General features: G+C 37.5%; 3 protein-coding genes across 6 annotated transcripts in view; 1 reads left to right on the top strand and 2 right to left on the bottom strand.

Moving 5' to 3' along the window:
* Positions 1 to 15,253: 15,253 nt before the first annotated feature.
* LOC146949294 (cytochrome P450 72A68-like) lies at positions 15,254 to 21,678 on the bottom strand. Of its 4 annotated transcripts, XR_015027215.1 has the most exons (10): positions 21,353 to 21,678; positions 20,151 to 20,365; positions 19,389 to 19,633; positions 18,914 to 19,301; positions 18,255 to 18,712; positions 17,823 to 18,146; positions 17,688 to 17,730; positions 16,979 to 17,497; positions 16,741 to 16,892; positions 15,877 to 16,263 (listed from the first exon to the last, which is right to left on the bottom strand). XR_015027215.1 is itself a non-coding variant. In XM_085745361.1 (6 exons), exons 1-5 carry the CDS (start codon positions 21,621 to 21,623, stop codon positions 18,281 to 18,283), a joined length of 1,551 nt encoding a protein of 516 aa, XP_085601487.1. In that variant the 5' UTR covers positions 21,624 to 21,678; the 3' UTR covers positions 15,254 to 15,634; positions 18,255 to 18,280. The 4 variants fall into 4 exon arrangements, 3 of the variants coding, with proteins under 3 accessions (XP_085601487.1, XP_085601486.1, XP_085601485.1); XM_085745361.1 differs by lacking the exons at positions 15,877 to 16,263; positions 16,741 to 16,892; positions 16,979 to 17,497; positions 17,688 to 17,730; positions 17,823 to 18,146 and adding an exon at positions 15,254 to 15,634; XM_085745360.1 differs by lacking the exons at positions 15,877 to 16,263; positions 16,741 to 16,892; positions 17,688 to 17,730; positions 17,823 to 18,146 and having other exon boundaries at positions 17,388 to 17,497.
* Positions 21,679 to 24,908: 3,230 nt separating this feature from the next.
* LOC146949293 (serine/arginine-rich splicing factor SC35-like) lies at positions 24,909 to 34,495 on the bottom strand. Its single transcript, XM_085748510.1, has 6 exons — positions 34,420 to 34,495; positions 34,240 to 34,318; positions 34,070 to 34,149; positions 25,641 to 25,747; positions 25,122 to 25,165; positions 24,909 to 25,042 (listed from the first exon to the last, which is right to left on the bottom strand). The coding sequence occupies exons 1-5, from the start codon at positions 34,493 to 34,495 to the stop codon at positions 25,124 to 25,126; spliced, it is 384 nt and encodes a 127-aa protein (XP_085604636.1). The 3' UTR covers positions 24,909 to 25,042; positions 25,122 to 25,123.
* Positions 34,496 to 68,962: 34,467 nt separating this feature from the next.
* Positions 68,963 to 69,101, top strand: part of LOC146949292 (F-box protein At1g80960-like) — a 2,332-nt gene continuing 2,193 nt past the window's right edge. The window contains exon 1 of the mRNA XM_085748509.1: positions 68,963 to 69,101. This exon is cut by the window's right edge and continues 782 nt beyond it. Coding sequence (XP_085604635.1) covers positions 68,963 to 69,101 — 139 coding nt within the window.

Raw genomic sequence — 69,101 nt, 5'->3', positions numbered from 1 at the left:
TTATACTATTGTTCAGATTGGAACCATTGTCAGTGATGATCTTGTTGGGAACCCCATATCGACAGATGATGTTATTCTTGATAAACTTTACTACCACTTGCTTAGTCACATTTGCATAGGAAGCAGCTTCAACCCACTTGGTGAAATAGTCAATTGCCACTAGAATGAAACGATGTCCGTTGGAAGCCTTTGGTTTAATTCTTCCGATCAAGTCAATGCCCCACATAGAGAAAGGCCATGGGGAAGATCTAACATTGAGGGCATGTGGAGGCACATGAATCTTGTCGGCATAAATTTGACACTTGTGGCATCTCTTGGCATGTCTGTGGCAGTCCCGCTCCATAGTTATCCAGTAATAGCCGGCTCTTAACAGTTTCCTTGACATGGTGTGGCCCGAAGCATGGGTCCCAAAGGCACCGTCATGTACATCATGCATCAGTTTCTCAGCTTCTTGCTTATCAACACACCTCAATAAGACCATGTCATAGTTCCTCTTGTATAGGATTTCTCCGTCCAGAAGGAATTTACTAGCCCATCGTCTCAAAGTCTTTTTATCCCTGTTGGAAGCACCAGGTGGATATTCATGATTCTGCAAGAATTGTTCGATGTTGTAATACCAAGGCTTTTTATCATTCACATCTTCATCAGCCCGATCTGGTATATTTTCAATAGTAAACACATGAGCGGGTCTATCAAGACGCTGCACCTTGATCACGGGCACATCATTCCAGTGATTGACACGAAACATAGAAGACAAAGTAGCAAGAGCGTCAGCCATCTGGTTTTCATCCCGAGGGATATGGTGCAGCTCGACCTTTGTAAAGTATGTCAACAGACGTCTTGCATAGTCACGGTATGGGATCAGCTTCTCGTGATGAGTCTCCCATTCACCCTTTATCTGATTAATGACAAGTGCAGAATCTCCATAGATGTCAAGGTGCTTAATTCTCAGATCAATGGCTTCTTCAACGCCCAAGATGCATGCTTCATATTCAGCTATGTTGTTCGTGCATTCAAAAGTTATTCGTGCAGTGAAAGGAATGTGGTGCCCCTGCGGAGTTACAATAATGGCCCCAATTCCTTTACCATAAGCATTAACAGCACCATCAAACACCAATCCCCATTTTCTATTGGGATCCGGCCCTTCATTGATCAGTGGTTCCTCACAGTCTTTTGCTTTCAGATACATAATCTCTTCATCAGGGAAATCAAACTTAATCGGCTGGTAATCATCAAGAGGTTGACAAGCAAGATGCTCAGCAAGGATGCTTCCTTTGATTGCTTTCTGAGCTTTGTATACAATATCATATTCAGACAACAACATTTGCCAACGTGCAATCTTTCCAGTAACAGCAGGCTTCTCAAAGATGTACTTGATTGGATCCATTCGGGATATCAACCAAGTTGTATGATTCACCATATAATGACGCAGGCATTTGGCAGCCCAGACTAAAGCACAACAAGTCTTTTCAAGCATTGTATACCGAGTCTCACAGTCAGTGAACTTCTTGCTCAGATAGTAGATAACATGTTCTTTCTTACCAGTCTCATCTTGTTGACCGAGGACACAACCCACTAAATCATCTAATACTGACAAATACATAATCAAAGGCCTTCCTTCCACTGACGGGACAAGGATAGGTGGCTCTAACAGGTATTCTTTAATGCTATCAAAAGCTTCCCGGCATTCATCATTCCATACCACAGGTTGATTCTTTCTGAGCAATTTGAAAATTGGTCCACAGGTAGTAGTTATGTGAGATATGAATCTTGAAATATAATTCAGACGTCCGAGGAAACCTCTGACTTGCTTTTCAGTTTGAGGGGCCGGCATCTCTCTGATGGCTCGGACTTTGTCAGGATCAACTTCAATGCCTCTTTGGCTGACAATGAAGCCTAGCAACTTTCCAGATCTTACACCAAATGTACACTTGTTAGGATTCAACCGCAGCTTGTACTTTCTTAATCTTTCAAACATCTTTTTCAAATACATCACATGCTGCTCTTCATCACTTGATTTCACAATCATGTCATCAACATACACTTCAATCTCTTTGTGAATCATATCATGAAATAGAGTAGTCATACCTCTTTGATAGGTAGCACCAGCATTTATCAAGCCGAACGGCATCACTTTATAACAGAATGTTCCCCATGGAGTAATGAAGGACGTCTTTTCTCTATCTTCAGGAGACATCCGTATTTGGTTATAGCCAGAGAAACCATCCATAAAGGAGAACACTTTGGATTGAGCAGTACTGTCAACAAGCACATCAATATGAGGCAATGGGAAGTTGTCTTTTGGACTGGCTTTGTTCAGATCTCTGTAATCAACACACATTCGAACTTTCCCATCTTTCTTTGGTACTGGTACAATATTGGCAATCCACTCAGGATATTCAGCTGTCATGAGGAAACCCGCATCAATTTGCTTTTGCACCTCAGCCATGATCTTAAGAGCCATGTCTGGAAGAGACCTTCTCAATTTCTGTTTGACAGGAGGACATTCAGGTCTTGTCGGTATCCGATGTTCCACAATCTTGGGATCTAGACCCGGCATATCTTCATAGGACCATGCAAAGACATCTGGATAATCATGGAGAAGCTGAGTGATCTTCTTTTTCACTTCTGGCTCGAGTGCAGCACCAATCTTGATCTCTCGCTTGTTTTCTTCAGTACCCAGGTTGATAAGCTCAATCTCTTCCTGGTGAGGCTGAATGGCTCTTCTTTCTTGCTCAAGCAGTCGAGTGATCTCATACGGTATCTCTTCATTATCCTCCTCATCTTCAGCTTCATATACAGGGAATTCAAAATTTGGAGGAACCATAGGGTCACTGTGTTCAACGGGTTTATTGTGGTTCAATCTGCATAATATGATTGGGATGATTTTAGAAAAATGTTTTTCATGCAGATTTTTGAAATTAATAAGAAAATACAGATGTTTTGGTTTTTTCTGGCATTACCATTTTTTCCAAGAAAAAGGCACTAAAAAGTAAAAAACAAAGACTCGTGAGAAAGACGACAACTTTTATTGATAACGGCAATGCCGAAACAAACATGACCTTACACAGATATCACTTTCGCCTTGGGCAGAGCGAAAGGATTGTTATTTTGAAAACAAAGAAAACATGAGCAACAAGACACATTACATGGAAGCATGCATGACTAAAGGAACATCAATAGCCTCCCAATTTCTTACAGTGCCTCCTGGTATAACAAATGTAGGCACGTGACTACTTTCGGCAGCATCTTCAGCAATAGCATTGATAAACCCAGCACTGTAGAAAGTTCCTGTTGAAACGCTTGAGGTCGGGGAGAATCCAACGCCCTCTTTACGCTTGTTCTCCAAAATCTGAATCACTTTGCCCCAGCCGGCAGCTTGCCCTTCTTGAACAGCTTTCTGGGCGTCTTTCAATGAAGCCATGCTAGCACTAGCCTTCCGGGGTTCTGCCCCTTCAACAGTCAAGCCTTGAAATGATGTCCCTTCGGTGGACCCTGCTTCAACACAAGAGAAAGATGACACTTGGCTAACCAGATATGCTTCTTCACCATGTACAGTGACAAGCTTACCATTCCTCACAAACTTGAGTTTTTGACGCAGAGTAGAAGTTACTGCTCCAGCGTTGTGAATCCACGGTCTTCCGAGGAGACAACTGTAAGAAGCATTGATGTCCATGACCTGGAAAGTAATCTGAAACGTCTCAGGACCAATGGTAATTGGCAAGTCTACTTCCCCAAGAACATCCTTGCGAGATTCGTCGAAAGCCTTAACCAGATAGCTACTTCCCCTTAGAGAAATTCCATGATGACTCAATTGTCTCAGCGTAGACTCAGGCATTACGTTTAAAGATGACCCAGTGTCCACCAGCACATTGGATATCATGTCAGACTTACAGTGCATTGAGATGTGCAGAGCCAAGTTGTGGCGTTTTCCTGCTTCGGGGAGCTCATTATCACCAAATCCCAAGTTACTGCAAGCAGTAATGTTACCCACTATTCCGTTGAACTGATCCACAGAGACTTCATGATCAACATAGGCCTGTTCCAGTATTTTCATTAGCACTTTCCTGTGAGCCTCTGAGCTCAGGAGCAAAGATAAGATGGAGATTTTTGATGGAGTTTGCAGCAGCTGGTCAACAATCTTATAGTCACTCTTTTTAATAAGCCTCAGAATTTCGTCCAGATTAGATTCTTTAATAGGTTGGCCTGATGGGCCGAGGTTCTTCTCAACAGGAGGAGCCACTGGTGGAGTTACTGTAGCAACAGGTGTAACGACCTTCTTTTGGAACAAGGGTGGACGGATCTTTCCGCTTCTCAGAGTTGTAATTTCTCCAGCAATGTTACTAACTGCAGCCGGGGATACCAGAGGCACTTCCACCCCATTTTCAATCATGGTTGCATTGTACTTGTAAGGGATTGCCTTCGTAGAGGCATAGGATATCGGACCGGGTAACCTGATCACCAAAGGTTCAACATTCCTTGTCTGAGATGCACTTTCAGCAGAGAATCATGAAACACTGGCATAATCACACAAACATCACTGGCAATCAAGTGCTTGTCATCCATCAGGCTCTGAATATCATCTTGCACCACACAACAACCCATAGGATTTTGAAGACATTCTGAACAAGAAGCATGATCGTGATTGAACAAAGAAGCCTGGCAAAGTTTGACATGTAGCGGTACCAAGGGAGTAGCAACATTGCAGACATCCAACATGGGATCCTCTTGAGGAACATGAATTCTTTCGAAAGCCTCGATCATGTTAACAGCAGCATGGTTTGGAAGTGGATTGTCAAGAACATGAGGAACACTATTCTCAAAGGTCAACCTTCCTCTGTCTATTAGATCCTTCACAACATATTTCAAAGCATAACAACCTTCAACATCATGGCCTTGGGCGCCCTGATGGAATTCACATGTAAGATCCTGTCGGAACCTAGGAGGCAAAGGATTAGGCGGAGGCCTGCCTGGTCTGGTGACACAATGTCCTTTAGCAAGTAGAGTTGGGAGCAGATCAGCATACCACATTGGTATTGGTGGAAAATAAGTCCTGGGCCGAGGACCCTGTTGCTGCTGCTGCTGCTGTTGAGCAGGAGGCTGTTGTTGTACTTGTTGAGCAATGGCATTAACGGGCACTGGTGGTTGACCCGGTGGCAAAGGATATTGCTGGTAGAAGGGTGCGAAGAAGGGATGTTGAGAGTACTGCATGTATTGGTAGGGTAAAGGTAACTGAGTAGCATTAGCAGGTGTAGACTGATTACCAGATACCATCCCTACTTCGGATTCTTTCTTCTTATGATGGCCATTACCATACTTCTTAGGTGCGCTAGTTGAGGATTCACCCTTCTCAAGAACAATAATACCCTCTCTGACAGCCTCCTCTAGACGAGTTCCCATAGTAACCATGTCGGAGAAATTATTTGGAGCAGAGACTATCATTCTTTCAACATATTCCTTCTTCAAAGTCTTCAGGAACGTCTGTGTTAATTCTTCCTCATCAAGCCGAGGAGAAACACGGGCAGCTGCCCCTCTCCATCTCTGAGCATATTCACGGAAGGTTTCATCTGACTTCTGAGACAAAGACTTAAGAGAATCCCTATTCGGCTTCAAGCAGGTATTGAACTCATAATGACTCTCAAAAGCAGCTGCAAGTTCTTCAAAAGTATGGATGTTGTCCTTGCTCAAACCCGTATACCAGTCTGCCGCATCTTCCATCAAACTATCCTGGAAGCAGTGGATCATCAGCGCATCATTATCTGCGTAGTTAGCCATCTTTCGAACGTACCGAATGACATGGCTATGCGGACAAGAAGTTCCATTGTATTTGTCAAAATCTGGCACTTTGAACTTCTTAGGAACCTCAAATCGGGACACCAGGCATAGATCACGAGCCTTAGCAGAAACACCGTTCCCACGGCTAGCTTTGACCTCACGGAGTTCTCCAGCCAATTCTCTTAACTGTCTCCTCATAGCTTCCATTATAGGGTCTTGTCCACGCGGGGTATCAACATCAATTACCTGTTGCACAGTGTATACAACAGGGTCGGTAACAACAGTAGTCACTTGAGGCATGGATGTACTTGCACCAGCAAAAGTTGTCATAGGAATCTGTCCTTGACCAGCAAAACCAGAGACACCAGCAGCAGTATTAGGAGAATAGAAAGCTGAGAGCCCATAAGGACGCCCATTGGGCATAACAAACCGAGCATCAGACATCACAGTAGATAGTGGGATAGATGGAATCACTTCAGTAGAAGCTGGAACAGATGTGGCTGGTTGTTCTTGTGCAGCCATCATAGTGGACATAGCGTCATGAGCCTTAGCCAAGTCTTCTTTCATAGCAGCCAATTCGGCACGGAGCTGAGCATTTTCTTCTTCAAAGTTAGCCATGATTCTTCTCTTGTAAAATCTTGTTTGATGAACTCTATCTGGTTGGTAAACTTTGCGAGCACGAGCCACTTTTCAGACTCTGGCGGACAAAACCAGGAGGTAATGAGCATGAGAGAAGTCTTTTGTGACCAATGAATGCATATGATGCATGAAATGTGTAAATGCATATGCAAAAAAGATTCTTTTTATGTTATCGAAGGGTTTTAGACAAATTGGAGCTTTTGTAAACATTACTAAACAACAATTAACATAAACGGGAAACAAACAACCAACATATAGTTTTACAAGATGATTCCCTTTGAAATGCTAAGCCAAGGGATAGACTTTGAAATGTAAAACAACATAAACAAATGGAAATAACAACAGGAAATGGAGATCCTCAAGCATAGGAAGTGGAAGCATCATCCTCAGACTCAGACTCAGACTCATAAATGCAGCATTGGGCATAGAAGTTACGGGCACCCCTAGCCCTCTTGGAATCCCTCATAAGCAACCTATCTTTTTCTTCAATCTCTCTCCTAGCCTTAGCTAACTCTTTCTTCAGTGTCATCACCTCATGAGTCTTCTGCTCATCCTTTCCATCCAAAGTCATGATCAAGTTCTCAGCCTCATAGTATCTAGTCTTCCACTGATGCTTCTCCCGACTCTCCATAGCTAGATGCTCCTGATACATCTCCTGAGTAGGTGGTAGTAGAGGCAAAGGCATGGTAGGAATAGATGCAGACACGTATCTCATAGAGGGGTAAGGCATACCAATCTCCTCAGCTTGGTTTATCACCCACTGTGTATAGGCCTCATGAGCAACACCGGACCTTACACCCATATGCTTCACCTCTTTCTTCCGAAGCTTGGACCAAGCTTCCATGAAATCTTCTCTTATTCCTGTGGGAGCATTGGAATAGTGGAAGAAGTAGGGAGATGTAGCAAGATTGATGGGCTTTTCTTTCATCGGGAAACCAAATTGTCGCAAGGCGAGCTCCGGGTTATAGTTGATTCCACCCCGGGTACCAAGAAGAGGTACATTAAGAAACTTCCCACCACCAAAGATAATTTCCTTAACTCTAGAAGCTGGAGTGAGCCAAACCACTTCATTAGGAGTGAGAGCCATGATCCTCTGTGAAATAGTCCAATTCTCTGGATTATCATGGAAGGACTTCGGAAGGTGCGAAATAAACCACCTATAGAGGAGAGGCACATAACAAAGAATATATCCACGACCCTTGCCGGATAGATCATGAATAGCATGGTATGTGTCAGCTAGCAAAGTAGGAACCGGATTCTTGGAGCGAAAGATCATAATAGCATTCATATCCACGAAGTTATCAAGATTTGGAAGGAGAATAAGCCCATAGATGAGGAGTGCAAGAATAGCCTCAAGAGTGTCTTGACAAGTGGTTTTGAGGTTGGCTTTGTCAAGTAGATACTCTGAAGTGAACCCTCGGATGTGAGCCTTAGTGACAATATTTTTGGAGACATCGGTGGTCTTGAGATAGAGATCTTTAGCAATAACCAATGGAGTAGGAGGATTCTCAAGTCCCGCGAAGGGTACCCCCTTAGCAATAGGTAAACCTGTCAAGGAAGAATAAGCCTCTAAAGTAGGCACCAACTGAAAGTCGGGAAAAGTAAAGCACCGATACTCCCGATCATAGAATTGCACTAGAGTGTGCACAAGCTTCTCATCCACATTAGTCTGGAGAATAGTAAGTAAAGCCCCGTAACGGTGTCGGAAACCAGTGGGGTCCTCGATCTTGAGTGCCAAATCTCTCAAACTAGCCAAATCCACTTTCTTGAACTTGTAGGACTTAGTCTTCCCCATTCCTACAATGTTTACAAATTCAATTTCTCTAAGCCCTTCGATAAAATGTATGGAAAAAGTTTATGCATGTATACATGTATGCATGAATGCATGATTATGTTCAAGTTCGGAGAAAACATGGTGGGTTGAAGTTCAAAGTTGAGAAGTCATGGGTGGACACGGTGTCCGGTGAAACTAGGGCTTTAGGATAATAGTAACCGGGTTCTAAAAAGGTTCCCAAGTTGCAACCTCTCCGACGTATATCATGGTGTCACGAGACAAACACTCGCTCCATGATTATCCGTAAGAAGGTCTAACTTGAGTGTAGTATCGCGTGACGACTAAAATTCGAGACAACACTCGGTTTTGCCTCCGCACTACATCCTAGAAAATGGCCATGGATGGGTTTGGTTATCTACGGTTCATAGCGTCATAGAACAATTAGAAGTAAAGTGCCTAAACGCGACAACACGCGCCGACAACATCATCCCCAAAATGCCTCAGCTATGTGGGATTGATCGCATAATCCAAAACACGAGGAAACCCCCGGAATGAATTGTCGATTATATCCCTCCTAAATCCTAAGTTCAGTCAGCCCGGGTGTAGGACTTTTGATATTCTCACCCCACACGTTTGCAAGAATTTAAACATTTATTCACATGGGAAAGTAAAAGAAACAAGTAAAAAGAGCGCAAGCGTGAAAATAATGACTAGGCGTAACTCTCGAATCTCCCCAGCGAAGTCGCCAGCTGTTTTATCTTGGTTTTTTGGGTGTCAAACATTGATTACGTTTGAACCTTTTTAACCTTTGATATCTCATTTTTTCTTGGGAAGGGAAAAAATAAGCAAAACCCTTGAGAATCGAGGTCCGGGAGTTGTTTTCGCTACGGGAAGGTGTTCGGCACCCATAACGACTATAGTATCCTATAGGAACCGTCTTTATTTTCTACGCGCGCGCTTTATTTTTAAATGCTATTTTGAAAGTGATATTTACACCTAAGAGTTTACTAAGTGAAGAATTTGAGGGAGAGGAAAGTGTTTGAATTTTTATTTTATTTGAATTGAAGGAATTTTGATTCCTTGCCTACGTACCCGTTTAAGGGATCAAATCCACCGTAGTTCTCTTCCAAAAATGTTTTTGTTTTTGTTGATTGATTTTAAGTTTGAAAATTGGAATTTTGAAGAATGGAGATTGAGAGGCCTTAAAGGCATGAGATTGAGGAAAAGAAATGAGGTTTGATTAGTTATTTTGGAAGAAAGAAAGTCAAAGTATGATTAATTTTCATTGAAATTTGATTAAGAAAATAAAAGGAGAAAATCAATGGGATTTTGGATCCCAAGGTTTATTAGGAAAATGATTTGAGTGATGTTGTTCAAGTTTTTTGGAAAATGATTTTTGTAAGTGTAAATCCTAAGCATACATCTAAAGCATTCAAACCCTAAACGTACATCTAAGGCATGCATACCCTAAACATACATCTAAGCAATATCTATGTAATGTGTGTGCATGTGTCGGTGCTTGTGTCGATGTACATCATTAGAGTCCATTGTCCTTTACATCATGCCCTAGTTTACATTCTATGGTCTTGCAAGAAATTGAAATTGCATGGAATAAAAGTACAAACATCCCTAGGCTTTTTACATGCTAAATCTTAGTAAAATTAAAATGCAAGAAATAAGGAACAAAAAAATATAGGATGGAGGATGGAAAGCTTATGAATGAATGAAACATGAAATAAAAGGGTTAGTAGGACAAGATGTAAAATGAAATGGAAGCAAACACAAGAACATAGTAAAGTAACTAGAATTAAACAAGGAAATAGCCAAAAACTTAACCAAAAGAAAACATGGTGAAATGGTACTCAAAACTACTAGAATTCTAAGGCAAAGCCAAGGCCTATAATCCTCACACCAATGGCAATATTCCAAAGGTTTTAATTCAATCATGATGTGAGAAGTCAAGGGAAATTAGCATGCAATACAATCATGGTATTTTCAAGCCTATTTGTACTTTATTTAACACAAGAAACCCACATTATTCACAAGGTGAAGGATCTATAACAAGAACAGCAGGCATATGCTAAATCAAGAAGCCAACTCACTCAAAAAATGCATATTCAAAGTCAACATTATGTGCCAAATTCAAGAGCCAAAATCACTTCAAAATTGCACAAAGTTTTACAAGAAAAAGTGAGCCAAAAGCACAAGAAAGTTGCACATAATTTTGAAGTGAGTCTTAACATGAATTCATATTCCAAAAGTAGGCCTCAACCGTCAAGATTGAACACAACAATATTCACAAAAATCTTAGAAAACTTTTAACAATATTTGAACAAAATTGAAAGAGCAAGTGTTGAATTTAGAGAGCAAAATATTTTTACATATTTCCTAATCAAGATAAACATGTAAAAACATCAAGATTCTCATTTAAAAAGCCAAGAGAATATGGAACCAAGTTTTTTGGAGGTTTTTAGCATAAGATCACATATACAGGGGGTGTAAACAGCATGAGATCAGTCAAACGCACAGGAAAAGGGGGTGCATATAGTACTGAGGCGCATAGGCATGGAAATTGGGCCTAAGAAAGTTGGATCGGTTAGATCCATGGGTTAGGGTCAAAGAAAAATGGATCATGTATAAAACCAGGATCAGCAAGCATTGTTACACACAATAGAAATCCACTTCTGTCATCTCTGTAAAAACAGCGCCCAAGGGCTTTCTTCTCCGGCGAGCAACAAACTTCCGACGCGGTGGTCAGCCGGCGGCGCCACCGTGTCGGAACTCAGATTTTGCCGTTTTTTTTAAAAACAACAACATTTTCTAAAATCATTTTTCTTCCTCTTTTCAAATATCCAGTCAAAACTTTCAAAAACCAAGCACAACGATCTAGATCTACAACTTACAAATCGGATCCAAACTGTTTCCCACCTTTAACCGTTTTCAAAAGGAACAGAACATATTATAAGTACATACACGATGAAAATTAAAGGAAGAAGGATGTTACCTGCTTGAAATCGGAGAAAAACGCTGCAAGAAGCTTCAAAAACTCGATGCTCCTTACCTATGCCTCACGAATTTGCAGCTTCGCCGTTACCGGAAACTGTTGTTGTTCGCAACTTGAAGCTTCGGTTCTATCTCCCTCCTCTGTTCACGATCTGAATCTTTGAGGCTGGAAGATTCGATCCCTTCTTGCTTTGTACGGTCCAGCTAGCTTTGTTAATGGTGCTTCAATGACGATGAGTTTGATTCATGATCAAAATGGCTTGGATTTTGTGATTGAAAATGTGGTGTGTTGTTGATGAATTGGGGTGAACCGATTCTGAATTGTTTGAAGATTGAATAACAGAATGAAGTTATTGAAAGGATTGAATGAAGAATTGTTGAAGAAGAAAAAGAAGAAGATGAGGGATCGATGATAAAGGGAGTGGTGGTTATGGAGGTTTGTTATGGATGAAGATGATGATGGTTGAAGGTTGTTGTGGTGGAGGAAGAGTTAGTTAGGGTGGTTTGGGTGGTGGAGAAAGTTGGTTAGGGATGAGAGAGAAGGTTAGTTACGGTGGAGGAGAAAGAGGGAAAGAGGAAATTTTTTTTGTTATTTTTGTGTATTTTTGTGAAAATGATTGAAAATAATTGGTGAAAGAAAAAAATGATTAGTTATGTGACTTTGACCATGACCTTGACTTTTATAGGTGATGTGGTAAGCCTTGGACCAATTGGAGTGGGACATGTGGCACCTGAAAATTACTTGGACTAACAAATGGACTAAAATACAAAATGACAAAAAGGACCAAAAAGTAATTAAAATAAAATTGGTAAAAATGTAATTTTGAAAATAATGTAAAAGTGAAACGATTAAAAGAATAACAAAACGGACTAAAATGAACCAATTACTTAAATGAGGTACTTTAAAGTAACCTCTCTCTGTCAAAATTTCGTGTGAAATGACCAAAATGCCCCTAGGGACTAAAACGACTCAAAATGATTCAGATGCAATTTTAAAATGGATTTTTAACAGGGAATTAAAGCAAGAGCTTTATACAAGCAAATTAAAAGACTCAGAGACAAATTTTAAAATTTAAACAGAATTTTAACACATGAAAAGACTAAAATGCCCCCTAAGGGCTAAACTGACTCAAAATGACTTCAAATGCAATTTTTGAAATGGATTTTGACATAGAATTGAAATAAGGACTTATTCAAACATGTTGAAAAGACTCAAACAATTTTTCAAAGATTGAAAGAAATTTTAACATAGGAAATGACTAAAATGCCCTTTTTCATGAATTTTGCAAATAACATTGAAATAAGATGCAGAGGAAGGATGCAATTGATCAGAGACATATCAAATGACTTAAAATGCAAGAAAGATGTTTTGGATGACTTGAAATGCAAGATAACATGGACAAATACACAGTTGAAAAGATTTGTAAAGCTAAGTTGAGAGATAAAGCAGGGTAAAATGTCAGTGTAAGCAATAACAAATTGGCAAATGTTCAAAAGTAATAGACATATATCAAAGATGAAAGGAAATTTTGAACAAGTATTTTTAGGTCCAAAATTAGGGTATAACAAGTTCTAGTGAGATGTGCAAAGGATTTGGTTTAGATTTGATATTTCAAAGCTGATTTGAAGTAGATATGTGAGGAAGATGGTGGTGGTGGTGGTGGTGGTGGTGGTGGTGAAGATGATGATTTTCTTGGTTGAGGGTGAAGAAGATTATGGTGATGTTAGAGATGAAGATTATGATTATTGTTTTATAAAACCTAATTGTAAACCCTAGTCTCTTTGAAGCTCTGATCGACTTGACTATCACAAATTACCAAAGAAGGTCAACACTGCACTTCAAGAAGTAACACATTCCCATCACTAATTCACGATCATTCATATTGATTCAAGGAAAGGAAATAAATTTTAATTATCAATTGCATTTTATATCAAGATTTCCCGTTCATTAAGTGAGCCCAATGACAAGATCCAATATAAGCAAGCCAAGAAAGCCCAATAGATTGGCAAAGACAAGGACAGTCGAGGTCTTCACCTGGACGAGACCCATGGCACCGCAAAGGAGTCAACGTCCTTAACCACTTTGGTAGAAACAACACCTCAAATCGATGTGCAACATAGGTTAATGACCTCAACGAGATACTAGGAACCACCTCATTCCATGATGTATACCGGTATAATGCTTATGCGCTACATAACCTCAATGCATAACCAACATTTGGATAGCTACCATGTTGTTCCTACATATTAGGACCACATTCAAATTGGGTACGCGCTTCCACCCATCCGAGGCTCCGTTAGAACAAGTGTATGCCCATATATGCCTAAATCACTCCTACTAAGGGAATTCAATAGGATCAAATAGGCTTCCCCGCCTATATGGGCGGCTGGTTACTCCAATATTATTTGTATTAACATTGTAAAACACCATACTAAAGATAAGGAGAATATATTTCAACCATCAAGGAGCCTATCACAAGATGGACTACTATAAATCAAGGGTCTCACCTCCAGGTATGATTTTTCAATTCTATCACACTTATACACACTAACCAAGTTCGTTAGAGTGCCATTTGTAGGAACCTTCCCCTGCACACGTTTTAGTGAAGAACTAGGAGAAGGCGCATATGATCAGTTACGAAGTACCCAGTCACCGGCGAAGGGAGAACACCCGTTATCAGAAGGTAAAACTGGTACACAAGGTAGGGCCTTTATAAAAATTATTACACAGGCCTCAATAAATCACACCATGTCTTAAACTAGGAGCCAAATTCCACCGGAGAATTCCTAAAACGAAAAACATCAGCAGAACCCTACCTATAATGGCAAAATTAACAATAAAACTACCAGGGGGAACGAGAATCCCCATGATTTCCCATAAAGAGAACAATGACCGCATTTATGCCAACATGATGCCTTACTGAAAATGCAAGTCCATAATTACAGTAACACTTCCACCGCTCTTGGCAATGTTCCAAGAGTCTTTCTCCCTCCTAATGGCATCATGACTCTCGCAGTCACAAACAATTAAGAAGATGTAGGGCTCAAAGCCTAGAAACTCATACATGAATAAGATGTATGAACAAATTCAAAGGATCAAAGCCAAGATAACAAAAAAAGAGGAAGCGATGTATATCTCCTCCTAGAAAATCCAGTTATCATGATTTTAAGAGTTCCTCAAGAGTATGAGCAAAAAGTAGAATCTCTTTGTAGGGACCCAAGAAGAAAGAGACAGAAGGAGGATGCTACAATGAATAGAGTGTGCATGGTACGACGATTCCGCTTTGGCACTATGGGGGAATGCTACGACAAGAGAGACCAACATGTGCACTTCACCTTCTTTTTTGTTGGATTGAAGATTAAACGAGCCTCATATTCTCTCAAGACCATAGTCATTCCATGCACACTAAAGCGAGTTGATTTATTTTTGTTCTCTCATCTCCCTATTAGATCGGTAAGAACTTGGAAGTAGTTGGAGGATATATTTGTGCCTCGATTTACTACATGTCGTATCACCTAAATAAGTTCGATGTGCCTAATCTGTCTTAAGTAGCTACAAAAAAATACATTGAAGGTTTTTATATATTCTTTCAATGACAAGACATCCCAAATCGGAGACCTGAATCTTGTTGTTTCCCTCAACAAACTCGTGCCGGGACTTAAAACAGGACCTTATGTTGACTTTTTGGAAAATCAACCCTATGAGAGCCTAGATGAGCGGTGCAAGTGAGCAAGACATTAATAGAAATAGGGAAAGTGTTCATAGATTGAAATAGATACTGAACTTCACCCCCTACCTCACTAAGCGACCTCGAAGGATCTCTGAATCGAATGACATCCTGGAGCGGATCAAAATAGTTATTTCAAGTACCATAAGATACACGGTCGCTTAATGACGAGTACCATAAAATACTTATTTCAAAATACTTCTTTTTTGTTTGATATAACGGAAGAGTGTGATACGACATTTTTGAATCCAATATGAATGCTGAATATGTGGGATACTTTGAGGTCACACTTTAGACTGACTGTCTACGAAACTTAATTTCAGAACTTCGACTAGTCGACATTGTCGCTGAAAACTTATTATGATAATCCTCAACAGTCTTCTCTAAACACAAGTATTGCAAGGGTGCTAAATAACGGAATAGAAATAATTTGCCGTTAAAGAAGACATTCCGAAACATATATTGTCAATTGAATAAATAAGCATAAATCACGACCTAGTACCACTCGGTTACCAAACTGAATTAATCTTGCTAAATGGAACTAATGCAAAAGGAATGAAAACAATGCTCTCCACTGAAATTTCTTAATCGCGTAGAATATTGCAATTTAGAAATAGTGCAATCGGAGAATAGGAGAAATCAACTTACGCTTTCTTCAATTGATTTTGTTCAAACAAGAGGGAAAGATCCGGGAAAAAACCCCAAAAGGCCAACACTGCAATTAAATCAAGTCAATCACACAACATTCCCAAAATTTTGGGAACTCAACTAGGGAAGTAACGAATAGTTCAAGGAGCATCAAAGCCACTAGGGTTTCATTAGTATGAGCAAACCTTCATAATACAAACTAGACTATTGACCCGCGCTGTCGCGCGGATCTCTGGATCAATTCATTATGATTACAATTAACTCAAGCATGAGGAAATAAAATTATCATTCTAGAATATGGCTCATCTATGAATGCAACAAACATAAATTTTAATTTATATAAGCAAGTGAAACAATGTATAATAAAATTAAAGTACATTCTGGAAAATTTCCTTGTAAACGACATTAGATGTCACACATCTATCTTTCCCTTCTTCATCAATAACCAATATCTTCAAACACCATTAGATTTCGATCGGAAAGACATGAATTCAAAATGCCTTTTTGGAATATCAGAAGAATCCTTGAGCTCGAAAACAGTGGTTCCTCCCATGAGATTAAGCTTGTAGTGGTCTGGAAAATAAAATCATTTTGTGCAACCATAAACTTTTCAATCACGTATAATGACACCTCCTCAAACTGATCCTTAAACAGAGGCACCAAATTCTTTCTTACATTTGCATGGATTTTTACACCCTAACACAACAAATCCAACTCAGTTTGCAATACATCACTTACATTCAATTTAAACCATTTCTTTTCATATAAGCATATATTGCAATTAAAGTCAAAATAATAATTAACAAAGTATATAACAGAACCAAAATTATTTAATATTAAACCTGAATTGGAGTTATTACTAATGTAGTTTCAACACAACAACCCATGGGAAACATTCCAAAGAACCACATCCAATACCTTAACATGCAAATGTCGTACCCAAAACTACAATCAATCAAATTCTATAGAGGAATCAACAACCTAATATGAATGAACATGTCTAAACACCTAACATGTAATATAAAGTTTCTACCCTGACAATTTACCTTCTAAGTTTTAATATATTACGACTCTTTTTTGTTTTGTTTGGCTTTACATACTCAAAGGAAGAATTACTTCAAGCAAACATAATTTTCACATGTGTGTTACAGTACATTAGAGTCAAGACATTACCTGATCATCAAGCAAGATCATATGCATACGGCCAACTTCATTAGGATTGAAACGGCCAGGAGTAATTCAAAGATTAACCACCCTAACTTGGATCTGGAAGTCAATCTTTCCACCAACAATGTCTGCAAATTTTGTGATTTTTGAAGCTTTTCCTGCCCAGCAAAGAACATGTTAATTATGTACAAAGAATTGAAACAATCCATGGAGACAAAAAATATTAGAGAATACAAAAACAAACCTTTGCCTGCCATGGTTAGATTCAACCAACTTTTCTAATGAATTCTGATATGAACTTAAGCTTTTCTGAGATAATGTCCAAACAAAACAATGGTAACATGAATTTATAGTAGTGGCTTAGAGGAAAGTTTCAACACAGAATTACAACGTAATAAATGATGTCCGGAAATTGTAGGTCTCCAGGGTATCTCATAAATTTGGAGGTCAAGTTCATGGTAAGACAAAATCACATCGACCACACAACCTGATTCAAAAACTCTACTCATTAATGAGTTAGTTGTGCCTGTCATCCTATCAATGAGCCTATCACTTTGAGCGCACAAAACAGTAACTAATGAGTATAGGTATGGCAATGCTCATATCAACCCCTCTTATCACCTTGAGCACCACAAAACTAATTAATGACACAAAGTGGTTGGACAGTATGTGTTTGCATTGGGTACAGGTATGCACTGATGATTCTTGAGAAACTAAACACTTGCATATATCTTCATAGTGGCTGCAATATGAAAAAAGAAACCTGCAACGCAAAACTTCTTAATCAGTACATATCATGTGACATATTCAAACCCTAAACATCACGTATTCAAACCATAGAAGTTGGTAATAGTTGCTAAGATTGGTTTTCTAAAGTGATAGTTTCAGATGCACTCTGATATGAACTTAAGTATATTGAGAGAATGGCAGAAATAAAACTCAAAGTAACTCACATTTATAGGAATAAATCATAGGACTTGAGCAATTCGATTTGGCCTTGAGACAAGGAAATAAATGTTGTCTATAAGTTGCGTGTCTCAATGGTGTGTAATTAATCAGATTTCAAGGGCATTGTAAGACAAACTTACATTGAGCACATAAAATGCAGTTGAAAGTCTTCGCATTAATGAGTGTATGAGCTGCAAGCTCTCCCACCAAACCAACTTAATTATCATCTTGAATGATGCCTAGGGCATGCAAATAGTTTGCATTGGTTAAACACAAAAGAACGGCTGCATTTGTTCCTAAGCAATACATGGCTGCTGTCATAATTAATGAACCATGGGGCTTGCAAATACTTCGTGGGGTCAACACCAGGTCATTTAATACATGCAGTTGGGTGATTAGGGCAAAATTGCAAGGCGCCAAAACAGGGTTTAGGCAAAAGAGATTAAGCATAATGTGGGCCCTTGCTGCAATTAGGGTTAGGGATTAACTCCTATCAGACTACCTTTGATTTTAAGTAAGTAAGATGTTATTCTAAAAATATATAGTAAAATAGTGTACAATAAAATACACACCTTAAGAGCGTACTATAATAATGGTTTTATGTTTCCAGTTTGCGTATAATAATATGAGCGCCATATTGTGGCTGAAGAGTGATCGTAGAGGATGGAGCATGAGCATAGGTCGGTGAAAGTTCAAACGAAAAATGTTGCAAAATCATTGACAATGCCATCTTTGCTTCCATTAGGGAAAAGTTTTGTCCAATGCAAATTCTAGGACCCCATCCAAATGGAAAAAATGAAACTCTTCCATTTGTTGCTTTGGAAATTCCTCCCGAAAATCTTTCAGGATTGAACATTTTAGCATCATCACCCCAAAGTTCGCAGTCATGGTGAATCAAAAGAATTGGTAAGAAAATCTCCACTCCAGCAGGTAGTGTTAGATTTCCAAGTTTCACATCTTTCTCAACATTTCGAGCAAGGCCAACTACGGGAGGGTATAACCTAAGAACCTCGTACAAAATCATGGTGACCTATCACAAAAAGATTAATGTTACATGTTAAGGCCAAGCAACAAAAAAGTCTCGATAAACAACAAAACCGGTTTGTCTTGAGGCTTAAAGTGAATACAAGATTAGTGTTAGAATTTCCTGATAAAACATGCAACTCTTGATTAAAATTGTACGAAAATGCAACACATATCACGAGTGTGAAGATAATAAAACAATACTTACGATCTTTAGGTTATTTAGCCCATCAAAATCTGGTTTTCTGTCGCCAAAGAGATGTAACACTTCCTCCCTCGCACGTGTTTGCCAATCAGGGTACCTACTCAATAATATCATTGCCCAAACAAGCAAAACTGAAGTAGTCTCTGCACCTGCAAAGTGGAACAACTTGCATTCCTCGACTACATCATCAAGACTCATTCCCACATCCTTGTTGTTTTCATTTTCGTCAATTTCCTTGCGATTTGAATCAAGAAGAATGCTGAATAAGTCATTCCTAGCGGGCTCACCTGCCTTTAATGATTTCTCCCTCTTGTTAATCATATCTTTAAGCGAAGAGTTTATTTCTTTGTCAATTTTGTTCATCCTTCTATGGACAATTGTAGGTAAAAACCTACAAACAAAAATGTTGAAATAATGACGGAAATTAGAGACCGGAGAAATAAATATTAAAATACTATGATATAAATATTAGTCTTACATCCATAAAGGGACGATAGATTTCATGACAACTTTCACTATAAGTTCAGCTTGCTCTCTTTGAAGTTGAAATATTCTTTTTCCTTCTTCATAACTACTTCCAAACGCTGTTCGAGAAATAGCATCACTTGCTAAATTTTGCAGGGAAGGCCATATGTCTATTTCACATGATCCATCCGAAGACAACATTTCCTCCCATTTGTTAATCAAATCATTGCAACTTGTGAAGAAAGCCGGGGTCATAATCTGTTGTATATTCATAAAGAAATGACTAAGAGTTCAAATTTCCAGTCAAATTTAGTGTACATATAAATTAAACATTCAAATTTCATAGTATATTGTTTAGAAACAAAACTATGTAATAGAATTTGTCACACTAGGATGCATTTTCTGGGAAAGCAACACAAAATAAAATGAAAAAAATACACACCCTTGCTCACATACATAATGTTTATTAAAAGGTAATTATTAGAGATATTTAAAGTTATAGATTGAAGATAGTTTATTTCTAATAATTGGTTAGCCTGTATAAAAGCATGATGTAATTATTTTCGGTTAAATTCTATAACTAACTGATATATTCTATCAATTAATAGAAATGTAACTTCCTAAAATTATATAAATGTTAAAAGAGATATTAAAGTTAGTCAGAAAATTAAAGTTATTTGAAAATGATTACATCAAATCTATATGTAAGCTAACCAATTAATAACAAACTAACTTATAATCTATAACTTCGTATATATCCTAAACAGAAACTAACCTTCAACTTTTCTAAATGGAAAGCAGGGTTGATTAGCTTTCTATGCTTGCTCCACTTTTCTCCCTCATAATTAGCAAGTCCAGTAGCTAGTAACTTGAAAATCTTATAATTAGGCTTTGGGAATTCAAAGATCTTATTCAATACATCTTTTATTTGCTCAGGTTCTGTGAGAGTCACCCTTGGTTTTATTCCAAACCAAATATAAGAATTCTTCCCTGCGTACAATAAATAACACTATGACAATTTATTTATTTTTTGTTATTCTAGGAAAGCTACTTACACCATCTTCTATGTGTGTGGTGTTAACTTTTATTTTTTATTATTGTCCATCTTGTAAGAAACTTCCATTCCTTTGACATCTTATTATACGAGATTTTCTTCAATACAGCCATAAACTCCAGTGGGATTCCATAATCTAGGAAGCATATTGAGGCAATTAATGAATTATACTTTTTCAGCTTCTAGCTTGTTAATTAATGTAGTGAATTTATGTGGCTTGATCACGATGAGTTGCATGTTAGTTGATGTTTTAGACAAGATTACAAAAGAGATTATGTATCTAGTAGAGGAATATATCCTGTCAAAATATCTCTAGATGCATGAACAAATTGTAATGAAAACATGAATATTTTTTACAAGAATATTGTTTTAAATGACAAATATTAGTATGACAGATGTCCCTTGACTAGGAAAACAAACAAATCGAGAAATGAATAAAAAATTTCAAGTATATTTATTTACATGTTTAGTGCATATATCGATTTAATTATTTAATTGTTCACATGCGTCACAAGAGAAAAAATCTTTTACATTATCAACTGATTTAAAATAAGGTTAAAACTAAATGAATGATTTTGATTGATGTCAACTCAAACGGTTAACTTTCATCCACCTTTTGTTGATGGATAATGTAATTTTAACCATTTTTTAATATATATTTCTTTTTTGGTTTTATCGGTTCTCTTCACTTTAGGTAAATTTATCTAAACCCGAGAAATAGTGTAAAAACTTAAGTCTAAGAAAGTTGAGAAAGATTACTAAAAAAAGATAAGGGTGTGAGGAAGGTATATACAGCACAAACGAAAAATCTTTTAACCTCTTTGTTTTGTTTTTAATATATTTTTTTCTTTTGTCTAAAAAAAAAAAAAAAGACGACATGTTATGGCACATAGGAATAAGGTTGAGCAAAAGAACAATCATACCATGAATTTTCACACTATGTTGGATGTAGGGAATTACACGTGGTGTTATATCATCGGAAAGATTCATGGATTTTGATTTGGCTTCTTTTTCCATCTTAAAAAGATCCTTTATGTCCCCAAGCAAAATCCTATATGAATTCCCTTGAAGGCCTTGTTCTCTTAAGAGCCTCTCTAGCTTCTTTGGCTTCAACCACAACAAATTCAACACCTTCCATGCCCATATCAAACCAAGTGTTTCAATGATGAGAATAATCCCAGAAACCCATTCCATTCTCAGTTTGTAATTGGTGAAGTAGAAAGAGAACGTCCTCACAACTTTCTATCTTATCCTTTTGTTCTTTTCGGTCCGGCTTTGTATTTTTGCAGTGAACAAGAATTAGATAATTCCTCTTTGTATTTTTTGACAAAATATATATAGGCTTAAATGTAATTTTGATCCCCCTATTTTTAAAATTGTTAACTTTTGATACCCCATTTTCTAAAACTAACATTTTGATACCCTAGTTTAAAAGTCAACAAAAAAATTTGGTCTCCTTCCTCTCAGAATGATGTGACATGCTCGTTAATGATGTGGATCTTACATGACAATGTCGACATGATACATCATTTGACACCTCATTTCCATGTCATTTTAATTAAAAATTATATATTAAAATATCAAAAATTGGTCATAAAGATTGGATTGAAAAAGGAATTCTTGTTATCATTTGATTCCGAGAAACATCTTCTTTGATTGCCCTGATTATGTTTCATTTGTGTTCTAATTTTTCTCTGATCGTACAAAAGATTGCGAGAAGTTGGCCGATAAATTTTTAGTGGTGGAGACGATAGCAAATTGAGAGGGTGTAAAAAACACTAAAAGCCGTGGTGATAAAAGTAATGAAATTGGAGGCCTAACTCATCCTTAAAAACAGGTTCTTCAGGTGAGGATTGCCTCCTCTATATAAACTCTTATCAAGAGTCTTATCTATTCGATGTGGGACATGGGTTTTTCCCAATACACCCCCGTCAAACCCATGTCCCGCATCGGATAGACAAGACTCTTGATAGGAGTTTATATAGAGGAGGCAATCCTCACCTTATAAACCGGTTTTTAAGGATGAGTTAGGCCTCCAATTTCATTATGGTATCAGAGCCTCCTTCAAGATTCGTTGGGCCATCCACCATTTATATCCACGCTCTAGATGTCCAGGCCTGGGCGTGAAGGGGTGTGTTAAATAGTCCCACATATGTCCAGGCCTGGGCGTGAGGGGGTGTGTTAAATAGTCCCACATCGGATAAAATATGGTCTAGTTCATGTGTTTATCAGAGCCTGTCGAATTCAAGGACCACCTACCGATTCACGCATCAAGCCCAAAGAGTGCTGCTGGGCTTGACGAGAGTGTATTGGGAAAAACTCATGTCCCACATCGAATAGACAAGACTCTTGATATGTGCCTCTGTCCCACATCTAAGAAACTCTTTCAATAGTTTATCAGAGCCTGTCGAATTCAAGGACCACCTACCGATTCACGCATCAAGCCCAAAAAGTGCTGCTGGGCGTGACGGGAGTGTATTGGGAAAAACTCATGTCCCACATCGAATAGACAAGACTCTTGATATGTGCCTCTGTCCCACATCTAAGAAACTCTTTCAATAGCAAAAAGATATTACACTATATTCTGTCAAAAAAAAAAGATAGCATACTCTAAAATTTAATTTTAGAATAAGCTATAGCAAACGAGCCCTTATTTTCTTATAAAAAAAAGAACTTTTGTCATTTTTAAGTGTTTGTTTAGGATATTTAATAAAACCATTTTATAAAAAAATTACTCTAAAATGAAAAGCTATTAGGATTTGCTTTTTCCAAAATCTAATTTTTTTAAAAATATGGAGTTTACACATGAACTAACTGACAATATATTTTTTTTTAAAAAGTGATTTTTTTTTTTTTTGTAGTAAACAAACCCAAATAACTTCAGATTTGTTTTAAATCTCTAAAAAAATAATCTCTTGATTTTTCGAACATAAAATCTATTTTTTTTAAAGCTAAGACAAATATCTTCAGATTTGTTTTAAATCTCTAAAAAAATAATATCTTGATTTTTCGAAAATAATCTAAAGAGGATTTAGCCTCCATAATTGGTAATCCAAATCGAAATAAAAAACATATTTCGGTTTAAACCACCAATAACACTGAATCTTCACCCTTTCATAAAGAACCTCCAAGTTTTCCTCCTTCCACTAAAAAATACGCATGTTATGCTCTTTCCAAATATTCCAAGCAATAGAAAGCCAAATAGCATTTAGCGAGGTGATTCAAGTTGAGACATGTTGGACATAAAATGTCAGTACCTTTTTCAAGGTATATTTTCCAGTGACAACTATGTTTTCTTCACACATAAGACTCGAGCCTCAAACTTTCACATTTTTGTTTTGGTTCGGAAAAAAAAGGTATATTTTTTGTCCACACATGATCAATTATAGTTTTTTTAGTCTCTCATATCGCTCGAGTCATTATCATGTCCACGTATATTTTATACATAATTGTCACTCATATTTAATGATATATATATATATTCAACCAACACATGTAATTAAGAATTCATGTAAAAATAATGGTAATTAATACACTACAAGAAATGTTGCATTTTGCCAGGGGTGGAAGCCCTGGCAAAATGCAGAAAGCCTTGGCAAATGGACGTTTGCCAGGAGTTTTGCTAGGAGCAGAATCACCAGCAAATCTGCTCATCGCAAATGACTTTGCCAGGGCTTTAGCTCCTGGCAAATTTGCAGGCTTTTGCAGACTGTGTCAGCATCACATCAGTCATTTTCAAATCATGCCAGGAACATTGCCAGGGGTTAACCCCTGGCAAAATGCGTACAATTTTTTTTTTTTAAAAAAACGTTTTTAAATTGTTTAAAAAATCAATATATTAAAATTTAATAATTAAAATAATTTTAAAAAACGTTTTAACAAGAAATAGTTTATACTTATTATGGTATAAAACTGCGGGGGGTTTGTTGCAGAGGTTGAAAACACCGCAAATTGTTATAAAAAAAATTAATCACCATATTGAAACATTCATTAAAATATGATCAAAGTTGCATAAAAATTAATCACAATATTGAAACATTCATAAAATATACATAAGTATGCAGAACTGCTCAAGACTATTCCTCTGCAGATATATGTAGCATGAAAGTGCTAAAATACTTTAAAATTTAAACAGGAAAATAATAGTCAGACAATTATAAAGAAAGAACAAGATAAAGTTTAATATCCACATACATGATTCAAATCTATATATATCTTGAACACTAACTGATATTTCTGTACGTCTTTTGCCAACAACAAGTGATTTACTTATTTGTTTAACCAACCAATCAAACAAGGCATGCATATATGGACTTTGCCAAATTAAACAAAATTAAAGGAGAAAAAGGGAATCAAACTTAGTGTATACAGGATTGCGCCAGTAAGGCCAATGTTGTTTCCATAACTCTTCTCATTACAATAGCTGCAGCCCTTGCATCTAGCCCAGAAGTTGGCTCATCCATGAATATTAGTGAAGGATTAGCAACCAACTCAACTGCAATAGTCAGCCTTTTGCGCTGCTCCGCTGAGAGACCGCTAACACCAGGTAGTCCTACTAATGCGTTTTGCAGTGGTTTCAGTTCCACAAGTTCCATGACTTCCTCAATGAACATCTACAAGCATAAGTCATTTTCAAACTTAAACATAATAATTCCAATGAATGGTAAAATCTCAAGTGATTAAAATACTAACCTTTATGGTTTCAGCATTGATGTCAAGGGACGATCGGAGCCATGCTGAATAGAACAAAGATTCATAGACAGTAACATGGGGAGAATGGATATCAGTTTGCTCACAGTATCTTGAATAGACATAAACATGGAATCACAAGCAACCAACATATATTCTAAACTAACGGCAAATTTTGCAGCCCTCAGTGCACCATTGCAAAACTAAAGCGAGAAAACATGCCAAATTGCCAATAAATAAAATTGTGCATTTAAATATATATGAGCATAACGAAAAATAAAAATAGAGAATAGAATAATGCAATCAGCTGCAACTTAGAAATTTATTCAGTTACATCCTCCATACATAGCAAACTTGTAAGAGATAAAAAAAGTATTGACACCAAATGCCTCTCGCAAATTACCCACAGCCCATAACCACACAACAAAACATACATTCTACAAAATAAAAAAGTCTACAAAACCTTCACAAATCACAATTAAGGGATCATATTAGACTTTTTGCAAATGTGGTTAAGCTTACATTTTCATTTTCCACTCTCTCCTTCTCTTCAAGTTCCTCCACCTGGTGCATTCTGTGGTCGAGTTCTTTGGCCTGGGCTTCAATGTGCTGCTTAAGTAAACTCAACTCTGCCCTTAATGGAGTTAAGAAAATATGCAAAGAAAAAGAATCACGACGTCAGTAGAATGTTCACTAAAGTATAACATTAACATGTCTATAGGGCTCTGACTCATCATACTAGAGTATAACATTAACATGTTCACTAAACCCCCACCATAAATCAAGCAGATGTATGTCAATCAATAATTTAATATATCTTAAAATTCCGAAGAAGCTATTGCATGCTACTAATCTAGCATAATGTAACACCCCGTTCTCCCAACAACGTAATATTAATTATTATAATCAGAGTAAACTATACAACACGGAGTGTCACACTGCTAATCAAAATTTCATAAATAGAAATATCTATTTATTTAAATCCAACATTTAGAATATCTTAATAAACTGCAGCGGAATAATTCTTTAAAAATATAATTTCAACCAAAATTCAACATCAATGAAAATCTTGGCACAAAGGCCCCAACATAATTCAACTTTATTTTCGACAACGATAAACTCTAATAGCAAGTCTTTTCCCAAAATATGTGATACATAAAAGAAATGAGAAGACATTCGCAACGATTTCCCCATCCTAGTATGTATCAGAGCCCTAGACACTGAGCCGACCAAACCTACAAGTCATCAGTACCTGCACATTACCCACGGTCGAGGCAACATATACGCAGAAGGGGTGAGAAACTTATCCAATAATAATAATGTATGCATCAAATTAATGAAAACAACAAGCATATCACAATAGACATCATTAATAATGTATATAAATAAACACATAAGCAACGACATAATTATTTTCAGCAACAAGGTACAGCAACAACAACAACAACAACAACGTTATCACAACGACACGACAACTCGACAATGCGACAACGACAACAACTCGACAATGCTACAACGACAACGACAACTCGACAATGCTACAACGACAACAACAACTCGACAATGCTACGACAACAACTAATGCATCATGCAGGTGGTACCAATCTACGCGCGTTGAATGCTAAGCATTCCAGGGCATAAGCCCCCAACAAATTGGATGGTTAAAGCATCCCAGGGCATAAGCCCCCAACAGGTGAATGATAAACATTCCAGGGCATAAGCCCCCAACGGGTGAATGATAAACATTCCAGGGCATGAGCCCCCAACAGATGTGAGTATGCAAATGGACTCAACTTGTGTATATCAACATACAACTCCAACAACAACTACAACAACAACATATGTGCCTACAACAATTATGACACACTCCCCAACTTAGACATTAGATGATACAACAACGTCAACAACGGAGGACAACAACATAACATATATATAAAATCAATTACATTCATCTCAAGGTTCAAAACATCCTTCAAAAGCAATTAAGTTTTGATCAATATCACATAATCCAAATACTCATAAAACATCTCAACTAAGTCCCTAACACTTAAGTTTGAAGTTGGGAAACCAACCATAAGTTTTGGACTAACTTGGGAATAGTTATTCTAAGTTTTCTTAAAATTTTCTGAAGACCCACCTGGACTATTTTTATCATAACTCAAAATCTACAAATCTTTTCCACTCCAAACCAAGGCCATTATAAAGCTAACTTAATTATCTACAACTTTCATGTTTACATCAAAAGCTAATTCAAAACAGAAATGGGTGAAAAAGCACAAAAAACGCAGAAACCGAAGTTCTGTCAGCACGAAGAAAACAGAACGTTGGCACGGCCCGTGCCATGCACGGCACGGCCGTGCTCGATTGACAGCACAGCTTTTTCTTCGTTTTTTTTCCGTTTTCACCATTTTGCGCATAAAATTCAAACCGTTAAGCGGATTTCAGTGCCGTTTTCGCCTACACGCTCCTGACATTTCCCTCTATCATAATCTACAGAAACATTCAATTTTCCACCACTCAAAAAAAAATCGATTTTTCAAACCTCACATAATCACTTGTCTGTCGAACATTCAGACACCGGCGTTTCAATCGAAAGTCCCAATTTTCAATCCTTGATTACCCAAAATACATTTCAACAGAAGTTTTCAGGTTCAATTAGACAATATAGCAATCAAATAACATAGAAACATGCATCAACATCACAATTCATCATATTAAAGCAATTAACCTAAAACTTTCTAACCCTAATACCAAAACACCACAATCATCAAAAATCAGAATTATACATATTATTAGTGAAAGGAATCCCACCCTTACCTTAGTTTAGATGAATCAAAAGCTTACAGAATCGATCCTCCTCTTCTCTTCGCCTCTTCTAGGTTTTCTTCTCCCAAAACTTATGTTTTCTTTTGTACGTGAAAAATGTTTCTGCCTTCTCTCTATTCTATTTCCCAATAAACATAACCTCTCCTTTATTTTTCTTAACTCCCTTAAACTAACATAATTACTAATTAACTCCCATTAACCAAGATATTAATATTTTACTCCTATTTTTATTTCTCCTAATATTTCCACAAATAATAAAGTCATATTCATTTAAATAATATACAACCACATAAATCATATATTTCACATAAAATCACATATAGATATAACAAATAAAATTATATAAAAATACTCACACATCTACTAAAATATTAGAACAAAAATGGGGCGTTACAACTCTCCCCAACTTAGAGAATTTCGTCCTCGAAATATTACCTCAAGCAAACAACTCAGGATATGATTCTTGCATCTTACTCTCCAACTCCCAAGTAAGGCTTTCACCAGTTGCTCCTCCCCAAACAACTCTCACTAGAGGTATCTCTTTACCTCTCAACGTCTTCACCTTGCGATCATCAATCCTCAAAGGTAAAATTTCTACCGTAAGGTTGTCTCTAACTTGCACATCATCTCTAGGAATGACATGTGAAGGATCCGCTACATACTTCCGAAGTTGCGACACATGAAACACATCATGCAAGTTCGAAAGATGTGGTGGCAAACCAACTCTATAAGCCACCGTGCCAATTCTCTCAGATATTTGATAAGGACCAATAAACTTCGGAGTCAACTTCTTGGACTTCAATGCACGACCCACACCGGTCATAGGAGTGACTCTCAAGAACACATGGTCACCCTCTTGAAACTCAAGGTCCTTCCTACGCTTGTCATGATAGCTCTTCTGTCGACTCTGCGACGCTTTCATATGCTCTCTTATCATCTTGACCTTCTCCGTAGTCTGCTGAACTATTTCAGGTCCCAACACGATACTTTCGCCCGACTCAAACCAACATAAAGGAGTCCTACACCTTCGACCATATAAAGCTTCGAAAGGTGCCATACCTATACTTGAATGGTAACTATTGTTGTACGTGAACTCTATCAATGATAGGTGACTGTCCCAAGCTCCACCTTGCTCAAGTACACACACCCTCAACAAGTCTTCTAATGATTGAATCGTTCTTTCTGACTGACCATCTGTTTGCGGATGATAAGCCGAACTCAACTTCAACTGAGAGCCCAAAGCTTCTTGCAAGCTTTTCCAAAATCTCGAAGTGAACCTCAGATCTCTATCCGACACAATACTCGACGGGACACCATGCAACTTCACAATATTATGAATATAATTCTCCGCCAACTGAGCTACTGAATAAGTGATATTAATAGGAATAAAATGTGCCGACTTCGTCAATCTATCGACAACGACCCAAATGGCATCATGCCCTCTTTGAGTGTTTGGCAAACTCGTCACAAAATCCATGGAGATGCTATCCCATTTCCATTCTGGCACATCTAATGGTGTCAACAAACCAGCAGGCTTCTGATGTTCAACTTTCGATTTCTGACAAGTCAAACAAGCATATACAAATAGTGCGACATCTCGCTTCAACCCAGACCACCAAAACAGTTTCTTCAAGTCGTGGTACATCTTTGTAGCTCCCGGATGGATACTCAAGCTACTTCTGTGACTTTCTTCTAAAATCAACTTTTTCAATTCATTATTATCCGGGATACAAATCCTGCCTCGGAATCTCAACACTCCTTGATCCTGAAAATCACCATCTGCAGTCTGATTACTGGCAACCATTAAGTCTACAAATTTCACATCAACCTCCTGGGCTTCTTTTATACTCTTCAAGAACTCATTATTAATTTTTAACATACCCAACTGCACACTCTGAGGTGCCAATTCACAAACAAGACTTAAGTCTCTAAACTGTTCCAGCAATTCAAATTCTTTCACCATCATAGCCGACATGTGCAACGTTTTCCTACTCAAGGCATCTGCAACCACATTAGCTTTACCCGGATGGTAATTCAAGCCAAAATCATAATCTTTCAACAACTCTAGCCACCTTCTCTGCCTCATATTTAACTCCTTTTGATCAAATAAATATTTCAGACTTTTATGATCACTAAACACTTCAAATCTGGAACCATATAAATAATGTCTCCAAATTTTCAACACAAAAACCACAGCAGCCAACTCTAAATCATGTGTAGGATAATTCTTCTCATGAATTCTCAACTGTCTAGAAGCATAAGCCAATACCTTACCATCTTGCATCAGCACACCACCCAAGCCTAACTTGGACGCATCACAATAAACAACAAAAGGTTTATCTGGCTCTGGCAAAATCAAAATTGGAGCCGTCGTCAATCTTCGCTTCAACTCATTGAAGTTATTCTCACACTGAGCATCCCACACAAAAGCTTTACCTTTACAGGTCAACTGAGTCAATGGAAGTGCCAACTTCGAAAATCCTTCGATAAATCTTCTGTAATAACCAGCCAAACCAAGAAAACTTCTAATCTCCGTAACTGACTGAGGAGTCTCCCACTGTGATACCGCTTCAACCTTCGACGGGTCTACAGCAATACCACTACCAGAAATAATATGGCCAAGGAAACTTACTTCACTTAACCAGAACTCGCACTTTGACAATTTTGCATACAACTTCTTTTCTTTCAGCACCTGCAACACAATCTTCAGATGTTCTGCATGCTCTTCTTCAGTCTTAGAATAAATCAAGATATCATCAATAAATACAACAACAAACTTATCCAGAAAAGCATGAAAAATTCTGTTCATATACTCCATGAACACACCTGGCGCATTAGTGACACCGAAGGGCATCACTTTATACTCATAATGGCCATACCGTGTCCTAAAGGCCGTCTTCTGCATATCTTCATCCTTCACCTTAATCTGATGGTAACCTGACCTCAAATCAATTTTACTAAACACGCGAGCACCCACTTATTGATCCATCAAGTCGTCAATTCTCGGAAGTGGATACCTGTTCTTTATCGTCACTTTATTAAGCTGACGGTAATATATGCACAATCTCATGCTACCATCCTTCTTCTTCACCAACAATACCGGCACTCCCCAAGGTGAGACACTCGGTCTTATAAACTTCTTATCAAGCAAGTCTTCCAACTGCTTCTTCAATTCTGCCAACTCGGAGGCTGACATACGGTAAGGAGCCATCGACACAGGCTTCGTACCCGGTACAAGATCAATCGAAAATTCAACCTCCCTCTCTGGTGGCACATCTGGAATCTCATCAGGAAAAACTTCAGGAAATTCATTCACAACGGGCAATCTATCAATTACCGACTGATTCTCTTCAGACAAATACGCCATTAAAGAAAACATCAAGTTTCCATCATGCTCTAACTGCTGCAGCTGCTTGGTAGATAAAAATTCTGCTCCACTCTCTTCTTCAGCAGAAGAAAAGTACACCGTCTTTCTAAAACAATTAATATGAACATGGTTGTACTCCAACCAGTTCATACTAGGGATTGCATAACAAATAACAAACAACAACAAGGACAATACAAAATTGTCACACAACACTACTAGGCTCGACACGACTCTACTAATTGGCAGGACAGACCGACCTGCTCTGATACCAATTGTAACACCCCGTTCTCCCAACAACGTAATATTAATTATTATAATCAGAGTAAACTATACAACGGAGTGTCACACTGCTAATCAAAATTTCATAAATAGAAATATCTATTTATTTAAATCCAACATTTAGAATATCTTAATAAACTGCAGCGGAATAATTCTTTAAAAATATAATTTCAACCAAAATTCAACATCAATGAAAATCTTGGCACAAAGGCCCCAACATAATTCAACTTTATTTTCGACAACGATAAACTCTAATAGCAAGTCTTTTCCCAAAATATGTGATACATAAAAGAAATGAGAAGACATTCGCAACGATTTCCCCATCCTAGTATGTATCAGAGCCCTAGACACTGAGCCGACCAAACCTACAAGTCATCAGTACCTGCACATTATCCACGGTCGAGGCAACATATACGCAGAAGGGGTGAGAAACTTATCCAATAATAATGTATAATTCATCAAATTAATGAAAACAACAAGCATATCACAATAGACATCATTAATAATGTATATAAATAAACACATAAGCAACGACATAATTATTTTCAGCAACAAGGTACAGCAACAACAACAACAACAACAACAACGTTATCACAACGACACGACAACTCGACAATGCGACAACGACAACAACTCGACAATGCTACAACGACAACAACAACTCGACAATGCTACAACGACAACAACAACTCGACAATGCTACGACAACAACAACTAATGCATCATGCAGGTGGTACCAATCTACGCGCGTTGAATGCTAAGCATTCCAGGGCATAAGCCCCCAACAAATTGGATGGTTAAAGCATCCCAGGGCATAAGCCCCCAACAGGTGAATGATAAACATTCCAGGGCATAAGCCCCCAACGGGTGAATGATAAACATTCCATGGCATGAGCCCCCAACAGATGTGAGTATGCAAATGGACTCAACTTGTGTATATCAACATACAACTCCAACAACAACTACAACAACAACATATGTGCCTACAACAATTATGACACACTCCCCAACTTAGACATTAGATGATACAACAACGTCAACAACGGAGGACAACAACATAACATATATATAAAATCAATTACATTCATCTCAAGGTTCAAAACATCCTTCAAAAGCAATTAAGTTTTGATCAATATCACATAATCCAAATACTCATAAAACATCTCAACTAAGTCCCTAACACTTAAGTTTGAAGTTGGGAAACCAACCATAAGTTTTGGACTAACTTGGGAATAGTTATTCTAAGTTTTCTTAAAATTTTCTGAAGACCCACCTGGACTATTTTTATCATAACTCAAAATCTACAAATCTTTTCCACTCCAAACCAAGGCCATTATAAAGCTAACTTAATTATCTACAACTTTCATGTTTACATCAAAAGCTAATTCAAAACAGAAATGGGTGAAAAAGCACAAAAAACGCAGAAACCGAAGTTCTGTCAGCACGAAGAAAACAGAACGTTGGCACGGCCCGTGCCATGCACGGCACGGCCGTGCTCGATTGACAGCACAGCTTTTTCTTCGTTTTTTTCCGTTTTCACCATTTTGCGCATAAAATTCAAACCGTTAAGCGGATTTCAGTGCCGTTTTCGCCTACACGCTCCTGACATTTCCCTCTATCATAATCTACAGAAACATTCAATTTTCCACCACTCAAAAAAAAATCGATTTTTCAAACCTCACATAATCACTTGTCTGTCGAACATTCAGACACCGACGTTTCAATCGAAAGTCCCAATTTTCAATCCTTGATTACCCAAAATACATTTCAAAAGAAGTTTTCAGGTTCAATTAGACAATATAGCAATCAAATAACATAGAAACATGCATCAACATCACAATTCATCATATTAAAGCAATTAACCTAAAACTTTCTAACCCTAATACCAAAACACCACAATCATCAAAAATCAGAATTATACATATTATTAGTGAAAGGAATCCCACCCTTACCTTAGTTTAGATGAATCAAAAGCTTACAGAATCGATCCTCCTCTTCTCTTCGCCTCTTCTAGGTTTTCTCTTCTTCTCCCAAAACTTATGTTTTCTTTTGTACTTGAAAAATGTTTCTGCCTTCTCTCTATTCTATTTCCCAATAAACATAACCTCTCCTTTATTTTTCTTAACTCCCTTAAACTAACATAATTACTAATTAACTCCCATTAACCAAGATATTAATATTTTACTCCTATTTTTATTTCTCCTAATATTTCCACAAATAATAAAGTCATATTCATTTAAATAATATACAACCACATAAATCATATATTTCACATAAAATCACATATAGATATAACAAATAAAATTATATAAAAATACTCACGCATCTACTAAAATATTAGAACAAAAATGGGGCGTTACACATAACATACACTATTGTCATTAAAAATTAATCTTTTTTTATTTTTTATAAATTCACATTAAAAAAAAAACCTTTTTTTCTTCCAAATAAATGAAATAAATTAACAAGAAGCATATACCATCGAGCCTATCAACAGCCTTGGAAGCTTCATCAGCATATTTGTAACGCAGAAAAGCGAAACCTCTCGATTCACCAGTCCTTTCAAAAATACAAGAAAAATTCAACAAATAAATAAATTTGATAAATGAAAAACTGGGGGAAATTTAAAAAAAAAAACTTTTTTAACACCGTCGATCTTTGGGGATGAAGATGTCAATAACCTTGCCATACCTATCAAACAACGGAAATAGGTCATCGACGGTGGTACCTAGAGGAAGCAAAATACGGTGTTAGGTTAATTAGGTTAAAGATAAGAAGAAAAAAAATTGAATTGAAAACAGAGAGAAGAGAGAAAAGGGTTTCGCTTACGGAAAGTGATGTTGAGAACGAGGCGAGAGTAGGTATCGGAGATGTCTGGAGGATCCGACCTACCGAAGTGAGACATGGTTGATTTCTCAGAATTGGATTTGATATACAGAGAAAGTGAGAGTGAGTGTGGATGAAAGTAATGAGAAATCGATAGATATATTATCTAGGGATGATGATAAACAAATTTTTTAGGTTGAAGATAAGAGAAAAAAATTGAATTGAAAACAGAGAGAGAAGAGAGAAAAGGGTTTGGCTTAGGAAAGTGGGTGAAGAGGATAAGATTCAGAGATTTTTTTGGTAAAGTGGTAATATTTTGGGTGAATTGAGTAAAAAGAGGTAAAAAAATAATATTATAACCCCCTTTTTTATGATAATCGGGTCCCACCTCTTCTAAAGTCATTTGCCAGGGTCATCCCTGGCTTTGCTCCTGGTAAATTTGCCAGGAGTTCTTGCTCCTGGCATAGTTCTCTGGCAAAATGCAACATTTCTTGTAGTGATACTTAATTTAATAATAACCCAGTTGTGTTTACTTGGGACCTTTGAGTAGGTTCCTCTTCAAGGTCACATGTTCGATTCTCCCCAGTGTCAATTTGAGTGTGTTTTAGCTTCTTCAAAAAAGAAAAGAAATAATAATTCATTTTTTTTTTTTTTGTATTACAAGGCTAATCAAAACAAAAACAGCAAAAAGAAAAGGACAAGAAACAACAACTAATCTCTATAAAAGAAAGTTCCCTTTGCGTATATGAATATGAATAAATTTAAATTTAAATTGTAAATAACCCTTTGTTTATACAACTAAAAATATTTATGTATATTCGGTAAAGATAAAAAAATCTTCATATAAAAAGAAAAAAAAGACTTCCCTGTAAGCATAATTTAGTTGGCAAGTAGAATACATCGGAATTTTTTTCGCCGTAAGCATAATTTCTTCTAGCCAATAAGCTATTTTGCAAAAAAAATAATAAATCGAATTACTTACCTTTTGATGTATTCTCATTGTTCTTTTTTGCAGGGTGTTTATTTTTATCCGTTCTTATCACATATTAGAACAAATAAACTTGATAAAAAAAAATATGTATCCTAAGTCTTACTTGTGAAAATTTTAATATGATTTATTAATCTTATATAAAAAATTTATGGGTTTTTAAAATTTTCCTTCTATTTCTTAATGTAAACAAGGAAATGTGAAAATGTTTTAACTTTTACCAATTTTAATAAATAAGATGATAAGAACAAAAACTAACATGTAAGATATTTTCTCACTATGGGTTTTTATTATTTTCCTTCTATTTCTATTTCTTAGTGTTAAGAGTTTGATCATGTAATTATAAAACTTAAAAGGTTTTGTTTTGTATCAAATTAGTATTAAGAGTTTGATCATGTAATTATAAAAAATAGTTCAAATTTCATATGAGACGAACTAAAAAAACACCGTTTTCACAAATCATCCTATATACTTCAGGTTGACGAAGCTGTGAGATGCAACATCCTCTCAAAAAGATGGGTAGGTCTTTGGAAACAAGCTCATCGTATTGAATTCAATGCAAAACACATGATCAAATCCATGACTCAACTCTTACACAAAGGTTCTTTTGATCTCTCTCCATATATGAAAAAATGAGTTTATAAATATGGTATTCAAATCTTTCAATTGATGTATCGTCACTCAGGTGAGTTATCTAGTTCTCGATTTCATTATTTTAAACACAATCTTTCAACCAGGGAAGTGAATGCTTGGATTAATTTTCTCTATACTTTGTTATTGCTATCAATTATAACTCTTTACCTATGTCTTGATATTTTTGTTGAATTAACAAAGTTATATCAAAGCAATGTCATTAGTGGTGGTGGTGGTTTGGTTTTGATGATTTTGTGTTGGCGTGGAGTTTTATTTTGTTAGGACCTCTGTTGTCAAAACGGAAAAGCAGTACGGCCATCCGAAAAATTGACGCGGCGCGGAATGCGGGCAAGTATTGGGCGCTATTTCAGTAACGCGAACACTAAAAATAAAAAATATATTATTATCTAAGGAGTAAGAAAGTATGAAAAATATATATTTAATATTAGCATAAATGAAAAGTTAAAGATAATTGATTGGTTTTGTTTTAAAAAATAATTAGTTAACTTTTATTTTTACTAAATATCTAATTGATTTTTAATATTAATATAAAATGCATTTAGTATTAATATAAATGAAAAATATAATTAATATAAATATCTAGTGTTAATCCCATTGTGTATACTTTTTTTTTTATAAAAATTAAAAAGAAGAATGTCCAAGTATTTTGATCCAGTTTCAAGCCCCATTATGACCCAAAGAAAATGATCAAAAATTAAGACCCAATATTTACAACTCAGCCCAGCCCAATAAGGTATTATAAAAGTGGCTCATCTAATTATACAAACCTAGTTTTTTGGTAGCCGTCACCATCTCTGTTCTTCTTCATCTATCTTTAGTGAATGAAACACAACAGAAAGCAAGCATAAACCACCAGATCTGTAGAATCCATCTTCATTCACAGATTTTTCCTCTTTCTTTCATCTTTCCTCTTTCATTTCTTATCTGTTTTCTTCTTTTTTACCAGAAAAAGGATGAGGATGACACTTTAAGTGAAGAACTTTCAAGTATTTTACACAAAACCCATGTAGAGCCCGCTTTGACCTGCACCGCTCCAGCTAAACTCGCCCACTTTGAGCGTTATCTCCAAAAACTCCACTTCGTCGCAGTCCGTGCGGTTTGGCTGTTTTGTCCGTGATAGCACCGGTAGCAGCCGCTATTGACAACAGAGGTTAGGACTATTTTGATCACCTTTCTTTGGTCTATAATTTTTCTTTGCACAATTGATTCTTCCTCTGATATTAATATGTTGTAATTCAAAACAAATAAAAGATCTTCAAAAAAGATCTTTATGACATTTAATTTGAGTCATCTCACTTATATGTTGTTCAACTTCAACTTTTCATTCATTTTGAAACTTTTGACACTATACAATTTTATGGGCTCTAGATAACACACCATTAATATGGCCAAATAGGAGATAATTAAAAAAGTTATAAAATCACCACTATCTCCTATCTCTTTCTCTATCACTACTAATTCTTCTACTAGAGAAGGAGAAACAAGTGGAAGAGCAGGCTGCAATGTGTATACATGCAAAACATGTAACAAAACTTTCACTTTATTTCACCACAAAAGAAAAATAAATGTGGAACGGGTCCTTCATGAAAATCTTTCAACGGTACAAAACCCATGATTTGAAAATATTGAAGTTTTATGTCAAATGTTGATGTTAACTGAGTGGATGGTTGTTTTTTGTTTGTTATGGAAGTGACAAAACAATCTATCTTATTCTCACTTTGAACTTGTAGTACACTTTTGGCTGCAGAAAACACTTTTGCCTGAAAGAGACATATTGTTTTGTCACTTCCATAACAAACAAAAAACAACCACTCAATTAGTTAACATCAATATTTGACATAAAACTTTAATATTTTCAAATCATAGGTTTTTTACCGTTGAAAGGGGTTCATGAAGAACCCATTCCACATTTCTTTCTCTTTTGTTTTGCGGTGAAATGAAGTGAAAGTTTTGTTACATGTTTTGCATGCATACACATTGCAGCCTGCTGTTCCACTTGTTCCTCCTTCTCTAGTAGAAGAATTAGTAGTGATAGAGAAAGGGATAGGAGATTGTGGTGGCTTTATAAATCTTTTAATTATCTCCTTTTTGGCCGTATTAATGGTGTGTTCTCTAGAGCCCATAAAATTTAATAGTGTCAAATGTTCCGAAATGAATGAAATGTTAAAGTTGAACAACATATAAGTGAGAAGACTCAAATTAAATGTCTTGAGGATCTTTTCTGAAGAATTTTTTTTTTTGAATTACAACATATTTAAAAAAGAGGAAGAATCAAATGTGCGAAGAAAAAATATAGGCCAAAGAATGGTGATCAAAATAGTCCGAACAAAATAAAACTCCACCACCAACATAAAAACATCAAAACCAAAATAGTCTGAAGTTTGTATGCATAAAAGGATTTAGAGGTAAAGAGCAAGAAGTGAAATTTGCAAAATACCTCATAATAAGAGCCACCATGATGAAGAAGATTACTATAATTTGTAATGATTCAACAGAAGCAGCTGAAAACTTGTTGTCGATACCAAAAGCTTCCAGTAATCTTTGAATCAGTTTGAAGCTTAATGCAAATAATAATATGTGAGCCTTTGTTGTATTGTTCCTTCCCTTGTCTGTTGGGTTAACTTTTTTGGTTGTGGATTTTAACTTTTGTATGGTTTGGATGCTTATTTTTGTTGTAGTGTTCTTAGATTGGGACTCAGACTCTTTGGGTGGTGTTTGGCCTTGTCTTGCCGTGCTACCGCTTTGTAATGGATTAAAGTACTCATTTTACTATGTTTGAATATATTTGTTTTTGTATGATTTAATCGCTTAAGCCACATTCTTTTTGTGGAGTATCTTGTTATGATAAGTCAAATGCTTGTTTGTAAGGAGTAAGGCACATTAGTATGTTATCTTAACTATCTTATTTGTAAGGAGTAATTCAAATTAGTATGTGATCTTATCGAATTTGGTGAGACCTAGAAGACAACGAACTTTTTGGAGGAGAGATAAAATCTTGAAGGTGCTTGACCCGGAGACCATGGAGGAAAGATACCTTGCGAGGTCTTGATGTTAGATTTATATCGTCCAAGATGATAGTTGTTAAAGTCTACATTCATCCAATAGCTTCCTTAGCAAGTTATCTGGTTTCACATCATAGTTACTATAGTACTGCACTTAGAGTAACACAGCCTTGTAATAATTACTAGTTTGTTACAACTAGTTGAGTTAGTTAGAGATTCAATGTTCTATATATATCTACATTGTAACTAACTTCAGATCATTCAATGAATAAGAAATATTCTTTTCTCTCTGTTGCTTCTTCTTTAAGCTTCCGTTTTCTCTGATTCCACCATGGAAATGGTGAACTTCAAGATGGTATCAGAGTTTTTTTAAGCTCTGTTGCGCATTGTTTCTTCATTTTTCTTTGTTCTTCGTTTCTTTTCCCGGTTGATTCTATCTTCTTTTTTGTTTTGCAATGGTTCGCAACAACGCCGCCGTTAACGGCGTGGCCAATGGTGGTGCTCCTGTTACCGATCCTTCTCAACAACCTGGTAGTGTCTATTATGTTCATTCTTCTGATGGACCTTCCTCCGTTGCGATTACTCCCGTTCTCACGCATTCCAACTACCATTCTTGGGCTCGTTCGATGCGAAGAGCGTTAGGAGCGAAGAACAAATTTGATTTTGTTGATGGATCCATTCCAGTTCCCATGGAGTTTGATCCCAGTTTCAAGGCATGGAATCGTTGCAACATGTTAATCCACTCCTGGATCATGAATTCGGTTGAACCTTCAATTGCGCAGAGTATCGTATTTCTGGATAACGCAATTGATGTTTGGAACGAACTTAAAGAACGATTTTCACAAGGAGATTACATTCGAATCTCTGAATTGCAGTGTGAAATCTTCAGTTTGAAGCAAGATTCACGTTCAGTTTCTGAATTTTTCACTGCTTTGAAAGTTCTTTGGGAAGAACTTGAAGCTTACCTTCCTGTACCTAATTGTTCATGTCCTCATCGTTGTGTATGTACTACTGGATTAAGCAATGCGAGGCATCAACACGAAATTACGCGTTCTATTCGCTTTCTCACCGGTCTTAATGACTCCTTTGATTTGGTACGTTCTCAGATCTTGCTTATGAATCCGTTACCAAACATGAACAAAATTTTCTCCATGGTAATGCAACATGAAAGACAGTTTAAAGCTTCCTCAAGCTTTACTGAAGAGTCCAAAATTCTTCTAAATTCTGTGGATTCACGCAAGTTCCCAGGCAAAGGGTGTGGCAATGGACGTACTTGTTCTTTCTGTGGACGAAGCAATCATACCATTGACACTTGCTATAGGAAACATGGCTTTCCTCCCAATTATGGCAAGACTCAAGCTATGGCAAATAATTCTGCTCTTGAGATACATGAAGGAAGAGAGGACCTTGATGATTCAAAGAGTTGTAGAGGTAATGAGACTTATGGTTTTACCAAGGAACAATATGAACACCTGGTAAATCTGCTTTCTACTCCTTCTGGTTCCACAAGTAAGGTGGCTTCACATGTTACAAGTCATGTGACTTCAGGTATCTCTAGAATTTCTTACTCATTACATCATTCAAAAATTGGTTCTTGGATTGTGGACTCTGGTGCTAGTGACCACATCTGTTCATCCCTGAAGTTCTATGATTCATATAACTCTATATCACCTGTCAATATAAAATTGCCAAATGGACATTTAGCTGTAGCAAGATTTTCTGGCATTGTTAAGTTTTCACCAGAACTTGTTGGTAAAAATGTTTTGTTTGTGCCTGAATTCAGTCTCAATCTGTTATCTGTGCCAGAATTATGCAAAGATAATAATTGTTTAGTAACTTTTGATGATGGTAAATGTGTTATACAGGAAAAGAGGAGCCTGAAGATGATTGGTTCGGGTGAATTATTTGAAGGACTGTATTTCCTTACCACACAAGATACACCCTCTGCCACCATAGCATCTTCTCAAGCTCAACCTTTATCTCAACCTACTTTTCTACCCCAAGAAGCTCTTTGGCACTTTAGATTGGGACATTTGTCCAATAGAAAATTGCTTAGTTTACATAGTACATTTCCTTTTGTAACTATAGATCAAAATTCTGTCTGTGACATATGTCATTATTCCAGACATAAGAAATTACCTTTTCAGCTTAGTAGAAGTAGAGCTTCCAAATGTTATGAATTGTTTCATTTTGATATATGGGGTCCCTTTTCCACCCAATCTGTTCATAATCAAAAATATTTTGTTACTGCTCTTGATGATTTTAGTAGATTTACTTGGATTATTCTTTGCAAATCCAAGTCAGAAGTTCAAAATCATGTACAAAAATTCATTCTCATGATTGAAAATCAATATAACTGCAGAGTCAAAACTGTTAGAACTGATAATGGGCCAGAGTTTCTCATGCCTGATTTTTATTCTTCCAAAGGCATAGAACATCAAACTAGCTGTGTTGAAACCCCCCAACAAAATGGGAGGGTGGAAAGAAAACACCAGCATATTTTGAATGTTGCTAGAGCACTTCTTTTTCAATCCAAATTACCCAAACAGTTTTGGAATTATGCTGTTTCTCATGCTGTTTACCTTATCAATAGAATCCCTAGTCCCTTACTTCAAAATCAGTCTCCTTTTTTTCATAGATTTGGACAAGCACCTGACCTTAATGATTTAAAAGTTTTTGGGTGCTTGTGCTATGCATCTACTCTAAAAAATCACAGAACTAAGTTTGATGTTAGAGCTAGAAAATGCATTTTCTTAGGATACAAACAAAGTGTTAAAGGAGCTGTCCTTTTTGACTTACTTAACAAATCCATATTTGTTTCTAGACATGTTACTTACCATGAACACATTTTACCTTATTGTCATTCAAATTCCTCTTTCCAATGGACATACCATTCCAATCATCCCATTATTACAGAAAATGTACCTGAACCTGCCATTGAATCTGAACCTCAAGACCTGAATTCAAACATCTCTACTACTCCTGAACTTGATCATCACATACACATCAACCCTTTACCTGATGATCACATACCTGAACCTGAACCTACAATTGAATCTGAAACTCAAGACCAAGCATACAGAAAATCCACCAGATCACATCATAAGCCCAAACACCTTTCAGACTATATCTGCAGTCTTTCAAATGATTCAGTCAATCAAGCTTCTTCAGGTAGTCTCTATCCTATCACTCATTTCCATTCATTAAGCAATATTTCTGCTTCTCATCAAAAGTTTGCTTTGGCCATCACTGATGTGTCTGAACCTAGTAGCTACAAAGAAGCAAGCACACAAGAATGTTGGGTTAAAGCTATGGAAACTGAGTTGAATGCTTTAAAACAGAATAAAACCTGGATTCTTATTGACACACCACCCAACATCAAACCAATTGGGAGTAAATGGGTTTATAAGGTGAAACATTGAGCAGATGGGACCATTGAAAGGTACAAAGCAAGACTGGTTGCTAAGGGATACAACCAAGTGGAGGGTCTTGACTTTTTTGAAACTTTCTCACCTGTAGCCAAAATTACAACCATCAGAACCTTATTGGCTTTGGCTTCTATCAATTCATGGCATTTACATCAGCTGAATGTAAATAACGCCTTCTTACATGGTGACTTACAAGAAGAAGTGTACATGTCAGTGCCTCAAGGAGTTCAATGTTCAAAACCAAACCAAGTTTGTAAATTGCTGAAGTCTCTTTATGGTTTGAAACAGGCTAGCAGGAAGTGGTATGAAAAACTAACTGGTTTTCTCATCACTCAAGGATATAAACAATCAAATTCAGATCACTCTCTATTCACTCTTCATACTGACACTGATTTCACTGCTTTACTAGTATATGTAGATGATGTGATATTAGCAGGCACCTCCATGAATGAAATTGATAGAATTAAATCCATGCTTGATAGTCGGTTCAAAATCAAAGACCTTGGCAAGCTCAAGTATTTTCTAGGCATAGAGGTGGCTCACTCCAAAGCTGGAATAAGCATTTGCCAAAGAAAATATTGTCTAGATCTCTTGAAGGATACTGGGTTACTTGGTTTCAAACCTTTACCAACACCTCTTGATCCTTCTATTAAACTACATCAAGACACTAGCAAGCCCTTTACTGATATTCTTAGCTACATAAGATTGGTGGGAAAGCTCATATATCTCACTACCACAAGACCAGACATTGCCTTTGTCACTCAACAACTCAGTCAGTTCCTCACTGCACCAACCACCACTCATTATGAGTCAGCCTGTAGAGTTGTCAGATACCTCAAAGGTTCACCAGGTCATGGCTTAATGTTCAGAAGAGATGCAAACCTCCAGTTACTTGGATTCACAGACGCAGATTGGGCAGGATGTGTAGATACCAGAAGATCTACATCAGGATATTGTTTTTTTCTTGGCACTTCTCTTATATCATGGAGAGCAAAGAAACAACACACTGTCTCCAGAAGTTCTTCTGAAGCTGAATACAGAGCTTTATCCTTTGCAAGATGTGAACTACAGTGGCTTTTATATCTGTTACAAGACTTAAGAGTCAAGTGTTCTAAGCCTCCTGTGCTTTATTGTGATAACCAGAGCGCAATTCACATTGCAGGGAATCCTGTGTTTCATGAGAGGACGAAACATTTGGAGATTGACTGCCATTTTGTTAGAGAGAAACTTCAACAAGGCATCTTCAAATTGTTACCTGTCAAGTCACAAGCACAACTTGCAGACTTCTTTACCAAGCCCCTACCTCCTAAAACTTTCCATTCATTCACTTCCAAGCTTAACATGCTTGATTTGTATCATGCTAAGCTTGAGGGAGGGTGTTAAAGTCTACATTCATCCAATAGCTTCCTTAGCAAGTTATCTGGTTTCACATCATAGTTACTATAGTACTGCACTTAGAGTAACACAGCCTTGTAATAATTACTAGTTTGTTACAACTAGTTGAGTTAGTTAGAGATTCAATGTTCTATATATATCTACATTGTAACTAACTTCAGATCATTCAATGAATAAGAAATATTCTCTTCTCTCTGTTGCTTCTTCTTTAAGCTTCCGTTTTCTCTGATTCCACCATGGAAACGGTGAACTTCAAGAATAGTAGTTGGGCCTTTACATTGTGGTTGGTTTACGACCCTCATGGGACACAAGTAAGTAGATTAGAGAAAGTTATTATTATTACTCCCATACTATGGTCCACCTTGAAATACAAGATGGAAGTCTAGGCATTACATTGGCGTGAGCCTCAACTCAGATCGGAACAATATGGTTATGTGTCATTTTCCGCTAGAGCAGTAGAGTTGAATCTTCTCCTTATGATTAGTAATATCTTGTGATTAGATTAGGGTTTCAAATCAACAAATTTTGTAAAATATATATGTTTTTCCATTTAAGAAACTTATGAGTTAATGTCATGCATGTAAAAGGAATATTCGTGGCAAAGAAAAATGCATGTAACGAATAGAAAGTGTGATACAATTTGTGCTGCTATATTTTTATGGTTGGTGTTTCACAACTTGTATTTAAAGCTATATTTGTAAATAAATTTGTCGGAGTTATGGTAGAATCGCATCTATTTTACGTCGTCAAAGTTTTTCCCCTTTTACTTTTTTATAAGCTTTGAATTCTTTATAGTAATTATTTTTTGACAAAGAATGTTTCTTTTAAGCAACACAAAATTCTTAGTATATTGCAACAAATAAATGCGACATTTTTTTTATTTTTGAAGGGAAGTAAATGTGACATTTCTCCTTGACAAAAAAAATGTTGAATTTGTCTTGTACTTTTGTGAGATCATAACTCTCGTTGTAATGGTTTCCCTAAAAAAAAATTAAAAATCTCGTTATAATGGCTAAATTATGAATGTAATTAATCAATTGTATATGGAATAGCATAACTACGGGTACATTGAGTTATTTTTTGTGTTTGAGGTAATATTCAGTTTTTCTTATTCATTCCTGGTCAGTTGGACCATTATATTATTCTCACTGCATCGGCCATATCATCATTCAACATATTATTTAGGGAATTGTTAAGGGTCAATTGTTGTCAATTGTCTTATGGTTCAATTTGTTTCAATTTTTATTTTATTTTTAAAAGCACTAGATTATATTATTCGAACCATGGGTTTTAAATATAAATGGAGATCCTCGATTCGTGCTTGTGTGTTCATTAAAGGCTTTCAATTATGGTCAATGGTTGTCCAAATCAAGAAATTAATATCCAAAAAGGTCTCAAGTAGGGTGTCCTTTTAGCTCCATTCATTTCTCTACTGGTGAAGGAATGGTTGAGTTCTATCAGGATAAGTGAGGAGTTGGCAGTGTTTTAGGGTTTTAAGATAGGAGTGGTGAGGTTAGTTGTGTCCCACCCCACCATGTATGTTGAGTACAAAGCAAGGGTTATAGGTCAGCTTGCATGCGAACCAAACCTGGTCCTCAAATTAGATCGGACCAACTTTTAAATTGAAACTCGCCCATGAATCCGATCAAACCCGATAATGATCGAGTCCAACAAGGACAAGACAATACAAAGACAATACCGAGTTTTTCCCTGGAAAAGTCACCAATACATGATTTTATTTTAAAAAACTTATCAACAATTTGTTTTGAATTATGGGAAACAACATCATCATCAAAAGTAGACGTCTTACAAGCTAATCAAATGTAGTAGCTATAAAATAACAAAGGCTAATATATTTTGATTGATAATTTACACACGGCAGTACATAGTTTTATAGCTGCCAAGCTTTACAAGGTAATCAAATGCATTGACAATATAATTGAATGCATTGAATTGAAATTACAGTAGAGGAAAATAATTATGCAGAAATATGGTATGTCAACTATACTAAGTAATTACAATTGATCCTAAATAATAATGGTTATGCATGAATTAAGGAAAGTCAACAATGATGATAATGTCATAGTGTCATAGGTGTTTTATCTTGGTTTTCGGGTGTCAAACATTGATTAAGTTTGGACCTTTTAAACCGGTGATATCTTATTTTTTCTTGGGAAGGGAAAAAGTAAGCAAAACCCTTGAGAATCGAGGTCCGGGAGTTGTTTTCGCTACGGGAAGGTGTTAGGCACCCATAACGACTATAGTATCCTATAGGAACCGTCTTTAATTTCTACGCGCGCGCTTCATTTTTAAATGCTATTTAAGAAAGTGTTTATTAAACCTAAGAATATTCTAAGTGAAGAATTGGAGGGAGAAGAATGTGATTAAAATTTTGTTTTATTTGAATTGAAGGAATTTTGTTCCTTGCCTACGTACCCGTTTAAGGGATCAAATCCACCGTAGTTCTCTTCCAAAAATGTTGTTGCTTTTGTTGGTTGATTTTAAGTTTGAAAATTGGAGTTTGAAGAATAGAAAGAGGCCTCAAGGGCATGAGACTAGAAAAAGGTGAGGTGAAATTAGTCATTTGCAAAATATGGTCTAAGTATGATTAAAATTCATTAAGTTTTTATTAAGAAAAAGAAAAGGAAAATTCAATGGGATTTTGATCCCAAGGTTTATTAAGAATAGTATTTGAGTGATGTTGTTCATGTTTTTTGGGAAATTGATTTTTCTAAATGTAAATCCTAAGCATTCATCTAAACATACAATCCTAAACATACATCTAAACATGCATATTCTAGCTATATACCTAAAGTGATGTGTGTGCATGTGTCGGTGTACATTATTAGAGTCCATTGTCCTTATTACATCATTGGCCTAGATACATTCTATGGTCTTGCAAGAAATTTAAAGACATAGAAGAAAATATTACAAAATCCCTAAGTGTTACATTCTAACCTTTGCATGGAATTGAAACTTAAAGTGCAAGAAATAAGATGGAGAGGAAGATGAAGTGTGGAATGCTTATGAATGAATGAAACGTGAAATGAGATAGTTAGTAGTCATAAGGCATAATAGGAATTGGAGATTATAAGCAAGAAAAAATACTAGCACTTGTCAAAAAAATTAATGCAATTTCCAACCTAAAAGTAACAAGATTCATCTAAAATCTTACCATAATATCAAGACAAGTACATGACTTACCCCCCCCCCCCCCCCCCCCCCCCCCCCCACATTATGATAATTTCTTAAAGGTTTTTTCAATCAAGGATGTGAGAGTTATAAGGACACAGTCAAGGCAAAATCCATGACTTATCTAGGCATCCTTAGCATTTAATTTTCACAAAACTTGCAACACAAGTAATTGACAAACTTCATTCACAAACAGTAAGCAAAGGTCCCCAAATTGGGGACAAATATATCACAAAGTTGCACATCACATGTTACTATCAATTTGACAAGAAAATATGGCAAGAATTCACAAGAAATTGACCAAAAGGATTAACAAATCACAAATGACATCATACATTGTTTTAAAAAATTTTAATATGTAAGGCAATCACAAAAAATATCAAGAAACATATTAGAAACACTTAGGAAATTTTTAGAATTTTTATTAAAGCATTTTTGAGTTAACAGTGGTGCAAATAGCAACCTGTAGTGTTAAAATAGCACAAGAATAGGCACAAAACGAAATACCAGCAAGAAAAAGGCCCAAGCCCAACGGGAAGATGGACCCTGGACTATCCAAACGTACCAGGGACGCTGGATTGATCCAGGATCCACAAACCCTAGATCAAACGGTCACAAGCATGCAGCACACCATAAGATGAATCAGGCATATGGAACCAGGGCATCTAGATCATCCACGTGGAGAGCCATGGATACAACGAAGGAGATTGAGAGATGGAATGAACCGAATTGAACCAGACCGGTTCAAGTGCCTATATAAGCACAAAGAGACCGGTCCAGTTCATTTCTTCCTTCCCTCTCTCTCACTACAAAGCTTTAGAGAGAGATGCTCTGCAATCTCTCTTCATCTTCTCCGATGAACACGACGGCGGAGGTGTGGTGGTTCGCCGGCGGCGCCACCACACCTGAACATTTTTCGAAACTTTTTGCACTATCGTGTTCATCTGAGTCTCCTCTTTACGATTCTTAAACTCGTTTTTCAAAATGAGGCATGGATTCGAACAGATCTACGCTTGCATCTACGTCTTAGGGTTTCAAAAATTTTCTTCTAATCTCTTCGAAACTAACCCTATCTTGACTTATTTTACATGCTGATGATGAATCTATGCTTTGATTCGAAGAATAAATGGTGAATCTTCATGATTTTTGGAATTAGGGTTTCATTTCAATTTTTTCGAATCCTTTCGAATTTCCACTTCAATTCACCGTTTAATCTTTCGTTCAAAACCTTCGATGACGATTACGAACTAAACGAGAAGGATTTGTGTACTTACCTGAGTTGATTTGGAGATTCGAACGAAATTCTTCAGAAAACCTTGAATCTTGGATATGTTCTTGATGCTTCTGGTAAGTTATTGCACAGAAACTGAAAATAAATCAGTTCCTCACCTTCTTCTCTTTCGTTGGTTCACTTCGAATACAATCTCTCTTCTTCTCTCTTTCACCGAATCCTTCGTGATCGCAAGAGGTTCGTTCTTGCAATTGACGAGCGCTTGCTTGAATTGCGAAGGTGAGGGTTCGATGATGATGATTTTCACAGAAAATCACAGAGAACCTTCTGAAAATTCGAACCACTTTTGCTGAATTGGACACATTTTGTTTCGATTTTCTGGTACTTTGAAATGATTTTGTTCGTTAGATGATGAATTTTGATAGAGAACTGGTATGGATTTGAGGAATTTGTGGTGGTGATTGATTCTGTTGCGGTGGTTTTTTGATTCAACTGTGGTGGTTTGAGTTTGTTATGGTGGTGACTTGGGAGAGAGAGAAATTTTGTTAGTTTTCTGATGATGTGTCACTGGATGATTGATCATTCTGACACTTGTGATGAGTTGGCTTGCATTTATAGGCCAGTTGTGTGGCCTTTGAGCCACTTAGGACCTGCCACGTGCTCTTGGACTTGCTTGGACTGAAACCTGGACTTTTTGCCTTGAGGGACTGATCTGCAATTTCTAAAAATCAAAGGACCAATCTGCAATTGACTAAAAACAAAAAAACTTGACTTGGAGGACTAAGATTCGAATCAAAAAACTTAGAAGAGAAATAAAAATGAAATAGAGGGACCAAAATGCAATTACCAAGAGTTTGAGGACTAAAAAAAAGAAAATTAATAAAATTGGATTAAAATTGGTACATTTGACTAAGCGTAAAGTGAAACAATTAAAATTGACAAAACGGACTAAAACGAACCAATGGCTTAAATGAGGTACTTTAAAGTAACCTCTCTCTGCCGAAATTTCGTGTGAAATGACCAAAATGCCCCTGGGGCTAAAACGACTAAAAAAAGACTCAGATGCAAATTTTAACAAGGAATTAGAGCAAGACCTTATACAAACAAAGTTAAAAGACTCAGAGACAATTTTTAGACATTAAACAGGGTTTTAACATATGAAAAGACTAAAATGCCCCTAGGGGCTAAACTGACTCAAAATGACCTCAAATGCAAATTTTGAACTGGATTTTGACATAGAATTGAAATGAGGACTTATTCAAACTACTTGAAAGGATATCAAACAAATTTTAAAAGATTGAGAGAAATTTTGACATGGGAAACGACTAAAATGCCCTTTTGCAAATAACATTGAAATAAAATGCAGAGAAAGATGTAATTGATCAGAGACAGTTCAACTGACTTAGAATGCAAGAAAAGAAGAATTGATCAAGTATTTTTAGGTCCAAAATTGGGGTATAACAGCTGCCCCTATTTAAGTTTCTTTGTCTGGATAGTCAAGAGACGAAGTCTTGGAGTTGACGGGACAAAGATACTTAAATATTAACATTTGCACTGCTTTTGGACATAAAAATACGTTTTCAGATTTCCAAAAACATGAATGCCATGCAGTACTTTGATTATGAATGCAAGACAAACAACTGGAGTCTATGGAACATGTCATGTCACTGGGGATTCAGGTGGACATTGACAGGGTAGACAAACCAGGGGATAGAAAATAGGGTACAAGCTGTTCTTTGGATCGAACTAGTCACTTGACCAAGGAATACAAAACAAGAGATAGGTGCAAGCTGTTCTTGGGATCGAACTTGGCACTTGACCGGAAACACAGACATATAGGCAGATACAAGCTGTTCTTTGGATCGAACTTGACACTTGATTGAAGGTACCAACAGATAGGCAGGCACAAACTGTTCTTTGGATCGAACTGGCTGTTTGGCTGGAGATATAGAAAAAAGGGAGGATACAAACTGTTCTTTGGATCAAACTTGCCGTTGGATCATCACCACATCATGTGGGTAGGTGCAAACTGTTCTTTTAGATCGAACTTGCCGTTTGACTGATAACAAAGCATAAGCTGGGTACAAACTGTTCTTTGGGATCGAACTTGTCGTTTGTCCGGAAGTATAGGTATATAAGCAGGTACAAGCTGTTCTTTTTGATCGAACTAGCCAATTGACCAGTAACAAGATATGTTGGAAGTCTGATTTGACAAGATACCTATTGACGGTAAATTGTCATTGACTTGGTTTGAAGATAAACATGACCATTTTTGTTGGCCCAAAAACAAATTGAATTGACGTTGATTTGAATTGAAAGTTGACATTGAAAGAGAGATTGAGAATTGAGATTGATCAGAAACATAGACATAGACATTGGATTGGAGATTTGAAATTGACATTGAGATTGAATTGGAATTGAATTGAAAATTGAAATCGACATTGACATTGACATTGACATTGGATTGACATTGGAGGTTGAGTTGAAATTGAAATTGAGATTGCTTCGAATTTGATTTGAATTGAAATTGAGATTGGAAATTGCTTCGAATTGACATTGAATTGAAATTGAGATTGCTTCGAATTTGACATTGAATTGAAATTGAGATTGGAGAGTTGAGATTGCATCGAATTTGACAGTTGAATTTGAATTTGACAGTTGGAATTGAAATTGAAATTGAAATTGAGTTTGACAGTTGCAATTTGGATTGGAATTGAGATTGGAATTAATTTGAAATTGGAAATTGGATTGAACTTGACAGCTGAGATTTGGATATGCAACATATATGTATGGTATAACAAGATTATTGAATGTATGAGCACATAAAATGCATGATTATGCATGTATGAATGCTTGAAATGCATGATTGGTTTGTAGTTTGACAGAGAAGTTTCACAACATTGGAAGATTGGGCACGTAGTGGCTCGTGCTGCAACATATTCACAGGGGAAAACCTCTTTGGAAAGACCGTCAGAGACGTATCGAAGCCATGGCTGAGGGCAATAAAAAACTTGTAAAGGAGGGAACCTTGGAAGATTCTTGGATACAGGTCGCCGCTGCTAGGCGTGTCAGTGCTGAAGAAACATTGGATGTTCGCATCTGTGGTCAATGCTTTTATTTCATTTTCATTCTTTCATTTTCAAACCCCATTTTTGCCTGAACCGCCCTTTCGGGTTTTCGATTCATCGGGGAGTAAGATTCTTTTCACTGCCCCATTTTTGCCTGAATTGCCTTCATAGGTTGTCAATCAGCGGGGTGCTCATTTTTGCCTAAGCCGCCCTTTCGGGTTTTCAACTTAGCGAGCTTTTCGTTTGCATTTTTTTCAATTTTCATTTTCATTCTGTTTTTTCATTCTTGCCATTGACCACAGATCACCCTGAGGAGTAACCTGCTCGTAACATGTATTGAAATGGACATTGATATACATTTATTTATGCATGTTTCATTGAAATGTACCCTATTGCTCAGGTTTGTTTTCAAAATAGACAGGGAAAAAGAGATTTTTCAATTTTCAAAAATGTTCGCTTCAGACATTGACATTATCAAATAGAAAGAAAATATTTTGTATATAGCATTGAAAATAGAAAGAAAAATAGAGTTTCAAACAATAGCACAGGCTCAAATTGATGTATAAGAGTGAGAGTCAGCCAAAGGCATGACTTCACAGATTTACAAAGCTTGGAAAATGGTAATTTTATTGGTTGGTGATACATTGAACACGATGACCGCTACATTTCATAGAAATTTTGAATTCACAAGTACAGAAGCTTCTGATGAAGATGATCATTGACAGTTGTAGATGCCCCAAGGAGGGATGGTGATTTGCCAGATATAGTTACTCGTCTTTTATTGTCAACCTCATTTTTGCATGAACCGCCCTTTCGGGTTTTCGGCTCATCGAGGCGCTCATTCTTGCCTGAGTTTCGTACAATCTCAGCGAGCTTTTTCATATTCGTTTTTTTTTGTCCCTAACTTTTGCCTGGATCACCCTTTCGGGTTTTCGATCCACCGGGAAGCGCATTTTTGCCTAGGCCGCCCTTTCGGGTTTTCGACCTACCACGCTGTTCTTTTCTTTTTAGACAAAGTATTTCTTGACTAGATCGGCATTAACAGGATTTGGGAGTTCAACACCATCCATGTGTGTAAGAATCAAAGCACCACCAGAGAAAGCCTTCTTGACAACATAGGGACCTTCATAGTTAGGTGTCCACTTGCCCCTTGGGTCGGGTTGTTGACTTATCCTTCTTTTCAATACAAGTTCGCCTTCCTTGAATTCTCGAGGTCGGATTTTCTTGTCAAAAGCATTCTTCATTCGCACTTGATACAACTGTCCATGAGCCATAGCATCCATACGTTTCTCTTCAATCAAATTCAATTGATCATACCGGCTTTGACACCATTCAGCCTCAGTTAATTTTGCTTCCATGATCACTCGAAGGGATGGAATCTCCACTTCCAGAGGGAGAACTGCTTCCATACCATATACAAGAGAGAAATGAGTTGCCCCGGTTGAACTGCGCACTGTAGTACGGTAACCATGCAAGGCGAAAGGTAGCATTTCATGCCAGTCTTTGTAAGTAGTGACCATCTTCTGAACAATCTTCTTGATGTTCTTGTTAGCGGCCTCAACTGCCCCATTCATCTGAGGTCTATACGGAGAAGAGTTGTGATGTTCAATTTTGAATTCTTCACATAAAGCTTGCATCATGCTATTGTTCAGATTGGAACCATTGTCAGTGATGATCTTGTTGGGAACACCATATCGACAGATGATTTTATTCTTGATAAACTTGACAACCACTTGCTTGGTCACATTAGCATAGGAAGCAGCTTCAACCCACTTGGTGAAATAATCAATTGCCACTAGAATGAAACGATGTCCATTGGAAGCTTTTGGTTCAACTCTTCCGATCATGTCAATGCCCCACATAGAGAAAGGCCATGGGGAAGAGATAACATTGAGGGCATGTGGAGGCACATGTATCTTGTCAGCATAAATTTGACATTTGTGGCATCTTTTGGCATGTTTGTTGCAGTCCCGCTCCATAGTTATCCAGTAATAACCGGCTCTTAACAGCTTTCTTAACATGGTGTGGCCCGAAGCATGGGTCCCAAAAGTGCCATCATGTACATCATGCATCAATTTCTCAGCATCTTGCTTGTCAATACATCTCAATAAGACCATGTCATAGTTCCTCTTGTATAGGATTCCTCCGTCCAGAAGGAATTTGCTAGCCCATCGTCTCAAAGTCTTCTTATCCCTGTTGGAAGCACCAAGTGGATATTCGTGATTCTGCAAGAATTGCTTGATGTTGTGATACCAAGGCTTTCCATTATTCACATCTTGATCAGCTTGATCTGACATATTTTCAATAGTAAACACATGAGCGGGTCTATCAAGACGCTGCACTTTGATCACGGGCACATCATTCCAATGGTTCACCCGAAACATAGAAGACAAAGTAGCAAGAGCATCAGCCATCTGATTTTCATCCCGAGGGATGTGGTGCAGTTCAACTTTGGTAAAGTATGTCAACAGACGTCTTGCATAGTCACGGTAAGGGATCAGCTTCTCATGATGAGTTTCCCATTCACCCTTTATCTGATTAATAACAAGTGCGGAATCTCCATAGATGTCAAGGTGCTTAATTCTCAGATCAAGGGCTTCTTCGATGCCCAAGATGCATGCTTCATATTCAGCTATATTGTTCGTGCATTCAAAGGTTATTCGAGCGGTGAAAGGAATGTGGTGCCCCTGCGGAGTTACAATGATGGCCCCAATTCCTTTACCATAAGCATTTACAGCACCATCAAACACCAGTCCCCACTTGCTATTGGGGTCCGGCCCTTCATTGATCAGTGGTTCTTCACAGTCTTTCGCTTTCAAATACATGATCTCTTCATCAGGGAAATCAAACTTAATCGGCTGGTAATCATCAAGAGGTTGACAAGCGAGATGCTCAGCAAGGACACTTCCTTTGATTGCTTTCTGAGCTTTGTACACAATATCATATTCAGACAACAACATCTGCCAACGTGCAATCTTTCCAGTAACAGCAGGCTTTTCAAAGATGTACTTGATCGGATCCATTCGGGATATCAACCAAGTTGTGTGATTCACCATATAATGACGCAGGCGTTTGGCAGCCCATGCTAAAGCACAACAAGTCTTTTCAAGCATTGTATACCGAGTCTCACAGACGGTGAACTTCTTGCTCAGATAGTCGATAGCATGCTCTTTCTTACCAGTCTCGTCTTGTTGACCGAGAACACAACCCACTGAATCATCTAACACTGACAGATACATAATCAAAGGCCTTCCTTCCACTGGCGGGACAAGGATAGGTGGTTCCAACAGGTATTCTTTAATGCTATCGAAAGCTTCCTGACATTCATCATTCCATACAACAGGCTGATTCTTTCTGAGCAATTTGAAAATTGGTCCACAGGTAGTAGTCATGTGAGATATGAATCTTGAAATGTAATTCAGACGTCCGAGGAAACCTCTGACTTGCTTCTCAGTTTGAGGGGCCGGCATTTCTCTGATGGCTCGGACTTTGTCAGGATCAACTTCAATGCCTCTTTGGCTGACAATGAAGCCTAGCAATTTTCCAAATCTTACACCAAATGTGCATTTGTTAGGATTCAATCGCAGCTTGTACTTTCTCAATCTTTCAAACATCTTTTTCAAATACACCACATGCTGCTCTTCATCACTTGACTTCACAATCATATCATCAACATATACTTCAATCTCTTTGTGAATCATATCATGAAACAGAGTTGTCATACCTCTTTGATAGGTAGCACCAGCATTTATCAAGCCAAACGGCATCACTTTATAACAGAACGTTCCCCACGGAGTGATGAAGGACGTCTTTTCTCTATCTTCAGGTGACATCCGTATCTGGTTATAGCCAGAGAAACCATCCATGAAGGAGAACACTTTAGACTGAGCAGTATTGTCAACAAGCACGTCAATATGAGGCAATGGGAAGTTATCTTTTGGACTGGCTTTGTTCAGATCCCTGTAGTCAACACACATTCGAACTTTCCCATCTTTCTTTGGCACTGGTACAATGTTGGCAATCCACTCAGGATATTCAGCTGTCATGAGGAAACCCGCGTCAATTTGCTTCTGCACTTCAGCCTTGATCTTAAGAGCCATGTCTGGGCGAGACCTTCTCAATTTCTGTTTGACAGGAGGACATTCAGGTCTTGTCGGTATCCGATGTTCCACAATCTTAGGATCTAGACCCGACATATCTTCATAGGACCATGCAAAGACATCTGGATAATCATGGAGAAGTTGAATGATCTTCTTTTTCACCTCTGGCTCAAGTGCAGCACCGATCTTAATCTCTCGCTTGTTCTCTTCGGTACCCAAGTTGATAAGCTCAATCTCTTCCTGGCGAGGCTGAATGGCTCTTCTTTCTTGCTCAAGCAGTCGAGTGATCTCATACGGTATCTCTTCATCATCATCCTCATCTTCAGCTTCATATACAGGGAATTCAAAATTTGGAGGAACCATAGGGTCACTGTGTTCAACGGGTTTATTGTGGTTCAATCAGCATAATATGATTGGGATGATTTTAGAAAAAAAATTTCATGCAGATTTTTGAAATTAATAAGAAAATAACAAATGTTTTGGTTTTTTCTGGCATTACCATTATTTCCAAGAAAAAAGGCACTAAAAAGTGAAAAAACAAAGAGTCGTGAGAAAGACGACAACTTTTATTGATAACGGCAATGCCGAAACAAACATGCCCTTACAATGATATCACTTTCGCCTGGGACAGAGCGAAAGGATTGTTATTTTGAAAACAAAGAAAAACATGAGCAACAAGACACATTACATGGAAGCATGCATGACTAAAGGAACATCAATGGCCTCCCAATTTCTCACAGTGCCTCCTGGTACAACAAATGTAGGCACATAACTACTCTCATCAGCATCTTCAGCAATAGCATTGATGAACCCAGCACTGTAGAAAGTTCCTGTTGAAACACCTGAGGTTGGGGAGAATCCAAGGCCCTCTTTACGCTTGTTTTCCAGAATCTGAATCACTTTGCCCCAACCAGCAACTTGCCCTTCTTGAACAGCTTTCTGGGCATCTTTCAATGAGGCCATAGCGGTACCGTCTCTTCGAGGCTCCGCACCTTCAACAGTCAAGCCTTGAAATGACGTCCCTTCAGCGGACCCGTTCTTCATAAACTTGAGCTTTTGGTGCAAAGTAGAAGTTACTGCCCCAGCGTCGTGAATCCACGGTCTTCCGAGGAGACAGCTGTAAGAAGCATTGATGTCCATGACTTGGAAAGTAATCTGAAATGTCTCCGGACCAATGGTAATTGGCAAGTCTACTTCCCCAAGAACATCCTTACGAGATCCATCGAAAGCTTTAACCAGATAGCTACTTCCCCTCAAAGAGATCCCGTGATGGCTCAATTGCCTTAGTGTAGATTCAGGCATTACATTCAGAGATGATCCAGTGTCCACCAGCACATTGGATATCATGTCAGACTTGCAATGTACCGAGATATGCAGAGCTAAATTGTGGTGTTTCCCTGCTTCGGGAAGTTCATCGTCACCAAACCCCATGTTGTTGCAGGCAGTAATATTACCCACTATTCCATCAAACTGATCCACAGAGACTTCATGATCAACATAAGCTTGCTCCAGTACTTTCATCAACACCTTCCTGTGAGCTTCTGAGCTCATAAGCAAAGACAAGATGGATATCTTTGACGGAGTTTGCAGCAGCTGGTCAACGATCTTATAGTCGCTCTTTTTGATAAGCCTCAGAATCTCGTCCAGATTAGACTCTTCAATAGATTGGCCTGTTGGGCCAGGGCTCTTGTCAATATGAGGAGCAACTGGTGGAATTATGGTGGCAATAGGTGTGACCACCTTCTTTTGGAACAATGGTGGACGGACTTTCCCACTTCTCAGAGCTGTAACTTCACTAGCAACGTTATCCACTGTAGCTAGGGATACCAGAGGCACTTCCACTCCATTCTTAATCATGGTTGCATTGTACTTGTAAGGAATTGCTTTTGTAGAGGCATAAGGTACTGGACCAGGCAGTCTGATCACTAAGGGTTCAACATTCCTTGTTTGGGATGCACTTCCGGTAGGGGAATCATGAAACACTGGCACGATCACACACACATCACTGACGATCAAGTGTTTGTCATCCATCAGACTCTGGATATCATCTTGCACCACACAACAGCCCATAGGGTTTTGGAGACATTCTGAACAAGAAGCATGATCATGATTGAACAAGGAAGCTTGGCAAAGCTTAACATGTAGCGGTACCAAGGGAGTAACGACATTGCGGACATCCAACATAGGGTCATCTTGAGGAACGGGGATTCCTTCAAAAGCCTCGATCATGTTGACAGCAGCATGGTTTGGAAGTGGATTGTCAAGAACATGAGGAACACTGTTTTCAAAAGTTAACCGTCCTTTTTCTATCAGGTCTTTCACAATATACTTCAGAGCATAACATCCTTCAGTATCATGGCCTTGAGCACCCTGATGGAATTCACATGTAAGATCGTGTCGGAATCTAGGAGGCAATGGATTAGGCGGAGGCTTGCCTGGTCTAGTGACACAGTATCCCTTAGCAAGCAAGGTTGGGAGCAGCTCAGCATACCGTATAGGTATTGGTGGGAAAGAAGGTCGGGGTCGGGGACCCTGTTGTTGCTGCTGCTGCTGCTGAGCGTGAGGCTGTTGTTGTACTTGTTGAGCAATGGCATTGACGGGCACTGGTGGTTGACCTGGCGGTAGAGGATACTGCTGATAGAATGGTGGGAAGAAAGGATGTTGAGAGTATTGCATGTATTGGTAAGGCAGAGGTAATTGAGTAGCAGCTGCAGATGGGTTACCAGATACCATCCCTACTTCAGACTCTTTCCTCTTATGGTGGCCATTACCGTACTTCTTTGGTGCACTGGTTGAAGATTCACCCTTCTCAAGAACGATAATACCTTCCCTGACGGCCTCTTCTAGACGAGTACCCATGGTAACCATGTCGGAGAAGTTGTTTGGAGCAGAGACTATCATTCTTTCCTTATATTCCTTCTTCAGAGTCTTCAGGAATGTCTGTGTTAATTCTTCCTCATCAAGCCGAGGAGAAACACGGGCAGCTGCCCCTCTCCATCTTTGGGCATATTCACGGAAAGTTTCATCTGACTTCTGAGACAAAGACTTAAGGGAGTCCCTATTTGGCTTCAGACGAGTGTTGAACTCATAATGACTTTCAAAAGCAGCAGCGAGTTCCTCAAAAGTATGGATGTTGTCTTTGCTCAAGCTAGTGTACCAATCTGCTGCATCATCTGTCAAGCTACTCTGGAAGCAGTGGACCATTAGTGCGTCATTATCTGCGTAGTTGGCCATCTTTCGGACGTACCGGATGACATGGTTGTGTGGACAAGAAGTTCCGTTGTATTTGTCAAATTCTGGCTCTTTGAATTTCTTAGGAACCTCAAATCGGGATACCAAGCATAGATCACGGGCTTTAGCAGGAACACCATTGTTTCCCCGGCTAGCCTTGACCTCACGGAGTTCTCCAGCCAACTCCCTTAACTGTCTTTTCATAGCTTCCATTGCGGGATCTTGTCCACGCGGAGTATCGACATCAATCACCTGTTGCACAGTGTGGACAATAGGGTCGGTAACAACAGTAGTCACCTAAGGCATAGCAGTGGATACGGGAATCTGTCCTTGACCAGCAAAACCAGAGACACCAGCAGCGGTATTAGGAGAATAGTAAGCTGAGAGTCCATAAGGACGCCCATTAGGCATAACAAACCGAGCATCAGTAGCCACAGTAGATAGTGGGATAGATGGAATTGCTTCAGTAGAAACTGGTATAGATGTGGCTGGTTGTTCCTGTGCAGCCATCATAGTAGACATAGTGTCATGAGCCTTAGCCAAGTCTTCTTTCATAGCAGCCAATTCGGCACGGAACTGAGCATTTTCTTCTTCAAAGTTAGCCATAATCCTTCTCTTGTGAAATCTTGTTTGATGAACTCTGTCTGGTTGGTAGACTTTGCGAACACGAGCCACTTTTCAGACTGCGGCGGACAAAACCAGGAGGCAATGAGCACGAGAGAAGTTTTTTTTTTGTGACCAATGAATGCATATGATGCATGAAATGTGTTAGTGCATATGCAAAAAGACTCTTTTTTTTGTGTTATCGAAGGGTTTTTAGACAAATTAGAAGTTCGTAAACATTACTAAACAACATAAACGGGAAACAAACAACCAACATATAGTTTTACAAGAGCCAAGGGATAGACTTTGAAATGTAGAACAACATAAACAACTGGAAATAACAACAGGGAAAGGAATCCTCAAGCATAGGGAGTGGAAGCATCATCCTCAGACTCAGACTCATAGCTGCAGTATCGGGCATAGAAGTTACGGGCACCCCTAGCCCTTTTAGAGTCTCTCATAAGCAACCTATCTTTTTCTTCAATCTCCCTCTTAGCCTTAGCTAACTCTTTCTTCAGTGTCAAGACCTCATGAGTTTTCTGCTCATCCTTTCCATCCAAAGTCATGATCAAGTTCTCAGCCTCATAGTATCTAGCCCTCCACTGATGTTTCTCCCGACTCTCCATAGCTAGATGCTCCTGATATATCTCCTGGGTAGGTGGTAGTAGAGGCAAAGGCATGGTAGGAATAGATGCAGACACATATCTCATAGAGGGGTAAGGCATACCGATCTCCTCAGCTTGGTTTATCACCCACTGTGTATAGGCCTCATGAGCAATACCGGACCTTACACCCATATGCTTCACTTCTTTCTTCCGAAGTTTAGACCAAGCATCCATAAAATCCTCTCTTATTCCTGTGGGAGCATTGGAGTAGTGAAAGAAATAAGGAGTTGTAGCAAGATTGATGGGCTTTTCTTTCATCGGGAAACCAAACTGTCGCAAAGCAAGCTCTGGGTTATAGTTGATTCCACCCCGGGTACCAAGAAGAGGTACATTAAGAAACTTCCCACCACCAAATATAATTTCCTTAACCCTAGAAGCTGGAGTAAGCCAAACCACTTCATTAGGAGTGAGAGCCATAATCCTCTGTGAAATAGACCAATTCTCCGGATTGTCGTGGAAAGACTCCGGAAGGTGCGAAATAAACCACCTATAGAGGAGAGGCACACAACAAAGAATGTATCCACGACCTTTGCCGGAACGATCATGAATAGCATGGTATGTGTCAGCTAGCAAAGTAGGAACCGGATTCTTGGAGTGGAAGATCATAATAGCATTCATGTCCACGAAGTCATCAAGATTTGGAAAGAGAATAAGCCCATAGATGAGAAGTGCAAGAATAGCCTCAAGAGTGTCCTGACAAGTGGTATTGAGGTTGGCTTTCCCAAGAAGATACTCTGAAGTGAACCCTCGGATGCGTGCCTTAGTGACAAGATTCTTGGAGACATCGGTGGTCTTGAGATAGAGATCTTTAGCAATAACCAATGGAGTAGGAGGATTTTCAGGTCCTGAGAAAGGTACCCCCTTGGCAATAGATAGACCCATCAAGTGAGAAAAAGCCTCTAGAGTAGGCACCAACTGAAAGTCGGGGAAAGTAAAGCACCGATACTCCTGATCATAGAATTGCACTAGAGTGTGCACAAGCTTCTCATCCACATTAGTCTGGAGAATGGTAAGTAAAGCCCCGTAAAGGTGCCGGAAACCAGTCGGATCCTCAATCTTGAGTGCCAAATCTCTCAAACTAGCCAGATCCACTTCCTTGAACTTGTAGGACTTAGTCTTCTTCATTCCTACAATGTTTACAAATTCAATTTTGTCTAAGCCCTTTGATAACAATGCATGGAAAAATGTTTATGCATGTATGCATGAATGCATGATTATGTTCAAGTTCGGAGAAAACATGGTGGGTTGAAGTTCAAAGTCGAGGAGTCATGGGTGGACACGGCGTCCGGTGAGACTAGGGTTTTAGGAAATAGTAACCGGGTTCTAAAAAGGTTCCCAAGTTGCAACCTCTCCGACGTATATCATGGTGTCACGAGACAACACTCGCTCCATGATTATGCGTAAGAAGGTCTAACTTGAGTGTAGTATCGCGTGACGACTAAAACTCGAGACAACACTCGGTTTAGCCTCCGCACTACATCCTAAAAAATGGCCATGGATGGGTTTGGTTATCTACGGTTCATAGCGTCATAGAACAATTAGAAGTAAAGTGCCTAAACGCGACAACACGCGCCGACAACATTACCCCCAAAATGCCTCAGCTATGTGGGATTGATCGCATAATCCAAAACACGAGGCAACCCCCGGAATGAATTGTCGATTATATCCCTCCTAATTCCTAAGTTCACTCAGCCCGGGTGCAGGACTTTTGATATTCTCACCCCACACGTTTGCAAGAAATTAAGCATTTATTCACATAGGAAAGCAAATAAAAGAAACAAGTAAAAAGAACGCAAGCGCGGAAATAAAGACTAGGCGTAACTCTCGAACATCCCCAGTGAAGTCGCCAGCTGTTTTATCTTGGTTTTCGGGTGTCAAACATTGATTAAGTTTGGACCTTTTAAACCGGTGATATCTTATTTTTTCTTGGGAAGGGAAAAAGTAAGCAAAACCCTTGAGAATCGAGGTCCGGGAGTTGTTTTCGCTACGGGAAGGTGTTAGGCACCCATAACGACTATAGTATCCTATAGGAACCGTCTTTAATTTCTACGCGCGCGCTTCATTTTTAAATGCTATTTAAGAAAGTGTTTATTAAACCTAAGAATATTCTAAGTGAAGAATTGGAGGGAGAAGAATGTGATTAAAATTTTGTTTTATTTGAATTGAAGGAATTTTGTTCCTTGCCTACGTACCCGTTTAAGGGATCAAATCCACCGTAGTTCTCTTCCAAAAATGTTGTTGTTTTTGTTGGTTGATTTTAAGTTTGAAAATTGGAGTTTGAAGAATAGAAAGAGGCCTCAAGGGCATGAGACTAGAAAAAGGTGAGGTGAAATTAGTCATTTGCAAAATATGGTCTAAGTATGATTAAAATTCATTAAGTTTTTATTAAGAAAAAGAAAAGGAAAATTCAATGGGATTTTGATCCCAAGGTTTATTAAGAAAAGTATTTGAGTGATGTTGTTCATGTTTTTTGGGAAATTGATTTTTCTAAATGTAAATCCTAAGCATTCATCTAAACATACAATCCTAAACATACATCTAAACATGCATATTCTAGCTATATACCTAAAGTGATGTGTGTGCATGTGTCAGTGCTTGTGTCGGTATACATTATTAGAGTCCATTGTCCTTATTACATCATTGGCCTAGATACATTCTATGGTCTTGCAAGAAATTTAAAGACATAGAAGAAAATATTACAAAATCCCTAAGTGTTACATTCTAACCTTTGCATGGAATTGAAACTTAAAGTGCAAGAAATAAGATGGAGAGGGAGATGAAGTGTGGAATGCTTATGAATGAATGAAACGTGAAATGAGATAGTTAGTAGTCATAAGGCATAATAGGAATTGGAGATTATAAGCAAGAAAAAATACTAGCACTTGTCAAAAAAATTAATGCAATTTCCAACCTAAAAGTAACTAGATTCATCTAAAATCTTACCATAATATCAAGACAAGTACATGACATATACCCCCCCCCCCCCCCCCCCACATTATGATAATTTCTTAAAGGTTTTTTCAATCAAGGATGTGAGAGTTATAAGGACACATTCAAGGCAAAATCCATGACATATCTAGGCATCCTTAGCATTTAATTTTCACAAAACTTGCAACACAAGTAATTGACAAACTTCATTCACAAACAGTAAGCAAAGGTCCCCAAATTAGGGACAAATATATCACAAAGTTGCACATCACATGTTACTATCAATTTGACAAGAAAATATGGCAAGAATTCACAAGAAATTGACCAAAAGGATTAACAAATCACAAATGACATCATACATTGTTTTAAAAAATTTTAATATGTAAGGCAATCACAAAAAATATCAAGAAACATATTAGAAACACTTAGGAAATTTTTAGAATTTTTTTTAAAGCATTTTTGAGTTAACAGTGGTGCAAATAGCAACCTACAGTGTTAAAATAGAACAAGAATAGGCACAAAACGAATTACCAGCAAGAAAAAGGCCCAAGCCCAACGGGAAGATGGACCCTGGACTATCCAAACGTACCAGGGACGCTGGATTGATCCAGGATCCACAAACCCTAGATCAAACGGTCACAAGCATGCAGCACACCATAAGATGAATCAGGCATATGGAACCAGGGCATCTAGATCATCCACGTGGAGAGCCATGGATCCAACGAAGGAGATTGAGAGATGGAATGAACCGAATTGAACCAGACCGGTTCAAGTGCCTATATAAGCACAAAGAGACCGGTCCAGTTCATTTCTTCCTTCCCTCTCTCTCACTACAAAGCTTTAGAGAGAGATGCTCTGCAATCTCTCTTCATCTTCTCCGATGAACACGACGGCGGAGGTGTGGTGGTTCGCCGGCGGCGCCACCACACCTGAACATTTTTCGAAACTTTTTGCACTATCGTGTTCATCTGAGTCTCCTCTTTACGATTCTTAAACTCGTTTTTCAAAATGAGGCATGGATTCGAACAGATCTACGCTTGCATCTACGTCTTAGGGTTTCAAAAATTTTCTTCTAATCTCTTCGAAACTAACCCTATCTTGACTTATTTTACATGCTGATGATGAATCTATGCTTTGATTCGAAGAATAAACGGTGAATCTTCATGATTTTTGGAACGAATCCTTTCGAATTTCCACTTCAATTCACCGTTTAATCTTTCGTTCAAAACCTTCGATGACGATTACGAACTAAACGAGAAGGATTTGTGTACTTACCTGAGTTGATTTGGAGATTTGAACGAAATTCTTCAGAAAACCTTGAATCTTGGATATGTTCTTGATGCTTCTGGTAAGTTATTGCACAGAAACTGAAAATAAATCAGTTCCTCACCTTCTTCTCTTTCGTTGGTTCACTTCGAATACAATCTCTCTTCTTCTCTCTTTCACCGAATCCTTCGTGATCGCAAGAGGTTCGTTCTTGCAATTGACGAACGCTTGCTTGAATTGCGAAGGTGAGGGTTCGATGATGATGATTTTCACAGAAAATCACTGAGAACCTTCTGAAAATTCGAACCACTTTTGCTGAATTGGACACATTTTGTTTCGATTTTCTGGTACTTTGAAATGATTTTGTTCGTTAGATGATGAATTTTGATAGAGAACTGGTATGGATTTGAGGAATTTGTGGTGGTGATTGATTCTGTTGCGGTGGTTTTTTGATTCAACTGTGGTGGTTTGAGTTTGTTACGGTGGTGACTTGGGAGAGAGAGAAATTCTGTTAGTTTTCTGATGATGTGTCACTGGATGATTGATCATTCTGACACTTGTGATGAGTTGGCTTGCATTTATAGGCCAGCTGTGTGGCCTTTGAGCCACTTAGGACCTGCCACGTGCTCTTGGACTTGCTTGGACTGAAACCTGGACTTTTTGCCTTGAGGGACTGATCTGCAATTTCTAAAAATCAAAGGACCAATCTGCAATTGACTAAAAACAAAAAAACTTGACTTGGAGGACTAAGATTCGAATCAAAAAACTTAGAAGAGAAATAAAAATGAAATAGAGGGACCAAAATGCAATTACCAAGAGTTTGAGGACTAAAAAAAAGAAAATTAATAAAATTGGATTAAAATTGGTACATTTGACTAAGCGTAAAGTGAAACAATTAAAATTGACAAAACGGACGAAAACGAACCAATGGCTTAAATGAGGTACTTTAAAGTAACCTCTCTCTGCCGAAATTTCGTGTGAAATGACCAAAATGCCCCTGGGGCTAAAACGACTAAAAAAAGACTCAGATGCAAATTTTAACAAGGAATTAGAGCAAGACCTTATACAAACAAAGTTAAAAGACTCAGAGACAATTTTTAGACATTAAACAGGGTTTTAACATATGAAAAGACTAAAATGCCCCTAGGGGCTAAACTGACTCAAAATGACCTCAAATGCAAATTTTGAACTGGATTTTGACATAGAATTGAAATGAGGACTTATTCAAACTACTTGAAAGGATATCAAACAAATTTTAAAAGATTGAGAGAAATTTTGACATGGGAAACGACTAAAATGCCCTTTTGCAAATAACATTGAAATAAAATGCAGAGAAATATGTAATTGATCAGAGACAGTTCAACTGACTTAGAATGCAAGAAAAGAAGAATGGATCAAGTATTTTTAGGTCCAAAATTGGGGTATAACAATAGGCAACAATCAAGGTGGATTTGTTCTCAGTACACCTATACGCCCCCGCAAGATGGAGGAGGACTCCACGACGCCAATCTTGGAGGTTAGAAAATTATGTCTCGCCGAAGAGAGTGGCTTAGTACATAGTTATATCTCTCCAAATCCAAACTCAAACTAGGCTCTGATACCATATAAAATAACAAAGGCTAATATATTTTGATTGATAATTTACACACGGCAGTACATAGTTTTATAGCTGCCAAGCTTTACAAGGTAATCAAATGCATTTACAATATAATTGAATGCATTGAATTGAAATTACAGTAGAGGAAAATAATTATGCAGAAATATGGTATGTCAACTATACTAAGTAATTACAATTGATCCTAAATAATAATGGTTATGCATGAATTAAGGAAAGTCAACAATGATGATAATGTCATAGTGTCATAGGCAACAATCAAGGTGGATTTGTTCTCAGTACACCTATAGTAGCAACATTGTGTTACAAATTAATTAATAGTTTGTATTCTACATAACCAAAACAAATGTTGAAAAAATTTAAGTGTACAATCGTCCCTAAAATACAACAGTTTGTGATGGTGTGAGGTTGAATTGGAGAAGCGACAACATGAGACTGAGTCATAGGAGGCGAGGAGCGGTGACGTGTGAAGTAAACCTTAGGTTGACGTTTGAAATATAACTTGAGTATTGTGGAAGTGAAAGAATCATGTGTCTTCAAATTTGTACTCAAATTTAATTGGGATGGGACGGGTAACACAAGGGGTAACCCTAACCTGGCCATGTTTCAGTTTTGTCCCTGTCATATGCAATGTTTTCTTTTTGACCGAGTTATATCCGACGTATTACGTTTAGGCAAGGATGAGTAGTAAGATATGGCCATGTTTCGTACACCCCTTGTTGATGATACCTTTTTTTATTGGTGAAGTAACGGCCTTAGGTTAAAATGAAATGTATGTGGTTGATCTAAGGGGATAGATGATGTTGAGAGAATTGATAAGACGAAATTGAATGGGAATAGAAAGTTGTGTGTTAATTAATGAATAATGTAGGGGTAATATTACGATGAGACAAGATAATGAATCACTAGAGAGATAATGACCTAAGTTAGAATGAATGAATGAAGAATGATGAGAGTGAATGGGGTAATAGTTATAATGTTTGACGATAATAATAACGACCAATATCGAGAGAATACCTCCTTAAATTATAATGAAGTCTTAGTGAGAAAAGTTGCTGAAGTCGAAAGTAACTATAAGATGAGATAGTAACTTTAAAATAGATCGAATTTAAGGCTAAGAGAATGATCGATGTATAGATGACGACGAATGTGAGAACGAGGTAATAAGATATAAAGTCGGTTTAACGGGAAGAATAAGTACAAAGAGTTAATGACAATGGTGGGGAAGAACCTAGCTGTTTAAAGATGAGACACTATATGATTAATGATATGATATGATATTTGTGAGTAAACATACAAATTCTGGTGACGTTGTTGGTGAGTAATTATATAAATTATGGTGAGGTTATTGGTGAGTAACTACATAAATTTTGGCGACGTTATTGGCGAGTAACTACATAAATTTTGGCGACGTTATTGGCGAGTAAATATATAAATTCTATGGTATTGTATTTGGTGAGTTTGTTCCAGGGGCGGATCCACCTTATGGCCATGTGGGGCTATAACCCCACATGGATTTTTAAAAAAATTAGAAATTTTTTATTTAGCGACCGAATTTTCAGTCGCTAAGCAATGAAAATCGGTCGCTAACAGGTTTAGCAACAGAACAGTCCCAGGAGTAAAAATCGGTCTTTAAATCACTAAGGTATAAAATATTAAAAATCGGTCATTTTTTATGTTGCTACATATTTAGCCACACTTGAAATGTATTCCAAGATCCGTCCCTGGTTTCTGCATGCATCATATCATGATTAGAATTCTGGTGACGATTATGGTGACGTGTATGTTCAGTAATATAACTCTGACATACAATTTTGGTGAGTAGAGACCGGTACCGGCATGCATATAGGTGTTAGGAAAGAGTTGCATCTTCGCATATACATGATGATATTTTGTAATTTGGTTACGTCGTGAATGATGTGTAATTTTTGGTGTTTAATCCAATTGTTTATGCGTGAAAATGATGGGTTTTTGTGATATGTGAAAGGAAGAGATTATACATAATGATTGTTGAGACGATGAGATAACGGAGATTATATTATTCTTGATATTTATTTAATGTGCATGCTTTTCCTTATTATTATGTTCTGGCAGGATTTCTTACCCCTTATTTTATTTTGTTGTACAGATACCCAAGTTGATAAGGAGTAGTTGTGGGACGTTTTAGAAGGTGGAGATGAGGGGATGCCCTCCTTCCACTGAAAATTACCCATGTTACACTCTTTCCAAATAGTCCAAGCCACAGAAAGCCAAATAACATTTAGAGAGTTTCGAACTCCCCCTATTACTATTACTATTATTATTATTATTATTATTATTATTATTATTATTATTATTATTATTATTATTATTACTACTACTATTATTATTATTGTTGTTATTATTATCATTTGGTTATTCATATATTCCCTCGAAGTGATTCAAGTTGAGACATGTTGGACATTAAATGTCGGTCCCTTTTCCAAGGTGTATTTTCCACCGACAACTATGTTTTCTTCACACATAAGACTCAAGTCTCAAACTTTCATAATTTTGTTTTGGTTCGGAAAAAAAAGTATTTTTTTTGTCCATACATGATCAGTTATAGTTTTTGAAGTCCCTCATATCGCTCGAGCCGTTATCATGTTACAAGCCAATAAGCATAATTTCTTCTAGCCAATAAGCTATTTGACTAAAAAAAAATATCAAATTACTTACCTTTTAATGTAGTCTCATAGTCTTTTTTCAGGGTGTTTATTTTCATCTGTTCTTATCACATAATAGAAAAAAATCAACTTGTTGATAAAAATATTATGTATCCTAAGGCTTATTTGAGAAAAATTTAATATAATTTATTAATCTTATATAAAATATTGATGGGTTTTAAAATTTTTCCTTCTATTTCATAATGTAAACAAGGAAACATAAAAATGATTTAACTTTTACCAATTTTAAAAAATAAGATGATAAGAACAAAGACTAAATGTAAGATATTTTCTTATTCTTGTACTTAAATGGTTTTGTTTTGTATCAGTGCAGTGTTAAGAGTTTGATCATCAAATCAAAAAAAGAGTTCAAATTTCACAAACTTTGCCCCTAGCTTTTCTCTCATAATCACACAATTCGTGCTTGTGTAATAGCTCTTGGGAGACAGGTTGAGGGAAAGAGAGAAGGTGCAATAGAGACAAAGATATGGAAAAGATGGTGGTTATGAATGATGAAAAACAAGATTTTATCAATAAGCTTCCGAATGATGTGTTAACCTTCATCCTTTCTAAACTTCAGGTTGATGAAGCTGTGAGATGCAACATCCTATCAAAAAGATGGGTAGGTCTCTGGA

The sequence above is a fragment of the Medicago sativa genome, chromosome 2 (assembly GCF_051527215.1).
Source record: "Medicago sativa cultivar Bolivia chromosome 2, Bolivia_mono, whole genome shotgun sequence".
Lineage (NCBI taxonomy): Eukaryota > Viridiplantae > Streptophyta > Magnoliopsida > Fabales > Fabaceae > Medicago > Medicago sativa.
The sequence above is the reverse complement of the archived record's forward strand: the minus strand, read 5'-3'. Positions and strand labels throughout refer to the sequence as shown.

Excerpts from the sequence above, each read along its gene's own strand:
- LOC146949294 (XM_085745361.1), bottom strand. The coding sequence starts at position 21,623 with ATGGAATGGGTTTCTGGGATTATTCTCATCATTGAAACACTTGGTTTG. Across the intron at positions 19,634-20,150 it reads TCCATTTAGAAAAGTTGAAG|ATTATGACCCCGGCTTTCTT; the intron begins GTTAGTTTCTGT and ends AATATACAACAG. Across the intron at positions 19,302-19,388 it reads TCTATCGTCCCTTTATGGAT|GTTTTTACCTACAATTGTCC; the intron begins GTAAGACTAATA and ends TTTTGTTTGTAG.
- LOC146949293 (XM_085748510.1), bottom strand. The coding sequence starts at position 34,495 with ATGTCTCACTTCGGTAGGTCGGATCCTCCAGACATCTCCGATACCTAC. Across the intron at positions 25,748-34,069 it reads GGCTGTTGATAGGCTCGATG|AGTTGAGTTTACTTAAGCAG; the intron begins GTATATGCTTCT and ends CATTAAGGGCAG. Across the intron at positions 25,166-25,640 it reads AGAGAGTGGAAAATGAAAAT|CATGGCTCCGATCGTCCCTT; the intron begins GTAAGCTTAACC and ends TGTTCTATTCAG.